This window comes from Cupressus sempervirens, chromosome 2 (genome assembly GCF_028749045.1).
Source record: "Cupressus sempervirens isolate cs-2001-9-10 chromosome 2, ASM2874904v1, whole genome shotgun sequence".
NCBI classification, from domain to species: Eukaryota; Viridiplantae; Streptophyta; class Pinopsida; order Cupressales; family Cupressaceae; genus Cupressus; species Cupressus sempervirens.
Window position 1 is genome coordinate 573,316,228 of NC_143119.1, and position 72,089 is coordinate 573,388,316.

Genomic DNA, 72,089 nt, shown 5'->3' on the forward strand with positions numbered 1-72,089 from the left:
TCAATAGTGCTCAAAATTTGGGCTACAATTTTGAGCGCCAACAGAGACTATATTACCACTTTTTCTCAACTCTATCAGATAATTCCTTTCATAGAGAGTTGGCAATCTCAATTGGAGTTTGTTTGAATATTGTCATCATGGCATATATTTACTCCTCTACTTGGTTCATCTCAAATTTTCCAAGTTTGTCAAACTCAATATGTGTAAGACTAGATAAATCAACATTATTCCTTATATCTTCACATATATTGTCTAAATCTAAAGAAGGATGGTGACTTACCACTTTGAATTAGAAATTTTCATCAAATTCAATCTTCTGTTCATCAGATTTAGTTGGAGCTATATACTTTCTCCTCAATCTCTTCTTAGACTCATCTTCTTTGGTAGTTGATCTAGCCCTCTTTTCTTTTTGCTTTACTACATCTTGGGATTTCTTGATAGTATCTCTTGTGTTGGTTTGAGTTTCTTGAACTATAGGCTTAGGTTTTGTAATCTTCCTTGGTTTGCTAGCTGTTGGGGCTTTAGCTTTCCTCTTCTTTGTCTCAGGTGCTTCATTGGCTTCTTCTTCCTTGGAACCTTCTTTAATTTTACTTCTTCTGCTTGATCTTCTCCTTGACCTTGAGTTAAGGCCAGTGGTGCTTGAACATGTATATCTTCTTCTTCTTCTTCGTCATCTGCTCCTTCACCAAATTTCTCTTTAAGCTTCTTGACAATCTTTTTTTTCTTTCTTATGACTGTGGTAGTCTTCAAATCCATTATTATCGTAGATTTCACTACATCATAATTTCGAAAGGCAATAGCCTTTATATCACCAATTTTAGTAGAGTAAAATGAACACTAATCTATAAAAAGAATTCTCAATACTAAAAATAAGTAAACACTTAAGATAGGACCAAAGAAGACAAAATTGAGGAAAGTAGACAAAGAAGGTAAACTCCTCAAGTGCTTATCATGATGATGAAGCTATATCCCTAATGAATAGCGGATGTATGCTCACAATGTGCTCAAGCTCCAAGTGGATGAGTGATAATCAAATATGGGTGTGGATGAAATGATTCAGCAATGAAGGTATGGAGGGGTTTCAACATTATGACGGTATTTTGGTAGTTTTTAGGCTCTCAAAATAGCATTATAAGTTTGCTTGAAAAGTCGATGATTTTAGTGAAGAAAGAGGCTTCTATTTATAGGCCAACGGGTAGAGGGATGGACAGTCAGGGTACAAGGATGACAAGATGGTGAGGGAGGGTCAAGATGCACTCAAAGGGGAGCACACAGATTGTGCTTGTTTGGAGCCAATAGGGAAGTGACACATGTCATGAGACAATTGGATGTGAGAGGATAGGATAAGGGTTGGTCAAAGGAGTAATGAGGGAGGTTGAGCCATAAAGAGGGATGGTTGAGCCATAAATAGAGATGGTTGGGTCAAATAGAGATGGTTGGGTCATAAATAGAGATGGTTTGGAGAAGGATGAGTTTGTTGACTTTGGCTTGGGTTAGCAAGTCTTAACCCTTGCTTAAGTTGTGCACATGATTATAAGAGGGATTAGGATTAGCTTAGGAGTTGGATAACCTTGTTTAGGGAATGTGACAAGGTTAGGGGGGGGATTAGGATCAAAGATAAGGATTGACATCTTCTAGAAGAGTCTAGGCTTTGGATGAGGATTAAGACTTTCTTAGAAGAGTCTAGAACTTCCTAGGATGAGGATAAATAAGGTTTTTAGGAAATAAATAAAGTTTTATTTATTTCAAGGGTTTGGGTTGAGGAGATATTTATTAAAATATTTTTAATAAACACAAGGATTAATATTTAATCTTAATTAAATATTTTGAGTTGGGATTAGGGTTAGGAAATGATGGGATTAGCCTTTAATCAAAATTTAAGAAGGATTAGAAGATTCTGGAAGAGGTTAGTGGTCTTAAGGAAATTGGCCAAGTTTTGGGCAAAAAATAAATAAATAATTTATTTTGAGATTTTTGGTCAATTTATTAATTAAATAATTAATAAATAAGGAAATAATGTTTAAATAAGATTTAAACATTTTTGGGAGGGATTCCTTAATTAAATATTTTAAATTAAGATAAAGGGATTTAATGGCATAAAAATAAATTAATTAATTAATTAAATAATTAATTAATAAATGATGATGTCATCAGAGAATTTTTTCAAAAAATAAAAATACTTTATTTTCTAAAAGATTTTTAGGTATCTACATTTTGCCCCTCTTTGAGACAGTGTTGGAAAAATACTATTTCAAAGAAGTTTGAAGATAAACGACACGAAGGAAAGTTTGAAAGCAACATGATTGCCCCAGTCTTGAATAGAAGAAGAAAGAGTGGACTATGTGATACCCCCTCAAGAAGATGGTGGGGAGAGAAGGTGAGGCCTGATAGCTTCTTGAAAGGTACAAGAATCTAGGGCGAGAGGAGGACTGAGGGTAGCTAAGAGAGGTGGTTCAAGGAAGCTATGGGAGAATGATACAAAGGAAAACCTTGTACACAAGGATAACAATGGGTAAGAACACTGGCTCTAGGGAGAGGGGAGAGGGTGATTGGTTTTCTAAATTGAACCCAGGGAAGTGAGTTGGAAGATGGGAGATTTGGGGAGATTATGATTCGAGGATTTATGATTGGTGATGACTAAGATTTTGATTGATGCAGGAGCTATGATTATGATTGATGAAGGAGCTAAGATTATGATTGATGAAGGAGCTAAGATTATGATTGATGAAGGAGCTATGATTATGAGTGATGAAGGATATATGATTATGATTGATGAAGGAGCTAAGATTATGATTGTAAGATTGATTGGATGGGATGCTTGGATAGGATGGAATGTTTTGATAAGATGGGAGTATTAAGTATTCCATTGAAGCTTGAGCATGTGGGTGTTCCAAAGGGGAGCACCACCATGTAGTTGAGCACTTATTTTGATATAGGAATAGTGGGAATATGCCAAGGTTACTAAGAACATCAAGTCCTTTTTACCAATATTACATAGGACTGATGCAAAACAAACATGCAAGGATTGCCCCAACATCACACATGAATCTTGAAAGAATCAAAGTGGAAATGATACCGGGTAACCCACAAGAAAATAATATTTCCCAAGTGCACCATGTAACCACAAGTGATCACATGTTTGGACTATGCAAGAGTCATATCTAATTGACTCACAAGTAGAAAAGAAAATGAAAATGACTTGATCAAAACCTTATTCTTGAATTGCCCCATTCATAGCACACCATGATATAAAAGACCATGGTGACCATGAGGAGGGAACAACCCAAATCACTTGGAAGAGATACTTTAAGAACCAAGCTAGAAATCTTGAAAAGAAAATAAATCGAAAGAAAATGTAAATCCATAAAACGTTAACCTTTTGCCAAATAGATCAATAGGACTAGATACTGATGGACCACTATTGGACGAGAGGAAGGATGCATCTTGCAAGGATCTATCGATAATATCAAGTAGTACGATGAGCTAGGAAAGCAAAACTATTTAAGACAACATTTTGATGATAAGGGATCTTGTATGAGGATTCACTAAAGCACCTAACCAAGAGAACTACAAGTTATGATCAAGCATGAATTGACATGAAGAGAGGAGAGATATACAATGATACCAAGCGAAGGACTAACATGCAAGAAACATTCTATGGACAAATCAAAGTATTTACAAGGGATGACCATACAATAGCTTAGTGTGATAGGAGAGTGGTGGGAAAGATGAAGATGAGAAGGTTAGCAAAAGAAAATCTAGGGATGAGGAGATAGGGTGATGAAAAGTGTGGGATGAGAAGCTAGTGGAAAGAGATAGGATATAGCATACTATGACTATAGGGGAGAGGAGGTGTGGAAAGGACAGAGGTAGTTTCTGACTTGACTATTATTATGGTGGGTATTGAAGCTTGTTGCTAAAGATATGGATAGCATGTAATTGAAGCAATGGAGAATGTTGTTGGTTCTATAAAAGGTGAGTGAATTTGATGAAAGGCCAACAAAAAGAAGTGTTAGCATAAGAAAAGTGTGAGCAAAGAAGTAAGTGGTAAGTGAAATACCAATGGCTGATTCACAAGAACAAAGGCAAAAAATGCTAGAGGCGATAGAAGGAGGAATGAGGGGATGGAGTGAAGAGGAAAATGAAAGCTAAGGAGAAAGGAAAGGGTTGCAAGGGAAAAAGTGAGGCATAAAGCAGAGCCAAAAAGAAGGAAGAGAAAGTTTTCCATGTCAAAGTGTGTGGCATTGGGATCGGGGAGTGGTGGAGGCTAGCAAAATTAATCCAGCTCAAAATTAGCTAGAAGAGGAAGAATAAGATCTGACCTTGCTGGAGCTATTAGCAGAAGGTGCAATGCAACAAAAATATGCAAGGGAAAAAGAGAAGAAGAAAAAATTAGCAAGTATGAGAGTGTTGTTAGAAGGAACAAGTGCAGAAGATCAGCCATCTATAGAAGAGACTCTTCCAAAAGAGGAACAAATATTTGTGATGAGATCAACAATGGTCATATGGAAGAAGGGAAAAATTAGTTTAGGGGATATGATGCAAAGCTCTGGGGAAAAAAAGTGTAACCCAGTGTTGTCTACATTTCGACCATTTCGAGCATTTCAATCTAATGCTACAGTACAAGTGGCTCATGATGTAGCGGTGGTGATGGAGAAAGCATTGGCAGTGGAAAAAGAATGAGCTGACTAGGCGGAGAAAGATGCAAATTTCTTTCAAGGCCTGATTGAAAGAGCATGAGAGGATGGTGCATGGATAGAAGCTAAACACCTAGGGATGATGTTAATGATGGAGAAAACAAGAGTGGAGATTATGGAGGAAACTTTGGCAGTTGAGAGAGCGGTGATGGAGAGATGTGAAAATGAATTAGTGCTATTACAGTCACAAGTAGAAGCATTCAGGGAGTCAACAGTGCAGACCAATAGTTTAGCGCAGAGGTCACAAGAGTGGCTGAATGCAAGTAATGTGTGCATTTCATGGTACCAAAATTAGTTGAATACAATGAAAAATTAGAGGGAGTCAATGAAAATGCTAGCGAATAGATATGAAAGAGAACGTGATATTGCGCAGAGGACAACAACTATTCTAGGAGCAGAAAGGCTATGGGAAGAAATGAAAGATGTCATGGAGCAATTAATGAGGGTTGCGTGAGAGGTAGCATACTACATGGGATTATATCACCAAGCAGTCCCTTTAGAGCAAAGGAGAGGAGTTGTATACTCTGAAAAACATTTTATGGAGCAGATAAAAACACTCTTGAGGCATGGTAACATCCCAATCCCAATGGATACACTTTGGGCAGGTGTGAGGATGACTCCAGGGGCATCATCATCTGGGACTAGGTCTAAAGGAATGCCATTGATTGGACACCATGTCTTGCCACCTCCCCTAGGGAGGTCAAAATAAAAAATCCACCAAACATTATTAGTTAAATGGAATGTTGTTGTTGTTGTTGTCATAGGAGAATAGAAAGTTTGTGCTTATTGTTGTGGCAATCAAAGGGACAATAGATGTTGTTCATAATGTAATGTAATATTTTTTTTTTGGATTTTTATGGAAGATATATGGATGTTTTTGTGTTTTTTGTTGAATATTTCAATTTTTTTACTTTGGATGTTTGATATATATTTGAATGTTTTTTTGTTTTTGTGATAAATAATGAAATAGTTTGACTCTTGTAAAAGTGGGAATAATACAATCTATAGAGTAAGGGTAACCATGACTCATATGCGAGAATGTCTGTGTAGATTTAGCAAGTATGACAGACAATAATAAGACAAAATGTGGGGACATTTCTCTTTATGAGGTGTGGAAAAGGCATTGGGACCTATGTAAGGCTTGTGATGGCCAAAAGAGGTCAAGAAAGGCCTTGAAAAGGCTTAAAGAGAGCTTTGAAAAAGGCATGTGGGCCAAAAAAATATGTCTCAGGGGCTTGAAAAAGGCATTTGAGCCATAAAATGGTGTCTTGGGGGCCTAAAAGGGTCAAAATAGGGCCTTGAAAAAGGTGTTTGGGCCTAAAAAGGTAGTTTGGGGGCCTGAAAAAGGCACTTGGGCCTATAAAGGCATTTCTTGGGCTTGAAAATATCAAAATGGGGCCTTGAAAAAGGTGCTTTGAGCCTAAAAAGGCATTTCGAGGGCTTGAAAAAGGTACTTGGGCCTATAAAGGCATTTCTGGGGCTTGAAAAGGTCAAAATTGGGCCTTGAAAAAGGTGTTTGGACCTAAAAAGGTAGTTCAGGGGCCTAAAAAAGGCACTTGGGCATATAAAGGCATTTCTGGGGCTTGAAAAGGTCAAAATAGGGCCTTGAAAAAGGCGCTTTGAGCCTAAAAAGGCATTTCGAGGGCCTGAAAAAGGCACTTGGGCCTATAAAGGCATTTCGGGGGGCCGAAAAGGACATTTGTACCTTGAAAAAGTTATTTAAGGCCTAAAACAACACTAGAGTGGTCCAAAAAAGACACTTTGGGCCTTGAAAAAAGCATTTAAGGCCTAAAAAGGCGTTATAGTGGTCCAAAAAGGGCAATTGGGCCTTAAAAAAGCATTTGAGGCCTAAAAGGCACTAGAGTGGTCCAAAAAGGACATGTGGACCTTGAAAAATCATTTAAGGCCTAAAAAAGGCACTAGAGGGGTCCAAAATTGACACGTGAGCCTTGAAAAAAAGGCTTTTAGGGTTAAAAAGGTGCTAGGGGGTCCAAAAAGGACACAGGGGCTTACGAGATAGTATTGATATATTTGTTGAAACTAGGTAGACTAATCATGGCCACTGCAACTTAAATAAGACTAAAAATCCTTCTTGATTCACATTAATAATGGCTGCATGGAAGGAAGGCGACGGTCGGCTTTGAGGCATCTCTTTCCCTATTAGTGTTGTGCTAGATTTTCCTAAGCCTGAAATTATGTTTTAGGACATTACCATGCTTCTTCTTAATATCAATTTTTTAATATCAGAAATTGAGAGGAATTTTGGGGTGGTGTTTTAATGTTTCAAGCTTTTATGGCCATATTTGGCAATTATGACCCCCTTTTGAATGCTTTGGAATTTTATTTTATTTTATTTTGATATTGTTTGGGCAATTTTTTAATTTTTAAGGTATTTTTGGATGATTTTTGAATTTTTTTGGTATTTTTGGGTAGTTTATGAATATTTTTTGGTATTTTTGGGTAGTTTCTCTGTGTGCCACAAATAGGCAAGCTATTGCCTTGTTGATTCTCATCATTGTGTCAGCTATTAGCGCTATCTTTCCCTCCATCCTTGTGGGTTTGATTTTGGGGTGGTTTGTGCATAATCCTTTGACGATCCAATGGAGGACATTGAAGAGCGAATTTGGCTTCATTTTCTAGATGTATTGATGGTCGGTAGAGGAGTGATGGGGTTGGTTCTCCTTTTGTGGTGTGTGGCAACTGTCATGGCCCTTGCAAATGGTTACAACTCCAAAAGATTCTCTTCGAGAGGTCTATGTGAAAAGGTTGTAATTCTATTGGTTTCTCATTGTGTAGGGTCTATGAAAGGTTTTTGTCTCATGTCAAGGTCTTTATTGTGGATAGTAAGGTGTGTGTGAAAGGGTTTGTGAGAGAAGGAAACCTTTTTTTTTGGATGATTTATGAATGTTTTTGATAATTTTTTGGCAATTTTTGAATTTTTTTGGTATTTTTGAGTATTTTTGAAATGTTTTTGGTAATGTGGAATGATTTTTGAATGTTTTTGATAATTTTGGATGATTTTTGGGTCTATGGGGGTGAAATGAAGGATGTGAGCAAGATTTGGTGGAATACAGGGGTAACCAAGACCATGTGAGGTACCTAAAGAGGCAATGAAGGGAGTTTATGGATGACATTGGAGTATATGGGGATAGCCGAGAGCTAGATACCAATGACAAGAGATGTACCAGGCAAGGGAAAGATGAAGAGATGGTGAGAAGTGCAAGGATAGAAGAAAAGGGAACAAGTGGTTTTAGGAATGACAAGAGAAAAAATAGGACTAGGATGGGGAGAAAAGAAGGATGAACATGACATGATCTCCAAGGAATATAGTGCCCCCAGTCTATGTGATTCAAGGGGAGGATTTATGAGGGAAGTGATAGGATGGAAGATTGGTCAATAAGAGGATAAGGGAGAAATATGGAAGCTAGGAGGAGTTTTTTATGAGGGGTGTGATAGGATAGAGGGGTGGATGGTGTAGAGGGAAGCTAGGATAGAAAAGATGAAGGAGCAGGGAAGATAGGGGATAATAATATTCAATGGATGAGGATGAGGGAGGATTTATATGGATGAAGGGGGGGTGGAGAAAGGATAGGTGGAGACAAACTTCAATGGGGAATGGATGTCAAAAGGATGACCAAAAGCATATACCTAGTGGTGGACTTTATTTTTATCAAGAGCTGAAGGAGGATGGAGGGTGAAATGGATAAGATGTGGTGGGTATGGTGGGATGAGATGGGTATGGTGGATGATGGAACATGCCCCCAAGTGTATAGAACATTTGGATAAAGGGATTATGCATGACACTTGTTTGCCAAGTTTTCATCATGGTACTTATCCATGGCGCTTGAATTGCCAAGTTTTCACCAGGAGATGATTTTTTGTTTTTTTTTTTTTTACTTTTTTGAAGTTGTGGATATTAGTGAATATTTTAAGTTTAGTGAATATTCAGCAATGAAGGTATGCAGGGGTTTCAGCATTATGATGGTATTTTGGTAGTTTTTAGGCTCTCAAAATACCATTATGAGTTTGCTTGAAAAGTTGATGATTTTAGTGAAGGAAGAAGCTTCTATTTATAGGCCAAGGGGTAGAGGGATGGATGGTCATGACCTATTTTAGTAGAGTAAAATGAACACTAATCTATTAAAAGCATTCTCAATACTAAAAAATAAGTAAACACTTAAGATAGGACCAAAGAAGACAAAATTGAGGAAAGTAGACCAAAGATGGTAAACTCCTCAAGTGCTTCTCATGATGATGAAGCTATGTCCCTAATGAATAGCGGATGTATGCTCATGATGTGCTCAAGCTCCAAGTGGATGAGTGATAATCAAATATGGGTGTGGATGAAATGATTCAGCAATGAAGGTATGGAGGGGTTTCAGCATTATGATGGTATTTTGGTAGTTTTTAGGCTCTCAAAATAGCATTATAAGTTTTCTTGAAAAGTCGATGATTTTAGTGAACGAAGAGGCTTCTATTTATAGGCCAAGGGGTAGAGGGATGGACATTCAGGATGCAAGGATGGCAAGATGGTGAGGGAGGGTCAAGATGCACTCAAAGGGGAGCACACAGATTGTGCTTGTTTGGAGCCAATAAGAAAGTGACACATGTCATGAGATGATTGAATGTGAGAGGATAGGATAAGGGTTGGTCAAAGGAGTAATGAGGGAGGTTGAGCCATAAAGAGGGATGGTTGAGCCATAAATAGAGATGGTTGGGTCAAATAGAGATGGTTGGGTCATAAATAGAGATGGTTGGGAGGAGGATGAGATTGTTGACTTTGGCTTGGGTTAGCAAGTCTTAACCCTTGCTTAAGTTGTGCACATGATTAGAAGAGGGATTAGGATTAGCTTAGGAGTTGGCTAACCTTGTTTAGGGAATGTGACAAGGTTAGGGGGGGATTAGGATCAAAGATAAGGATTGACATCTTCTAGAAGAGTCTAGGCTTTGGATGAGGATGAAGACTTTCTTAGAAGAGTCTAGAACTTCCTAGGATGAGGATAAATAAGTTTTTTAGGAAATAAATAAAGTTTTATTTATTTCAAGGGTTTGAGTTGAGGAGATATTTATTAAAATATTTTTAATAAACACGAGGATTAATATTTAATCTTAATTAAATATTTTGAGTTGGGATTAGGGTTAGGAAATGATGGGATTAGCCTTTAATCAAAATTAAAGAAGGATCAGAAGATTCTAGAAGAGGTTAGTGGTCTTAAGGAAATTGGCCAAGTTTTGGGCAAAAAATAAATAAATAATTTATTTTGGGATTTTTGGTCAATTTGTTAATTAAATAATTAATAAATAAGGAAATAATGTTTAAATAAGATTTAAACATTTTCGAGAGGGATTCCTTAATTCAATATTTTAAATTAAGATAAAGGGATTTAGCGGCATAAAAATAAATAAATAAATAAATAAATAAATAAAAAAATTAATTAATTAATGATGATGTCATCAGGGAATTTAAAAAAATAATAAAATACTTTATTTTCTAAAAGATTTTTAGGTGTCTATAGCCTTAAGATCTACATCTTCTGCAAGTAATGCTTTATAGGCTTAATCAACATTGATCTCATAGCCTAGTGGTCTTAACCACCTTACCTTGGAATAACAACTTAAACATATGTAAAATTAGTGTCAACTAGAAAGAAAACATCATTGAAATTTTTCTCAACTAGTGGAACTAGTATCCTCAATCTTTCCTTCATTGATTGTTTAAAGTCTTCAAAGTAGCTGGTCATAACTGACTCAAAATTGTTTCTAGGTTGCTCAATAAATTCACCTATCTACATTGCAATAGATCTGTTTGTTTTTCATGTAACTTTACCAAAAGTAGGGAATGCATTTTTTACATAAAAGAATATACATTCAAGAACTAAACCAAATTTTCATTGTGCACTTTTGGTCTTCCTTGTTGCTCCCAAATTTTCTAACAACTATTGCATCTGCAACTCAACAAGGTCATAGGTATGATCATTCTTAACTATCTTATAGCCCATGTCAACAACAATACATGGTACACTATTGAGCCTACTAGATTGATAGAATTTATGTGCTATAATCCTCACTACAAAAACAATTAGGGGATTTGAAATTGTGTCAATTTTCATTCCTCGTTTGTTCCACACTTCCCTTGTATTCTTCTTAATGACCTCTTTAGATTCACTCATCATGGTTTTAGGTTGGTCAAGTGTTGGATACCCTATTACTTTGTGTACAATTTTCTTTGTGATTTTCACTAGTCCATCAACCAACCATATAGAATTATCATGAATTCTACTCAAAACTTCCTTTATCCATTTAGTCTTGAAGACATTGGGAAAATCTAGGGAATGGGTCAACCCTTTTCTCTCTATAATTTTGAATTCTTCTTTCAATGCTCTATTTTCACACAATTCCCCAGAGATTTACCTAATCTCCATGTATCCTATACTACCCACCTTACATGTATAGTAACATCTTACATCTTGAATCATCAAAACTCGAGGTAGTATCATCAATAATGCACTAGATGGATCTTTCTTGTAAGCAATATTAGGAATGACTCTAAAGTTTGGTTGTCTGATCTCATTGCTTATCAATTGCACATTCAAAACTTCTTCACCCTCTTTAACCTTAGGAGCTAAAGAACTAGACACCATTATGTAAATTAGGGTTTGTGAAAATTCAAACTGTGTAGCTCAACACACGATAAATACCTTTGAAAATATGATGTGATGGTGTTAAGTGACTATTGAATCCTACTTGCAAATTCTTAGAATGATCTCTTCAATTCACCTTTTTCTTTTCATGATTTTCTTCAAATTTGAATGATGTCAAATGAGTAGAAATCAATCATATAGACCTTAAAATCTCACATTTAATTCTTAGTGCTTACACAATTGTAAGCTTAGTTTCAATAGAGATTTCAAAATAATCAACTTCCATGAAGTTTCCTTTTTTTTCTTGAAAACTACTACGAGCTCGGTCAAAACTATCACTTTTGATAGCTCGACATCAACTAACATTTCACTCGGCAACCATAGAAAAACTTTTCATGCTTAACAGTAACAAAAAAATTGACAAAACTTAAAGATTTCTTTTATACTCTTAGCAACACTTTGCATCTTTCTTCATACATATATATAATATATTCAAAACTAATTCCTTGAAACTAATTTATAGTAAATCTTTTAAATATCAATCTCACACATACCTCTTGATTGCTTAATTATAGGTGGTGTGATCACTTGACCCATTGGGTGAAGTGATCCCATTTGAACTTGATGTGATGTAATCTTCATCTTTCTTCCATCTTTATTTCATCTCATCTCTGACTTTCTCAACATCTACCTTTCCTTTTCCTTTGTTGAACTCATTGCTTGGTGCCTTTGACCTTGTTGGAGAATTCCTTCTTATGTAACTAATCTTAAAACAACTAAAACATGTAGTTTGACTCAACCATCTTTTGTAGTCACTTCATAAATGTGTTCTTATGTAATTTTTAGCAACATGTCCATACTCTTGACAATAGTGACAACTATACCTAGTATTAGAATCCCAATTATAAGAGTTGTCATTGTGTTTTACCTTTTTCTACTTGTTTGATGACCATTTAGGCTTAGATCTGCACTCATATGCTCTATGTCCATACTTCTAACATTTACAACAACATCCTTCAAATATTTGTATGCTTATGGTCTTATTTCTACATTCATATTCCTGATGACCTTGTTTGTTGCATTTGTGGCAATGACACATGAACTTCTACTTAGGATTATGATTTGCAGTCTTGCTCCTGCAAACATTAGCAGTATTATCTATCTTACCACAACTATGACAAGTAGGTTTGGAGTTCTTACCTTTTTTACTTCTTTCTTCACCACTTTTGGATAATTCTCCTTCTTTATTATTAGTTTAACCCAATCTAGAAGTGTTATTGTTGGATCTAGGAGATCTCATCAATTTCTCAAAGTACTTGATGTCTTCACTAGGTTTATTAAAACTTTCAACAAACTCTTTTTCTCTTTTTAGATCATTCCTTGGTTGTTCATTTTGCAACTTCAGTGTTCTAATCTCCATATCATTTTCATTTAGTTCATTATTGGCCATCATCATTTGACTCAAAGTTTTCAATTGCATGTTAGCAATCCTACTTACCTTTTATGTTTTCTCTTCCAATCTATTAGTCAAAATCCTTTTGTCATCTTCAATCATGACTTTGTCTTCTTCAGGTTTTATTTTCTACTCAGTCACTTCACATAGCAATACTAATTGGACTTCTTATTCTCTTTTAAGACTTCTAACCTCTTCAATTAGGGTTCTATTCTTTTTCATCAGATCTGCAACTACTGCATCAAATTCATTGGTGTTTCCATCTACAAATAATTCAATAGTGTTAAGATATTGGCATTGTGTGTCATTCTCTTCAATAATTATTTCCTTTCTTCTTTTCAATAATCTCTCTAACTCATCTCTTGCTTCATTTAGCTAATGTAGGAAAAGTTGTATTTCAATCATCTGGTTCTCAATAGTCTTCCCAACTTGTAGAACTCCATCTTTAAGATCTTTCCTCAAAGTTGCAAAGCTTTTACATTTCAGAGAAAAAATGCTCTAATACCAATTGTTGGAATTACAATAAGCAAGTAAACTCTAAGAGGGGGATGAATCAACACTTAAAGATTTCAACCTCAAAATGATTCACCACACATCCATGTCTAAATCTATACATATAAATTGAAATACCAAATTAAGCATATACATCCATAGCATGAAAGTAAAACATTCAACACATGTATGACACAAGATGTTTGGTTAACCAGAAATTCTCCATGAAAGAGGTAAAATTAGGATGGGTATAACACCTACAGGTCTTCACTACTATAGTAATAAAGTGTATCCAATGAAGGTTACAATGTTTTAATCATGAAACATTATAAACCCTATGAAAGCTCTACCTTGTTAAAGGCTTACAAGATTGTTAGATCTTACCCTATTAAAGGATTTCAACACTCTATTATAAGTGTGCCTAGTAAGAGGACTTTAACTTACAATGAAGTAAGCACCATGTTAAGGGATTTACAATAGCCTATTAGCACTACTTTGTTAAGAGATTTAACTGATTCAAATGTTAGAATATTTCAATAATGATAATTCGGTTAGCACTTTATTGCTTGATGTCAAATCAACTCTATACCTATATGTACTTGATCTTTTCTAATTAGATATTTCTCCAATGTCTTCTAATTTTTTTCCTCTATTCTCCTTTAACTTATTTTGCAATGTAACTCAAATCATAACACTTTAATCACCATGAACTCTTTTATTTGTGCATGCAAACTCTCTTCAATTCTCCTTAAGAATTCATTAAAATTTTTAGGGCTCATCCTCCTTAAGAAGATGTTGGTAACTTAGGGTTGGGTATGAATCAACAATTGTGATTCACCCATCTAATCTCTTAACCCTTCCCTTTTTCTAATAGGATGCATGTAATTTATAGAGATTCACAATTAAGATTCATCTTTATCATTAAAGATCATAAAAAAATTCTTAATTCAGCCCAAAAATGGTTTACATAGTAGTTTGTGCCATCACAAATAACTATGTCAAAACTATGTAACTTGACACTTGAAGTCCTTGATGCTTGGCATCAATTGTAACCTCAATTCTGTAACCTGGCCTCTAAATGACTTGGCATCTATTGATCACTCAACATCTGAATAGCTTGACACATACCATCTACTTGGCTCTTGAGTGATTCGATACTTACTAGTTACTGGGTTGATACTAAATATCTATCGCTTAACATATACTATTTGACAACTTATGCTCAGCATGTCTTATTTATTTGGCATGAACTAAGTAAATGACTTAAGTATATTGTCACTCATATGTCAAAACCAATTTGAGATTAACATCATGAACCTAACATAGTGAAAGATACCTTAGAAGATGTGGACTAGAGTAAAGCCATGAAAGAAGAGATTGAACAAATTGAAAAAAATAAGACACAGACTCTTATTCCTAGACGAGAAGATACAAATGTGATTAGCATCAAGTGGGTATGCAAAAACAAGTTAGATGAAAATGGTGAAGTCACAAGAAACAAGGAAAGATTAGTTTGTAAAGGATATGCACAAGAAGAAGGGATAGACTATAGAGAAAAATTTGCTCCTATTACAAGACTAGAAGGAGTAAGAACTCTACTTGCTTACTCTACGTATAATAGTTTCAAAGTTTATCAAATGGATGTTAAATCTACATTTTTGAATGACATATTGGAAGAAGAGGTTTATATATAATAGATAGAAGGATTTCTAATACTAACAACAAGAACATGGTATGTAGACTACAAAAAGCTTTATATGGTTTGAAACAAACACCAAGAGCATGATATGAAAGGATTCACAATTATCTTGTGAAAATTGGATTTGAGAGGACTAATGATAATATCAATCTATACTTGAAAACAAAGAAAGGAAAACATATTTTACTATCTAAATTTTTTGTTGATGATATTATATTTGGAAATCAAGATACTTTGTGTAGAGCATTTGCAAATAAAATGAAGAAAGAATTTGAGATGTCTATGTTTGGAGAGAATAATATCTTTGTGGGTTTACAAGTACATCAAATGAAATATGGTATATATTTCACTCATTCAAAATATGAAAAGGAGATATTGAAAACTTTTGGATTAGAGGATTCCAAGCTAGTAAGTACACCTATAGTGATAGGACATAAATTGTCAAAGAATGATGATTCAAATGAGGTAAATCAAATATTGTATATGTTTATGATTGGAAAATTACAATATGTAGTACATAGAAGACCTAATATTCCATTATCTATTGGGATAGTTGCAAGATTCTCTACTAATTCTAAGAAGAATCATTTGATGGTTGTTAAGAGAATAATGAGATATTTGAAAGGAATAGAAGATTATGGTCTATACTACAAGAAAAATGAGAAATTTCCATTAATAGCCTATACTGATGTTGATTGGGCTGGAAATATTGATGATAGAAAGAGCTCTAGTAGAGGAGCATTTTTCTTAGGAAAAAGGATGGTTACTTGGACTAGCAAGAAATAGAATTGCATATCTCAATCTACTGCTAAAGCTAAATATGTTCTTGTTTTAGTAAATTCTACAAATGTATGGATCAAACAACTACTTAAGGGTATGAAGGAGGAAATCACTAAACCCGTGATACTTTATTATGATAATACAAGTGCTATAAATATATCAAATAATCTTCTGATATATAAAAATACTAGGCACATTGCAATCAAGTATCATTACTTGAGAGAATTTGTTCAAGATAAAGAGGTGAAGATAGAATATGTTAACACAAAAGAGTAAATAGTTGATATCTTCACAAAAGTATTTCTTAAGAATTTTCATGAGTATCTAAGAGGTAAACTAGGAGTGATACCTCTATCAAAGGCTATTTAAGAAGCATGAGAAGTGCCCTACATCAAACAAGATGATTGACATATGTTACACATTGATGTAGTGAATCTTACTGTAGGAGCTACCTAAAGTAATCAAAGAGTTGGAGCTACAAATCAGTCACAAGCTATGTGATAGAGGGAGAAACTAAAAATGTCCATATATACATATTAAAATGAGAAATCTTGGGCATTTTTGTTAAAGAGGGAGAAAGACAAAGAAAATGAGAAATAAAGGGAGAAATCCAGCAATTTAGAAATGGAGATTATAAACATGGAATATCTACTTAGAGGGAGATGAGATATAAGAAGTGATCAAGAGGGAGTCATAAGGATGATTTGTTTGTCTATTGATTAGAAAAAAAAATTGTAACCTATACAGAGGATGAAAGCTACTAATAGAGGGAGAGATTTCAATACATGGAATTATTTTCTTTTTTGTATTATTGTTGGTTGTACTAATTTAGTTTGGTTTTCCATTAATACCAAAGAGGGAGATTGTTGAAAATATATTGATACAAGTATGAGAATGTGTTTTGATGTTTCAATCAAGTTTTTGTCACTGATGTCAAACCTTCTACTTACTAGTAAGAAAATTACTTAAATGATTTGAGTACTATCGTCTGGTTGATTAATGAATAGGATTTGATCAAATGAGGTAACAATAGTACCTAGAGGAAATGTTGAGTTATGATATGGAAAAGGAGTACAAGGATTAGTTAATACAATGATATTATAGTGCATTAATTATCTACTTAAGGTTGCAAAGGATGGATACACTAATTAAGTTCAAAAGAAAAAGTAAAATGAATTAAGTCTACAAAGCTTAACAATCTGCATAGTAGGTGCTGAGAAATGTTAGCTTGAGCTAAGCAAAAAATTAGTTGGAGCCAAGAAAAGTCAAAGTTTAGTGTATGTCGAGTGATACAGTGTAAGCCAAGTAAATTTTAGTTGATGCTAAGCACCAATAACCTTTAGTTCATGTCAAGTTATTTGCTAGTGGATGCTAAGTAAAGCAATATGTGTCAAGCATCAGAAGCAAGTTAATGCTAAGTGACAACATTATATGGAAGATCATGAATTTGATGAATCTAAGCTAACAAGTTTGATTTCTTGGATTGTGTGACCCATGTGGAATATAAGCTTGATGGGTTAGTGGCATAGAATCCAAGATAAACCATTTTGAAAAAAATTCAAAGAGGATTGAAGGAGAAGTTTCTAGAAGGGAATAAAATGAAAATATGGGTAGATTTATTGAATCCTGCCTAATCATAAAATGGACAATAGAGGTTGAATAGAAAAATATCTTAATTCTCTATTTATAGAGATGGCTGGTCATAAGAAAATGTTGTTATGAGAACCAAAGGAAGACAAGGTGTCTAGGGTATTTCTCCATTTAGTGACAAAAGAAAAGAGACTATTATTGGCAAGAAAAGCAAGAAGGCTTAAGGGTATGGATGCTTGAAGGGTGAACAAGCTATCAAAATTGAAGGGTGTGAAAGCCAAGTAGAATGGAGGACTGAAAATAGAGATTTGTAATCTACAAGTGTATTGTAAGTTATTATTAGATCAAGCCTTACTATGACTTTATAATCATTATACTAGTCCAAAGTAAATCCTTTGGATTAAGGTTGACCTAACAGTCATTTATAAATCCTTTAACTGGGTGACATTTCAAGTGAATGATCTAAAGTCATCTAACAAGGCTCACTCCTAATAGGGTGATTGAAATCCTCTAACCAGGTCACATTTAATAGTTTTGTAGTGCAACCTTTAACATTTTTGGCCTTTCACAGGGAATCACTTTAGAAGCATGAAAATGAGTACCATGTTACTGGTGGTTTTTCCCAAATTGGGTTTCTACATAAAGTCATTGTGTCAAATGTGTTACTGAATCTATTATGTTTCATGCTTACATTTCTACAAAATTGATTTGATAGTAATCTACAAGTTTAAGTAATTGTATGATATAATGGATACATGCATGATGAATATGTTTTATGGATATGGGTTCACTAAGCTATAAAAAAATTATTTGTACATCTAGATCTTGGATAATTGATTCACCCCCCTCTTAGTTATTCTATAGAATTCCAACAAAAGTTTTTATCATTCCTGACTTGAATGTTAATTCTTTGTTGCTTAGAACTTATTGTCTATAATACTTGGCACTCACTATATATGATGTTGATGCTTGGTCTTTACTATGCTTGATACCTTCTATCTAACTTGGCTTCAATGTGCTCAAAATGTTCGGTAAATATTAGACTTGACTTATATTGAAAATAATCAGTGACCAAAGACATGCTTGGATACTATAGAGCTTGGTATATACATGTTTATATATAAGTGTATCTCATGATAGCCTATATAGAGTAGCTTGATCATAGTGATGACTGTTTGACTCTACCTAGTATATGACTAAGTGTTTGACACTAATAGAGAACAATAGTTAGAGACACCAACAAGAAAAATGACAACATACATTAAAGGACCTAAGGACGATCAAAAGGAAAAGATTTTATTTTATATATGAAATTTTATGATGATTCAATGTTAGACAAATTTGATGTCTAGATTAGTTTCATTAGTTTTAAAGTTAAGGATTAAAATGATAGAATTGGATTAGTTGAGAACAAGAGAAATGATGTATTGTTATGGATTTGTAAGATAGAGAATTTTTTTGATGCAATCAAATTTCAACTATTCCAATATGAAGACAAATAGAAGTTGTATTCCATCAATAATGGTGTTCAGTAATTTATTAGAATTTTTGTAGCTATAAACACTTAGGATGAAATACAATGGATATTATATGTAGAGAAAGATATGAGAGAGACAAGAAGCTATATTAAAGATATACAAAAAATTTCTCCTAAACTAACATCCTTCTAGAAGAAGAAGCAATATCACTTGAAGTTCATGAAACTTCTCAAATTTTATGAAATTATTGAAGTTGGTGAAAAAATTTGAGAGGATTTTTTGGATGTGCTGTATGAAACTAAGATTTTTTTTAGTGTTTCCCCCTTGTATTTATCTTATGATTCATTACTAAAGATTGATGGAGCTCCAAAATTTTGAGGCACAAATGACCATAAAATTGCATAAAATCCCATTTTTTGAGAAAACAAAATCAATTTTTTGATATTATAGATCACATTCAATGGGTCATTTTTATCTCTCTATGAGTTTTTTTAATTAGTTTTGTAACATAAAGTCACTTCATTCCACTAATTTTAGGTAGTAGAAGAAAAGTTTGAATCCAAAATAGAGGTATTTTTTGTAAAAGATTGTGGTAAACTATAGTTCTTTCCTACAAATTTGGATGCGAGTGGAGTTTGTTTTACATATCTTTTATGTAATAATTGACATTTAAAAGTTTTTTTTAGTTAAAATCTAAATTTATTTTTATTTATCCTTTTGCATATAGATGGAAACCCTAGTTATAGAATTCATACTTTGTGAATTTAATCTCTAGATAAAATCATCTTGAGAATGTAATTAGGTTGAACCTTTTGTAATATAACTAAATAAAATTGAAGTTACATTTGTGGTGTGAAAATATGACAACTATGTGAGATATTTTGGAAATTTATTTTCATGATTTCAAGAATCAATTGTGTTTCCTTATGAATGTCTCTGCAAACTAATAGTTTGGTGTTAATCATTGTTGAATCTTCTTGTGGAAAATATTTGGAGAGGTTATTATTTTGTGTGCTTAAGTAGAGATTTGTCCCTATGTGCACACATTTGAGTGGCTTCACAATTTGATGAATTTTTATTGGATTTATATTAGTGATTTAATCTATAAAGCATGAGTTGTGAGTTTTTCTAATTTACCCTTTGTGGGTTTCTTATATCTCTTTAGTATTGACTTTACAAGATTCAATCATTAATGATCAATGTTCATAGGAATTGAAATTTTGGTATTTACTTAAAATAGATTTTCCTTATTCATTTGATATTCCTTAGAATTCAGAAAAGTTACCAAATATCATAAATATGATTCATTGTAGATTGAATGGGTAGCATTGCATTCATATAATCTTTTAAATTGAGAAATACAAGAAAAATATTGATTAATTTATTGTTTCATCCTTTTAATAATCAAACCATAAAAGGCCTTCTTGTGAACCTTCACATTTATCTTCCATTGAGCCTCCAAGAAGTTGAACCACATCCTCAAAGAATGTTGTGAGTTATTTCATAAGTCTTTCAAGAGAGAGATTTGTATTTCATTTTCCTAATCTTACATCATGCAAACATGATTCTCAATAGAATTCTCAATTAAGGTACAACTTGTATTTGGGAATATAGATTTTTAACTTTACATCTTGAATTACAACCTATAACCTCATTTGTTATCATTATGAAAAATAAAATATTAACTTATAATTCCACAATGTCAAAAATAGAATTAGAATCGTCATTATAATTAACATAATGTACACGTAGGGATCCTTTTAGTCCTTCTTAGTTATGATGTGAAGAGTGAATAATCATATAATTTAATTTTTTTAAAAATGGAGCTCTAACATCATTATAATTAATATAATGTACATGTAGGATTATTTTATGGTCTTCCCCAATAAGCTATTCACATAATGGTGTACCATGGAAGATAATATTAGGTTCCTTATGTTTTATCTATCAAGCCCAAAAGCACAGAATGATGCCTTTCATTTGGCCTCCTACACCCCCTAAGTTGCTAAGTTTGTACCTTGTGATTTTCCAAATTTTATTTAAACCCTAAGGCCATGAATGTATTCCAATCATATATCTTATGCTTCACCAAGAAAAATTCTATCTTATAGTCAACCTTTATATTAACCTATATCCTTTTGATAAGTGAGAAATTGCAAGCTTAATTCAAAATATTTCTAACCTATTTTTGATCTTATGGTCTAGGGTTGAACATGGAATTTTAGGTTGAGTTTAAAATTATTTTGATGTTATGTCTTAAAGGTCAAGCGTAAAGGCATAAGTCATTCTTCAAGCTTCCCAAACTTATTCTTATGTTAAAAATGTATCACCATAGGTATATCTTCCAAAGTTTCATGAGTACTTTCAATCTTATGATCTAAAGGTAGAGTGTAGAGGCATAAGCTACATCATGAAGGACAATTAATATGTTTTGACAATACACTAAAGGTGAAGGCATAAGATTGTAATCTATAATTTTCAAGTTATAAAGATGTATACAATCTTATGATGTAAGGGTTTGGTATATAGACATAAAGAAATTGGACATGTGAATTTTAAGTTTTACAAAGATACAATCAAAGGGAGATCATAGAATTGTGAGATGAAATATGAATGAAGTGAAAAGAAATTAGATGCTACTATAAGTGCTAAGTGTATGTTTATGAGGTTAAGTTAAAGGGAAAGATTGAAGTTCCTAGAGTTATGATAAGCTGATTGGTTGATTGTCAACATATGATCACAGTTAAAATAGAGATGGATAGTTTGGGTCTTCGATCTTATAATAAACTCTAAAGCGTAAGGTCATAACATATATAAGGAAGGCTTATGATGCTATGAGAGGGACTAATCATAAGATTTTAAGGTGTGTAAAAGGAGTTCGTAATGATATATAAAAGTATTATAAATAGCCAACGTAATTTTGTGGCTTAGAGTAAAACATGGTAGACAAGTTCTTTAATGCTTTGATAAACTGTTTAGTGTAAGATTAGAGGGTTGAGTTGTTCATACATAGAGGGTTACAGTAGGTCATAATATTAATAAAACATAATATTGGAAATCCTAATTTAACATAAAGCATATGTGTTTTCTTTGAGCTAGAAAAGGATGAAGGGTTTAGACAATCAAAATTTTGAAAATATGAGGTAAAAGGTGCTTAAGTGGACATTTAAGTTGACATTTTTAGAGGTGACATTTAAGTTGTAGATTTGAAAGCCTCATGCATGATGACAATTAATAGAATAAATAAGGTTGATGAAGCACATATACACATGAAAGCATTCTCTAAAAAATAAAAAGCTACCCATTACTAAGAAAAGAAGGTTTATTGAGCTCTTGAATTTGTAGAGATACTAGATTGATAAGTGCACTATAGGAAAATTTGTAGGGTTTGATACTTTATTGTAGAGAAGATGTCATAAATGGAGGTAGAAGAAGTTCAATCTAAGAATTCAAAAGTTTCTAAAACTCTGACATCAAAGGCAGGTAAGACAAGGTAGAGAAAACCTAACAACTATGTCAAGGAATGGATGAAATTGTTCCCTGAGTCATCAAATGCTATTGCAATGAATGACCATGATTTTAGAGACCCATATGCATTCTATAGAAATGAAATTTTCCCTGATACTAATTGATACAAATTATTCATGTTTTTCTACAGTAATAGATTTGAGAAGGCACTTGTTTCAAACCCATGGGTGAGGAATCTTGTGAAGCTAATATTTCCATAGGTATATGTAGACATGGACTTGGTAAAAGCCCTAATAAAGCCATACAATCTTTGAGGCCTCACTTGATATGCCCTAGCATAGATGAAATATTTGCATTATGATAATTCTAATTCAATATTTTGATACACTTTTGAGACTATAGGGTTATGCCATTTTAATATCTACATTTTGATGATCTGCACATTGTAACCTGATTGACATATTTAATGATTTCATTCATGTAATTGTGTAGGTAGAAATTGAGTTGTAGAAATGCTTGAAATGTCAAATGATAATGTTTAAGTAGAAGTTAGAGTTAAAGGATAGGTTGTGATATGCACTAGGACCTAATTCACATTCCTAAGGAATCAATAGTCATAGATTTAGTATTTCATCACTATGCTAGAAAATAAATTATGAAGTTATTTAGAATATCAATTTGATCATGTTAAGTAAAGTTTAATGTTGATAATCATAATTTGATATTAAATGTTTTAAATGTATTATGTGAGAACAATTAGGAAAAAGTAAGTTAATTGGAAATAATTAAGTATGAAACCCTAATCTTAAATGTGATAATGATTTATTGCACATATTTACATATTCTCTGCATGATTTTCTTGTACTACTGATGCTCGAGTTTAGTGTGGAGGAATTTAACCATGGGATTTAATGAGAACCATGGCTCAAGCCCATGTGGATATGACATAGCCAAGGTTGAATCAGTGGAAAAGATTCAAACCTCATTGTAATGTGTTTTTCTTCCTAAATGTGAATTGTATGTGTGTGTAATAGTTTAATTCATGTATTATTGGAGATAAGTCACTTTTAAGTAATGTGTTGTTTTTGTGTGTCACTTGACACTTGTGTTGTCCATGTGTTGATGACTTGTCATTTAGGGTTTTGGGCAAAAATCATCTAACCTAAACCTAACCCAATGCATTACCCAAGTTAACCCCTTATGGTAGAGTGTTAAGAAAAGTCTCCATCAAGGGAAATTCAAATTTGAACTATTAGAAATGCTTTAGAGTAACTGGGGGGGGGGTGAATCAGTTATTCAAGGTCCAAAGGTCCAATTCAAAATTTTTATCAAGTAAAGTAGCCCTATTAAATTGTTCATTCATCCAAGCTTAAACATTCCTATTCAGTAGGTTACTCTAAATCAGCATGCATGCATAACACATGAAGAATCAACACATAACACCATGATTTATGTGGAAACCCAATTTGGAAAAAATCACCAGGAACATGCTACTCAATTCTCACTCTTCTGAAGTGATGCCCTATGAAAGGCCTACCCTGTTAAAGGCTACAACACACTATTAAATGTGACCTAGATAAAGGATTTACCCACCCTGTTAGAAGTGGGCCTGGTTAGAGGACTTTAGTATATTCACTTAGAATGACCCCATCTTAAAGGATTTGCAAATGGCTATTAAACCAACCTAAGTCCATAGGATTTAACCCTAACTGATACAATTTCTAGAGAGTAATAATAAGGGGTTTTGACTTGATTATAGCATACAACTTATCTTGCAGATTTCAAATCACCATTCAGCTCATAACATTTTTCCTGGCTTTCAATCTCTTTAACTTTGACAACTTGTCCTCCTTTCAAGATTTTTCTCCTTGATTCTTCATGCTCAATGTACTAGTGCAATCATTCCTCTAACCGATTATCAAAGCAGAGTCTATGTGCTCTGTTCTTCCTTCTCCTAGATGTCATCTCCTTAACACCCTTCAACCACTTCACAATTTGTCACATAACAACTCTTGCTTCTTGGTCTGTGATTCATTTAAATAGAAGTTTGGAATTGCTTTTCTTGCTCGATTCTTCCATCCTTTAATTTTAGTTTAAATGGATTAGGTAGGATTCATTGAATCTAACCCACATCTTGTTTCTTCTAGAAACATCTTGAAGAATCCTTTTGAATTTTCTCATAAATGGTTTACATAGAATTTTGTGCCACTAGCTCATCATCCTTATCCTCTAATTGGTTCACAAAATTCAAGGTAACAACTCTGTCAACTTAAATTTGGCAAATCTTTGACCTTTCAAATAATGCAGTAGCTCGACACCATTAAAATTTTGGTGCTCAACACATACTGTGTTACTCGATATCGACTACATTTTACTGATGCTCGACACCTACTATGGATTCACTTGGCATCCACTAAGATTTTTGTTTGTTTAGCTCCTTCTATATCACTCAGCACTTGAACTTCACTCGGTACCTAAAGTTCACTCAACGCACACTAGATTTTCCATTTGCTCAGCTCCAACTAAAAATTTGCTCAGCTTGAACTAGCTTGCTCATCACTTATTGGTGAACTTAATTAAGCTTTGTAGTCAACCTTATTACAACTTATTCCTCCAAAGTTTCTAAGTATGACCAACATTTGTATCTTCTAGTATACTATCAATACATCATCTTATCATTGTCTTAATTTACCCTTGTACTTCATTACAAAACCATAACTCAACCTTTCCTTTAGGTGCTCTTGTTACATCTAGTTGATTAAATCATCTTCGTCAATCAAGTAAGTGATAGTACTAGGATCTTATAAGTAGTTATCATTCCTACAAATGGAAAGTTTAACATCAATGGCAAAAAAATGAATGAAAAAATTCTTTATCAACCAAATTCCTTCTTTGCAACAATCTCCCTCTTTGATCTTCAACAATTGATCTTCAAAAATGACCTTTTCAATCATATTTCCAACAATCTCCCTCTTTGGCATTGATGGCAAACCAAACTGATCAATCATCAGACCAAACTATTCAACTATTAGAACAATAAGTCAAATTTCAAAAAGAAAATTGGATTACATAATTTATTTTCTTTCTTCCTTCTCACATTCTCTCCCTCTGTATGCATTGTTCATCTTCTACTATTCTGATATCTAACTACTTATTTCTCTATCCATAAATCTGATAAGCTTCTTCATCTTCTCCCTCAAGTGTTGATCAATTTCTACATTTTCTCCCTCTTTGACAACAATGCCAAAGACATATTATCTTAGCATCTTATCATGCAAGTGTAGCATTTGTAGGTTCCTTCAATTTCTCCCTCTATCACCTTGCTTGTGACTGATTTGAAACTTCAGCACTTTAATTACTTTAGGAAGAATCCTAAAGTAAGTATCCTCTACATCAATTTGTAATATTTCAACAATCAATTCATTTGATGCAGGGCAGTCTTGTTGCCGCTTAAGTAGCCTTTGTTAGGGGTATTACCCCTAACTTACCTTTGAGATATTCAAATGCATCTTTTGGTAATGCTTTTGTGAAGATGTCAACAATTTGTTCCTTTGAGCTAACATATTCCATCCTTGCTTTCTTATCTTCCACCAATTCTCTTACATAGTGATACGTAATTGCAATATGCTTTATTTTGGCATGCATTATAGGACTATTTGATATGTTTATAGCACTTGTATTATCACAATAGAGTATCAAAGCCTCATTTACCTCTTTCTTCATACCTTGAAACAAATGTTTTACCCATACAATATTAGTGCAATTGATAGCAACTGCAACATATTCAGCTTCTATTGTGGACTGTGAGGTACAACTTTTCTTTTTACTGGTCCAAGTGATAAACCTTCTACCTAAGAAAAGTGCTCCTCCACTGGTGCTCTTTCTATCATCAATGTTACCTCCCCAATCTACATCAATGTAGGCTCTTAGCTCAAACTTTTCACTCCTCTTTTAGTACAAACCAAAGTCATCGGTTCCTTTTAGGTACCTCAATATTCTCTTTCCTTCCATCAAATGATTTTCTCTTAGATTTGCAAAAAATCTTGCCACTATTCTAATAGCTAATGCAATGTTTGGTCTATTATGTACAACATACTACAACTTTCTAATCATTGATCTATACATTGTTTGATTTACTTCAGCAAATTCATCTTTTTTGGATAACTTATGTCCTATTACCATTGGTGTGCTAATTGGTTTTGAATCTTCTAATCCAAATGTCTTGAGTATCTCATTGATATATTTTGATTAGGTCATAAATATTCTATGTTTTAGTTGATGTACTTTTAATCCAACAAAGAATTTAATTTCTCCAAACATTAACATCTCAAATTCATGTTTCATTTGATCAGCAAAATCTTTGCATAGGACATCTTTTTCTCCAAATATTATATCATCAAAAAAGATTTCAGATATAAAAATTTCTTTACCTTTTTTTTGCTTTGATGTATAGGTTGTTTTTGTCATTTGTTCTCTCAAATCCAATCTTCACAAGATATTTGTGTAGTCTCTTATACCATGCTCTAGGTGCTTGCTTTAGACCATAGAGTGCCTTGTGCAGTTTGCAAACCATGTCCTTGTTGTTGTCATCAACAAATCCCTCCGATTGTTCTATGTAGACTTCCTCTTCTAGTATACCATTCAAAAAAGTAGACTTTACATCCATTTGGTAGAATTTTAAGCCTTTGTAAGAAGCATATGCAAGCAATGTTCTTACTCCTTCCACTCTTGCAATAGGGGCAAATTTTTCCCCGTAATCCAATCCTTCTTCTTGTGCATAACCTTTGCAGACTAGTCTAGCCTTCTTTCTTTTTATCTCACCATTCTCACCAAGTTTGTTCCTGAAGACCCATTTAGTACCAATTACATTTTTATCAGCTAGTCTAGAAACTAGGGTCCAAGTTTTTTTCTTTTCAATTTGGTCTATCTCTCTTTCATAGCTTTATACCAGTCATCATCTTGTAGTGCATCTTTCACTATTTTAGGTTCAATCTTACTCATTAGACATGATTCATTTCTTAGTCTATTCCTTGTCATTGGTTTGGCATCCTTGTCCCCAATGATTTGTTTTGTAGGTTGATGTCTTCTCACATACTTGGCTAATCTTGGTTCTATCCTTCTTTCCATGTTTGGTCCTTCAATTTTAGAGTCATTTTTCTCTTCTCCATCTAGTATTTCATCATCTCTTTCATGTGTACTATTTTCAAAGTTAGAATGTGTATTTTCTTCATTTTTCAACTTAGCTTCTAAATGCAACTCAACATTCACTGACTGTGACTCGGGTGATACTAAGATTTGTTGTTGATTTTCAACTTGATTGGTAGCATTATCTTCAATAGTCATTCCTTCATAGAAGTATACAAAAGATCTATAATCTTCTAATTTCCTAGATTCATCGACTTGGAATTATGCATGCTCATCAAAATTTACATTTACACTCTCCACAATATTTTTTCCGTTAGTATTCAAACACTTATATGCCTTACTTCTAGTGGAGTATCCAAAGAATATGCCTTCATCATTCTTTGCATCAAACTTTCCATTTCTTGTATCTTTAAGAATATAGCATTTACCACCAAATACTTTGGAATGTTTTACATTAGGTGAATGACCATACCATAGTTCAAAAGGTGTTGTATTTGTTCCTTTTTTTATTTGAACTCTATTTAGGGTATAAGAAACATTACTTACAACTTCTGTCCGATATTTGAGAGCAACATTTTTCTCCATCATCAAGGTTCTAGTACAGTCTATTACTGGTCTATTCCTTCTTTTAGCAATACCATTATGAGGTGGAGTTCTTGGTGCTAGTGTATGTCGCTTGATTCCTTTATCATTGTAGAATATCTCAAATTCTTTTGATGTAAACTCAACTCCTTTGTTTGATCTTAGGCACTTCAAACTCTTTCCTATTTCCATCTCAACTTTGGCCAAATACAACTTAAACATTTGAAATGCATCAGATTTTTACTTCAAGAACATGGTAGTCATCATTCTAGAGTAGTCATCCACAAATAACATTATGTATTTGTCTCCCTAGTGGCTTTGTACTTCTATGGGACCACATAAGTCTGTATGGACTAGCTCTAATGCTTCCTTAGAAGTGTATGTTTTTTTTTTGAAACTAGATTTAGTCATATTTTCTAGTTGAAATTGTTTGCACGTTGTGATTTTAGGTTTCTTCAGCTTAGTCAAACCTCTGATTTTCTTCTTTTTGTTGATGTTGATCAGATTGTCAAAGTTAACATGACACAGTCTTTTATGCCATAACCAAACATCATCAAATCTAACAAAAAGAAAAGTTGCATCTTCCATATCTAGATAAAATAAGTCACTCCTAGTTTTTTCACCTTTTCCTATCAAATTTCCTTCTGTGTCATAGATTTTGGCAGACTGATTTCCAAATTCTACTTTGCAACATACATTGCCTAACTGTGATACACTCAACAAATTGTAGTTCAATCCTGAAACATAGTATGCATTATCACATGAAATTTTCTCAATAATTTTAATAGAACATTTGCCTTTGATGTGACATGGAGCAACATTTCCAAATCTAAAACTGTTTCCATCATATTGAGTAAAGGTAATGAACTTACTTTTATCTCTTGTCATGTGATGTGAGCATCCACTATCTATGATCCACTTGTCATTTTTGTTCACACAGGTTACTAGTGTTGTTTCTTCATCTTCATCTGATTCATTCTTCATGATCACATAAACTACTTCATCATAATTCTCATCAGAATCTTCTTCAACAATGTAGCATCTTTTTCCTTTATCCTTGTAATCTCTGCTATCATCTTCTCTCTTGTTCTTGTATTTTTTTCCTTCTTTGAAGTTCTTCTTCTGTGTACACCATGCAACAATATGACCTACCTCATTGCAATTAAAACAAATAATAGGTAGCTCACCTTTGAATTTACCTTTGCCTCTATGAAATCTTCTAGCTAGTAATGCTTCCAATTGTTCCACATCTTCTTCATCTATGCTGCTATCACTGAATGCATGTTTTTCTTTTTTTCTCTTCTTCTTTGATTTTTCCTCCTTAGTGTCTTTCAAAGTTGGCTTGACCTTAAAAGCTGATTCAACATTCTCAAGTTTGTAGTTATTAAAATTGGACAATTCAAATGTAGTGAGTCTTCCTACCATTCCTTCAAAAGTTAGTGCATTTCTTGGTATACATCTTAACTCTTGGATGGCTGAAACTCTTATAACATAGATAGGGAGTAAGTTTCTTAAGTATTTTCTATTGACAGTATCATCTTCCAATTGACCACTTAGACTTCTTATTGTACTTACTATATCTTTCATTCTAGCAACATATTGAGTAGCATTTTCTCCTTCCTCCATTTTCATATCATCAAACTTTCCTCTGAGGCTTTCTCTTTTTTCTCTTTGAACATTCTGATCTCCTCCATAGATATCTATTAAGACTTTCCACATTTTGAATGCAGTGGCACATCCCTTGATGTCATCAAATTTAGCATAGCTGAGTGCAGAGGCAATCTTCAACATTGCTTGATTGTGCTCCTTCCTTTTGTTCAAATGATCTGCAAAGAGGGGTCCAGCTAGATCTACATGTTCCACTCCAAATGAGGTTTTTGCATAGCCACCTATTGATCCAAGGTGCAACTTCATTAGGCTTTTCCATGCATCAAAGTTATCTCTATTGAGCTTGGGAACTTCTCTCTTGGACATCTTGATCTTCCTACTTCTAGTACCTTTAAATTAAATCAATAGATGGCTCTGATACCAATTGTTAGAAATGCTTTAGAATAACTGAGGGGGGGGGGGGGGGGGGGGTGAATTAGTTATTCAAGGTCCAAATGTTCAATCCAAAATTTTCATCAAGTAAAGTAGCCCTATTAAAAATTTCATTCATCCAAGCTTAAACATTCTTATTCAGCAGGTTACTGTAAATCAACATTCAAGCATAACACATAAAGAATCAACACATAATGTAGTGATTTATGTGGAAACCAAATTTGGAAAAAATCACCAGTAACATGCTACTCAATTCTTGCTCTTCTAAAGTGATGCCCTATTAAAGGCTACAACACACTATTAAATGTGACCTAGTTAAAGGATTTATCCACCCTGTTAGAACTAGGCCTGGTTAGAGGACTTTAGTACATTCGCTTGGAATGACACCTTGTTAAAGGATTTACAAATGTTTATTAAACTAACCTAAGTCCATAGGATTTAACCCTAATTAATACAATTGCTAGAGAATAACAATAAGGGGTTTTGACTTGATTATAGCATACAACTTATCTTGCAAATTTTAGATCCCCATTCAGCTCATAAAATTTTTCCTGGCTTTCAATCTCTTCAGCTCTGACAACTTGTCCTCCTTTCAAGCTTTGTCTCCTTGAGTCTTCATTCTCAATGTACCAATAAAATAATTCCTCTGACCACTTATTGAAGCAAAGTCTCTATGCTCTATTCTTCCTTCTCCTAGATGTCATCTCCTTGACACCCTTCAACCACTTCACAATTTGGCACACCTGCAACTCTTGCTTCTTGACCTTTGACTCCTTTAAATAGAAGTCTAGAATTTCTTTTCCTGCTCAATTCTTCCATCCTTTAATTTTAGTTTGAATGGATTACATAGGATTCATTGAATCTAAACCACATTTTGTTTCTTCTAGAAACATCTTGAAAAATCCTTTTGAATTCACTCAAAAGTGGTTTACATAAAATTCTATGCCACCAACTCATCATCCTTATCCTCCAACTAGTTCACAAAATTCAAGGTAACAACTCTGTCAGCTTAGATTTGATGAATCTTTGACCTTTCAAATAATGCAGCAGCTTGGCACTATTGAAATTTTGGTGCTCGGTACATACTATGTTACTCAGCATCAACTACATTTTACTAATGCTTGGCACCTACTATGGATTCACTCAGCATCCACTAAGCTTTTTGTTTGCTCAGCTCTTTCTATATCACTTGGCACTTGAACTTCACTCGGCACCTAAAGTTCACTTGGCACACACTAGATTTTGCATTGGCTCGACTCCAACTAAAAATTTTCTTGGCTTGAACTAGCTTGCTCGTCACTTACTGATGAACTTAGTTAAGCTTTGTAGTCAACCTAGTTACAACTTATTCCTCCAAATTTTCTAAGTGTGACCAAAATTTGTATCTTCTAGTATACTATCAATACATCATCTTAACTGATCCTTCTACTTCATTACAAATGCATAACTCAACCTTTCCTTTAGGTGCTCTTGTTACATCTTGTTGATTAAATCCTCTTCATAAATCAGCTAAGTGATAGTACTAGGATCTTATAATTAGTTGTCATTCATACAAATAGCAGGTTTGACATCAATGACAAAAAAATAATTGAAAACATTCTTTATCAACCAACTTCCTTCTTTGCAACACCAACTTCCTATTAACTTTTAAGAATAAAAAAGTGGTCCTAGGGGGTTATTTTGGTAAAAAATAAGTGCTCTCATGATAGTAGTATGGGTTGGGGGTCTAAATTTAACCTTTAGTAGGCCTAGATGACCTTGGGAACCCTCCAAAGAAGTCACTTTCTTAGAATTTCGAAATTGAAGAGTTCAAATGTTTCTCCCTCTTGGTCAAGATTACAATTTTAGAAAGGGGCAAGGATGTAAGAAAACGAGGGCTTCTTGTTTTGGCAATTTTTAGCCAAGTGAGAAGTTGGAGGCTTTTGAGAGGCTTGGGGGAAATTAGTAGGTTGTCTACCCACTCTCTAACTTTAGAGACTCTTCGGGCTTGGAAGAATGGGATGGAGCTCTTCTACAACCATTCATTACCATTTTGCAAAAGGATTCAAGGTTGGTTTCTTCTTGCCCATGTAGTATTTTTTTTTAAACTTTCAAAATGGTGTTCCATTCATGAGCATGAAGGAGTGTGAGATTCATATTGTATGTAGATTGCATGGTGTTGTATTGTGATGTAGTATTCATTTAAATGTTTGAATGGTGATTCATGTTGTGGGAAGATTGTGACATTGTTGTGTTGAGATGAAATGTGTTGTTGCATTCAATTTTCTCTTGTTTCTCCATTTTCTTATATATGTTTTTTATATGGGTCTGAGGACTTAACTCACCCTTTGGAAAGGGAAGAGAAGTCTAGGGTGAAGGGGTTAGTTGGACTTGAAAATGTATTTAAGAATCTTGGAGTATGGGCTCCATTGTATACCATAATCATTCATATCTTTTTGGGGGTGAAAAGAGAAGTATGGTGTAGAAAGGAAGTTTATAGAGTATGGACTCCAAGGAAGCTACAACTGATGGTAGTGTGTTTGGAGGATGCTTGTGAAAGCTTTGAAAGGGCATGAAATCCGCTGATTTGTGAAAGCCCTAAAAGGGAATGAAAATTGTTTATTGCAGATATTATTTGATATGGAATGTTTCCATTTGAAAAGCACACCTTCACCCTATGTTCATGGTTCTATAAGAAAACCATTGTGAAATATCCTTGGAATAGAATTGTTAAATGTTGTAATGTGATGTATGCATTTGTAAGATTGGAATGAAACCTGGTTTGATCCTTGTTCCCTTAGCTTGGGGGTGGTCTCTATGGAGGCCTATGGTTGGGAGGAGAGTACCCATGGTCTTTGTTGTTTTTATATGGTGTATTTGGAGATTTTGTGCTCAAGGGAGCAATGGAAAAAGCTTGGAAAGATCATCTTGCAGATGTTGCTTGAAGGAGAAAACTTGTAATTGTGCATTGTACATGCATTGGAGAATCTCCCTCCATCATATCCTATGGTTGGGAGGAGAGTACCCATGGTATTTGTTGGTTTTATATGGTGTATTTGGAGATTTTGTGCTCAAGGGAGCAATGGAAAAAGCTTGGAAAGATCATCTTGTAGATGTTGCTTGAAGGAGAAAACTTGTAATTGTGCATTGTACATGCATTGGAGAATCTCCCTCCATCATATCCTATGATTGGGAGGAGAGTATCCATGGTCTTTTTTGTTTTTATATGGTGTATTTGGAGATTTTGTGCTCAAGGGAGCAATGGAAAAAGCTTGGAAAGATCATCTTATAGATGTTGCTTGAAGGAGAAAACTTGTAACTATGCATTGTACATGCATTGGAGAATCTCCCTCCATCATATTCATGTTGTTTCAAATGAATGATTGCATAGTAGCAAGGAAGGGATGTTTAATTTTTTAATGTATTTGAAGGGATGAAATCCTTCTCCACATTATTGTATATTGCATTGTAAGAGTTGAACCCTTGTTTTGTCATTTATGTATTGAATTGTAAAAGTGATATCTTCATTTTATGTACATTGTTATGATGAATGGATCCATGAATAAAGAAATTTGGATATCATCATATGTATTTGTGTTGCAAGATTTATTTTCATACATTTAATTGTATTGGAAGAGAAAGATTTGTTTACCATAAATGGGATGTATAAGAGATTCATTTCATAGGGTAGTAATTGCTTTAGATACTCAAGTAATGAACATGTAAATATAGGATTGTATTCATCTTGAATCATAAATCAACACCTTTCAAAGATTGTGTAATAAGGAATTTAAATTTAAATTCTGTAACTGATAGGAATGATAATTCCATGGTTCTCAATTGATTTTGCTTCAAATGCAATTCATGTGCCAAATAATAAGTGATTTAAAATTAGATACATTAACTAGATAGTAATAATGGAATACATAAGTCACATCAAAACACCACAAAACCAATATTCATAATATTATATGTGAATAGAGGAGAAAAATCAAATTAGTCATAAAGCATAAACCACAAGAGAAAATAAGCCTCTACATGCATATTTTCTCTTTGGAATTTGTATGGGAGTGGGAAATAATTCTTCCTCCAAAATATAGTCCAATAAAATAATCCCTCTTCTCAACTAAAGAAATATATATCTAATGAATAAAATAAACAAAAAATAATAATAATATCACTACAAGTTGCATGACCCATAGAGAGGACATGTCATGCCTCACTAAATTTTTTTTTTTTAATTAATTTTTTAAAAAAATGGCCCCCTCATTACCTAGCCAATGTCCTTACTCGAACCCCAAGTTCAAGTGGAAAATTGCAAGGGGATGTGTGAATTTTGATTGGAGGAAAGGGGGATTCATGGGTTTCCACTCCTCCTCTTTTTTCTCCTCCCTAGGCATCACAGATAGATTTCCCAATACATGTGATAGCCTCACCACATCTCTTTCATGTGTCTTTCTTGGCAAGCACATTAAAGGTGCATGTTGAATAGTTCTGGGGAAGAGTTAAAAATATGAGTGCTTGGGGAAGAGTTAAGGCAATGGCCAAATGGTAAACTATTTTGTGTGGTGGATGCCCTATATGTCAATGGCTATGCATGCTTAATGCCATCCATACATGTCTGGGCATGCCTGCAGTATGGACGAACCTGTTGTTCTATCATACACTCTGCCAAATATTGCATCTGTCCAATACTGCATACCGCAACTTTTGTGTACTTTGAAATAAACTATAATTATGATGCAAATTTATTAATAAAATGTATTACAAATCCAACATTGGTTTTGTAGAGCCAAATTTTCTACATTTCTATGGTCATAAAATAAACTTAATGTTTTTCAGTGTGCAACTGCATATATAATAGAATAAGAAATAAATTTTTAAAATGTGTTATTCATTTAGATTGTTGTAAAGCTAAAGAAATATTAAATAATATTAAATAATAAAATAACATAAATTTCATACAATATTGTTTATGTAGATAATGCACATTACATTAAAAAAATTAATTAATTCAAGGATAATGATAGTAAATAAGAGAATATAATAGTTTTAATTTATAAGTATTATTTTAATTTAATAAGAAAATTAGTTTAAGTTAATAAGAATTAAATAGAAAATATTGTCAAACTATTAACTTGCCTATTTTTGTTAGATAGGAGAAGTGGTTTACTTTACAATGTCCTACCTCTTAAATTTAAGAGATGATTCAAACTTGAGAAAGCAAAATGTTTATGAATTAAAAATAAAATTTTACAAAATTTCATAGAAATCTTGTAGAATAAATCTTTGAAAATGCACAATGGAAATGAAGAAAGATAACTTATAGCAATTATCATTTAATAAAATTAAAAATACTAATTTAAAATTTTCTTAAATTTATTCAGTTATTATCTAGAATACAATGAACAAATTTTAGGGATATTTAGAGGGACTTTGGTCTATGAAGTAAGGGCAAAAAAATTGATGCAAGATTTTTGTCCAAGTTTTTTAGATTTTAGGAAATTATTTTGGATGTTTTCTAAATAAATTAGTAAGTTCTGAGAGTTCATTTAGATTTTTGAGATTTAAAAAAATAAAATTTAATAATTTCTTTTGTTTTTTCATAGAATATTAAAAAGTTTTTTTTAGAGTTATTAGTAATTTGTTGAGATGTTCTCAAGTTGCATGGAATTTGGGTTGATAAAAAAAAAGTAAGTCTGTATCAAGGTTGATTTTTTAGGAAATTTTAGAGGAGATACAATGATTCATTTTTTTCAATTTTCTTTTCAATTGTAAGGAAGTTGGACAAAGAATAAAGAAAGAAAGACACTAATTTCATTTCTTAAGTTCTTTTTATTTATTTTCTAAATGTTAACAGTGAAATGACTATAGTGAATTTGATGTATTAAATCTATATGAACCCAAGCCATGAATTTATAATTGAGGTGGTATGGACAAATAATAAGGCATTAGAAATTACTGACCACTTTAATTAAAAATTTATCATACAATAAATTTAAGCATTAACCAAACATTTAAAAAATAAGAATAAATTATATTGTACATTATAAATTGAAAAATAATTGACAAGGTTGCAAAGCTAAAAAAATTTGCTCCTCTTTCTCTAACATTTTCTCTATTAAATCAAGCCTTCAGTCTAACATTATTTATAAAATTATCATTCGAGTATTAAAGTCAATTTTTTCTAATTATATCAGATTTTAACAATTTATAGAGATTGTTGCAATTGTTTGTGTTATAGCTTGCATTTAAATACCAAAATTAATGATTCATTATATGATGATAAAAGTAAATTTGTTCTTAACATTGTCAAGATGGAAGTGATCCAAAATATTGATGGAAACATAAATCAGCGAAAATCTAATCTATCTCATACATAGCATATTAATCCAAAATCGATTTTTTGAGATAATGTCATAAAGACTTTAAGTATTGAAACTTAGTATCAAAAGAGGGTGACTCACAATAACTAGTTTGGACAATGATATATTTTTAATTTCTCAAAAGATTTTAACAAAATAGATACCAATAAGAGCTATGTTTTCCACAATCTATAGGTATAGTACAAATGCTTCTGAACTAATTGCGTGTAACTTTTTATTAGTACTTGTGGTAGGCTAAGTACTATTATGACAATTTTTTGATTTCATACATTAACTAGTTATTAAAACTAAATGCATCGACCAATTGCAATTTTCTATTTTATTTTTTTTACAATTCTTAAATTTATATAGTATAAATGAAAGATTTTTAACTTTATAAATTTTCAAAATTATTTGTTATTCATTTGATTGGCTAAAGAAATTTGGGTCTTATATGGATGATTCCAATAGCATTTTTCAATCATAATATAGTTAAGATTTAATATTTTTAATATAGAATACATTTTAAAACTATTATTATTATTATTATTATTATTATATTAATAAATGTAATATAAACATATATAATTTATAACATGCATTATTTTAATTCTATCTAAATGTGTTTATATAAAAATATATTTGTAACATATTATAATATTTTTAATATAATATAAAATTATATAAATTATATCAAGCATTATATATCTATTTTTATTTTTATCTTGATATATTCTTATAATTTTAAATAAATTAATATTTTACACACAAGCTATAATTAATTTATAACTAAAGACAAGTACATAACCACTACATGGCATTTGTTTTAAAAGTGATATAAAACTCACATAATCAAGAAACATTTGTACTATAAAAAAAATATGACTCTTTAAAATAAATTTTCATATATTCTATACTCATTTAATTTGACAAATGCAACATATTCCCTGCAATCCAAAATTTCCACGGACAAATGAACATACCTATTTAGAAATATAAAAAGCAATGACTAGCACAGAAACTACTAAAACAAATGCAATTATATCCCCTATTTTCCATGGAAGATGAGACCATCCTCCTTTGTCATAAGTTTGAACTTGTTGAGTGTAAGAAAATTATATAATTTAGTCCTTCATTTGATAGCAAAATCAAAATTACTAACATATAAAAAATATTTAATACTTATAAATTACTAACATTACTTCTATTCCAATTTCCAAATTTAAAATAAGATAAATAACTTAAACAATTTTCTTGTTAAATTAAAATAATAGTTATAAATCATAACTATTATATTCTCTTATTTACTATCATTATCCTTAAATTAATTAATTATTTAAATGTAATGTACATTATCTACATAAACAATATTGTATGAAATTTATTCTATTTTATTATTTAATATTTTTAATATTTCAATAAATTTAAAACAATCTGTATATTATTAATAATATCTAATTATATCTAAATGAATAACATATTTTAAATTTTATTTCTTATTCTATTCTATATGCTACTGCTAAAAAATATTTAAAAATATTAAAAGTTTATTTTATGACCATAGAAGTATAGAATAGTTTGGCTCTAAAAAACCATTGTTGGATTTGTAATATGTTTTATTAATAATTTGCATCATAATTATAGTTTATTTCAAAGTACACTAAAGTTGCAGTAAGCAATATGGGTGGATGCAGTATTTGGTAGAGTGTATGGCAACACAACAAGTTTGTCTAAACTGCAGGCATGCCTAGGCATGTATGGATGACATGAGGTAGGCATAGCCATCAACATATAGAGCATCCACCACACAAAATAGTATGAGCACTTTTTATGTGTGCTGCAAACTCTGACCAAGTCAGTCTTCCTCCACACGCCTCATTCTTCTCCATAGACCTACCCACCAATTGGATGGCACCTAGCCACAAGAATCAATTTAGGTGCTCATGCTTGGGGTTAGGGACATGCCATAGCATTGAGTAATAGCACTTGGGGGTTAGGGAGAAAGTTAGGTTGCATGGATAGTCAATGGAGGATGATAAGTGGATAGGATATGTATTATGTGGCAAGTTATATAATCCATACAGGTGGTATTTTATAGTAATATAGTATATAGAAAACATAATAATTAGGGTCTAGAGTATAAATATTTAAAGTTATAGAAATATAGGTTGGTAAATAAATAGAATTGAATGGTTAGTTAATAGAGAAGACAGTGAATAGTAGTGTTTGTAAATTAGTATATATTGGGTTCTTAGTGTATATGTTAGTTATGGTATATATTAACTAATATTTTGTAGCATTATTTAGTAGATTAACTATTAGAAGATACCTCAAAGTAGATATGTTATATTGAGTGAAGTAAGAAATGATCAAGTTATACATGAATATATTGCATTAGTAGTATTAGTAGGTAGTTGGTTAGTGAATAGTTGGTGGTTATTGAGAATGATTAGTAAATAGACTAAAAAGGGTGAAATGATTTAGTATTGGTGCAATCTTCCTGATATTTGTTAGGAGTAGATGCATCTAGCAAGATATATATATATATATATATATATATACACTCATGCACATGGTAAACATTTGACAATATAAAACAAATTGTTTATCCCATCAGGTATAGTTATTACATTTAATATGTTTAGTATGTGTTCAAATTATTAAATGATGGATATTATCAATGATTAGTAATTTATGCAAAAAAATCTATTTACGTTGTGTAGACTTCAAAGTAATCTTTAGATATACCTGGTTTAATTGCCAATAGTATATAAATTTTATATAATGATGATGTCCAATGGATGTGGTCAGGTCCTATATATTGCAATATATAAGTATACATATTATTGACTAATAAAATATGCACATGTAATGAGTATTAAATCTAAAGTATTTAGGTACATATGTATAATTGAATTAAGAGATATTTCACCTACATAACATAGAGTAATTGTTACAATAATTTATATTATGTAAGGATTATACATTCTTGTTGAAATAAGAAGCAAGTTAAAACCGTATCCTAGTGAAGTGTAGTATGGTTGATTCACCTCATCATCAAGTTTCCAGATGTGCTCAAGTTCAAGTATCTTAGTGAGGTCATTATTCTATTACCATAGCCCTTTTGACAATGAGTATAGCCTATAGGAAAAACCATGACATGATTAATAAATGTATCTACATTGATAACATGGATAGCATATATCATGGCTCTACCTTGGATGCAGAGATCAAGATCATAGGTATCTATAAACTCAATTATGTTACTCACTCAAATAATGTTATGATGAACCTATATCTGGAAGGATCATGACCTAAACTATATGACATAACTAAAAGACCCTAATAGATGCCAATATTGAGGTCTTGATAGAAATGAGGTTCTCTGACTAACTTATGGGTGTTACATCTTTGAATTAACTCTTTTGACTCACGATGCCAACTCAAATTAAAATTTCACCCAACTTGATTTGAAATCACTTCAGTTAGTATGTTACAACCTTATAGAAATAGTGATAGGAGTCTTGAACTCCTAACCAAATGATAATCTTATTAGCAATGTGTAGTTCATTATATGGCTTCATATGTTTACCTTTCAAAAAAAAAAATTGTAGTTGCGTTTTTGCCCTATAAATTTTGGGCATGACACAATCCTACAACTAAATCTTTCCATAGACATGACAAAAGTATTCTATGCACACTCGACTATTCTTCATTTATTGAAGCTTTTGGGCTTGAGGGCCAAATGAGTGTGCCAATTGGTATTAAGAGTTCCAGAAGGAATTTGAAAAGAATAAAAGTTTCTAACACTAGAAAGGTGATGATCCACCATATTCCTTTCAACCTCAAATCAAAGGGATATATTTTGAAGAAGGTGGATAAGATGGTTCCTATGGGAAAATTCAAAAATTGCTTCTATAAAATAGTTTATGGTCTACATAAGGCATTGGGAAGTGATGGTTTTGAGGTGGTGTATGGATCAATATATATTATGGCCTTGGATGTACAAGACCCCTTTCATAACATGGAATATGATTATGTAGGGTATATTATTGAAAAGATGCAAGAACACATTGAAGTGACACAAAGAGAAGAAATGAGGGACTTCAAGTTCCATTATTATTCATTATTAATGCATCTAATACTATAAAATAATGTTGTATACCTCATCCTAGATCTTATTGACCAAACATTAGATGGGAATGGAAATCTTCCAGTACAGTTATGGACATGGGTATGGAAAATACATTACCATTATGCTGAATCATGATCTTTCTTTTTATAATTTTAGTTATGTAATAATGAGAATGTTAGACCACTAGTTGATTAGAGCCCTAGAAATTTGAAAAGGTTGATGATGCCAAGCCTTATGAAAAATAATATAAACTTGATCATAATTAGGGTGATGTGTTCTTATTCCAAGAATTTTTAGTCTTGAGAGTTTATGCCTATCCCCAGCCTCCCCATATATTACCAAAGTGTATTTTGTGTGGCAATTAATCTTGATGGATAGAGAGTACCTAGGCCCTAAATTGCATAAAGGAACCTTCTTGTGTAGATGCTTTAGGATAGGGGATTCTTCAGTTGGAAAGGAATCTCTTGATTAGATTCATGAGTATTTGAGGTATTATAATTTATCCGCTGTCCCTTATAGAAATTATTGTTGTGATGTGGGGCCTAATTAGACTTGGAGGTTTATTCTATGTGGTTTCCTTCTAGATTATTTCTATGGGGCTTTGGGAGTAGCACCCCCAAGATGTATCAAGGGAAATGCCCCTGTGGGGTCCTAGTCTAGTCCCCCAAGTGCACTCCATGTCACAGTACAAGGTGGGGTCAAGGGGCAATGCCCTCATGGAGGTTTTCAAGGGCAATGCCCCTTAAGCCAAAAATGATCTTATATTGTAAAAGGTGTCAGTTACTATTTTTCTATTGGATGACTTATTCTAGCCCTAATTTTTTAAGTGTCAAAAATATTGTATAAAATGGCTTAGGATTGGAGATTTCATAATGCATGGTGATATTGTAGTTTTTGTGGCAGTATTGAGCTGTAAGGGATTGTGGATTGTAATTAGTGGATAATAATAATAGTGGACTTGTTTTTGGTGGACATATCCTAGGGATTAGGTCAACCACATTAAATCTTTGTGTCTTGTGTTCTCTTTTGTGTGATCTATTATTTTTTGATATTCGTTATATTTTCATGTAACTATTATTTCTTTCCATGGTTAATCCTAACATTTATGATCTTGAGGGTTTTGTTATGTGTACTCTAAAGGTGATTAGAAACTATACATTGCCAAATAATAAAGAGTTTCCATAGGAAGATTTACTTAAAAATATTGTAGTTGCAGGGGAAGCTAATGAAAGATTGAGGAAATATGAAGATATACTAAGGGTGGAGAGAAATTTGAATAGAACAAACCCAACCTTCAAGGATTTTTCTTTAGAAACACCATATCCATAGAAAATTGAGAAGGTACTTGAGAATTATTTCCACATCATGTCAAAATGCCACAAGTTCTTGAAGGGAGAGTAAACATTCACCAAAACTAGATGTTTCCATAGAAGTAATAGATGATGAGCCTAAGACTTTTAAATGGGTGGCAAAGGGACACAAGAGGTGAAGGGTTATCTAGATGCCTAACAAAGTGAAGGAGAGGACTATACAGTTGATACTAGGAAAAAGCCAATATTTTGCTGACATGATGTAGAGTTACCTACAAGATAGATTGGTAGCAACAAAGAATTCTCTGACTAACTTGCAATTGATAGCTGCTAGGTTGGATGATAGAATCATCAGAGCTAAAAATTTATTGAAGATGATGAGTTCATCAAATCTATAAAATTAAAAATTTTATTATACAAGGTCAAACAAAATGAGTTGACACTGACTCTCAAACAAGGGGAATTAGAGAAAAAAAAAAAAGGATTTGGACAAAAAGCTATTAGCCTATGACCCAAAGAGTGAATAGATGACCCCTATTAAGGCTAGAGATCTTGTGAAAAAAGTGGTATGCTTCTTGTAGCTGATTGGGAACTAGAAATATCTTTTGTACTAGATTAGATTAGAAGGTAGGAAAAAAAAATATCTTATGAAGAATTTAGTGTCGAGGGGTTGCAAAGGGGAACTAGATTCAACATAGATTCAAAAACCTTGGTTGTATCAAGCATAGCATGAAAAAAAAAAAAAAGTTAATAGATGTACAAAACATAGTGTAGGGGACTACAATAGTGTGGGCATTGGACAATACCATAGGTGAAGAGCTTTCAGGTTCTCTTAAACACTTAGAATTTATGAATGAAGCCAAGGTTTATCAGATTGAGACAAGATTGGCTCAAACTTTTAGAGATTACATTGATGCAAGAAATCTCAATGAGGAAGAGCTCATAAAAAGATATATATATGAGCAAAGAATTAAAGAGTTGGAGGCAAGAACTCATGAATTGGAAAGAGAAGTTGCATCATTAAGAGAGAAACTAAAATCTATGGAGGAGGACAAAGCTGAAATGAGAATTAAAGAACCAAAAAAGGCCACTAAAGAAGTAGCAATTAAAATTTCAAAATAAATTCAAGAAGGTTCTGAGCCTCAATTTTCCATAATGTAAATTTAAACTCTTCAACAAAACAATCAATTAAAGGTAACTGTGTTGAAAGGTATGGTGAATCATAGGATAGTGCCTTAAGGAGAATCTCTCAATAGGCACATAGTATTTTCATTTCATTACAAAATATTGAATACATCTTTCAAGAAGCATTAACATGGATATCACCAATCTTCAACCAATGTGAACCATATGTACAATTCTTTGAGAAATTGATTATTTTAATGGCAAGAAGCTAGGTTTTCTAGAAAAAATATTCACAGTGAAATAGGAGCTGGAAGTTGTGAAATATTTGATTGGATTTTTCACTGACAAATTGAAAAATATTCAAAGTAAAGTAAAAATAATGACTGAAGGAATTTATTCTTTTATTTCATCAATTTATATAATGATAATAAGTTAAAGTATTGGTAGGAGTGGTAATATTCATTTGATCAAATTTTAACATTGGAAAGGGTGACAACTATTTTTGATGGAGATGTTGATGAGGTGGCTTTTAATGAGTTAATTGATTCTCATTTTAAGGTGGAAATTGATATGAATCAATTTGTAATTGAATCAAAAGCTATCATATGTACCATATGGAACAAATCATTAAATGATGTAGAAATAGTGAGAGGCACTGAATGACCCACAAAAAGAGAGATCTATGTGTGGGAAGCAGTTGGAGAGATTAGATCCTTGCCTACGAGAAGTAGTTAGATGATAGCTAGTGAATGCAAAAGAGACAAATAGAAGGAGGAAAAATATCATTACATATTATCTTACCTTTGCATTATGCTGTGGAAAAACCTATGGAAAAAATCAAGATTGTACATGAACATTTCATGCCAACTGTCAGATTTTGGATTGTTTCTTCTCTTTCTATCTTTGTTTAAAGTGCAAAGATTTGTTTTGTAAGGAGAATATTTGTCTTTCTCTATAAATACTTGAAGATTCATGTGTTGACATGTGTTATTCCCTTTGAAGCTTGTTTCAATCCTTATTCTATAAAAGGATTTCCAAGATGTGGAGTGAGGGTCCAAATTTTGAGTCATTTTTTTATGATAATATCATTTTTAAGCCAGTCCATTGTATATGCATAGTTTATGATGTTCTAGCTTGTGTTCTTAGAATATTAGAGATTAAATGAAATACTAGTTTTAGCTCTTTTATATATTCAGAGTTATATATTAGAGATGTGTATCACTCTCAAGAAGATGCAAGATATCTATGTTTTCTAAATTTTATTTCAATTTTATGTGTTTATAACTCTATTAATAAATGAACAAGGTTCATTTTGTTTGAATGTAATTTAGATGAATTATATATTACTTCATTGCTACTTTTAATTCAAGAAGTTAAGTAAATTCTTCTATGAAGTGATAGGGTTATTGATGTGTGGAAGGGATATTGTAAATATGGAATTTAGGGCTTAACAACTAATACATTTAATTGCAAGTCAATTTAATAGATCAAATTTATTGATATGACTCTATTGTAATAATGGATTAAGGCACTAGTTAGTATTTGAGAATCAGAAAAGATAGAAATAATTTTCATTAAATCATTCATTTTAAATCTAAATCAATTTATGATGTTTATGGAGATGAAGTTCAATGTTGGTCATCATTTATTGCAAAAGTTTAACTAGTTTTAGTTGGATGTTGTAGGCTTGTTATCAATTTTAATTTAAAAAATTCTTAAAGAACAAATATTCTATAAGGGTAGTGTGATAATGTTTAGAAATGGTTGAGATACCTAGGTTAACCCACCTTGGTTAATAGAGCCAAAAGTGTAGAAGGAATTAGTGCTTGATAGTTGGTCCAGATTCAAATAGCATGTGCCAATCATGGGAAGTAGTTAAACCATAGGTATCATATTATTTGGTGTCTTCAAGTACTATTAAATTATAACTCCAACACCATCCATAATAGAATAATATATTAGATTAAAATATTAAATGAATCATCATTGCACATGCACTATTCATTACTAAATGTGCACACAATAGTGGTTAATACATTATGTTGGATCCTAATTTGATAGAATTTAAACTACCTTTTATGATATTAAAAAACCTAAGAATTTTCTAGAAATCATACTAGAAATTCTAAGAATAAAATAAAAGGACCAATTAACAAGACATTAGAGTCTTCTCCACTTTGAACTCTACAAGATTCAGGAAAGTTTACCTTAGGAATTCAAATCTTATTTACTTTAAACAAAAATTCTCAACAAAAATTCTAGAAATAATAGATTACTTATCCTTATTTCTTCTAATTCAATAGTACTAGAGATACGATAATTAGTTATTTTATCAAACCCTAGACATCATGAATCAAGTACAAGATGAAATTTTACTCTTAAACAATATAAAAATTAAAATTTTGATTGATATAAGTTTTCTGCAATGTGTAAAACATTCCAATCAAATCAATTCACAAGGATGACTAGTGCCTTAACTATTAGACTATCACTAACAGAGATCACACACATACTTATGGATCTTATCTTAACACTTTATATAAAGACTAATCTATATTCATTTCCAAATCTCATTCTTATCATATCTTTGCTTAAAACCATAGTGTTCTTTCAATTTACATCAAGCATTTACATAATCCATTAGATTATCAACAAAAAGCAAATTGAAATATAATTCAAAATGAACTACAACTGAGACTTGGTAAACTTTGCTATCAAATCTCAGAGAAAAAATAGAGACAAGAAAAGAGACAAGATATGGGATGAAACCAACTTTCTATATTTGTATTCATTTCTTTGAAATTGTATACAATTTCAATGATCACCTCTACTAGGAAAATAACACACATGGACTAGCAACTATAACTTTTGTATTCAATTCTAGAACAAATTTATAGTATACATGGATAGACTCAAAATATACATAGACTCATGTAATGAAATAAATTTGGACCCTTCTCTAGCCTTGGGAACTCACTTATATAGTGTGGGTTGCAACAAGCTTCAGGCTTAGAGGGAAAAGGATAGTTTTCCTTAAACAAAATATTTACAAAAGGAAAAAATTGACACAATCAAAACTTGCACAAGAAGAGAAAAAATTGATGATCTTTTTCTTTGGTAATAGAATATCTTTTTCATTGGTCACTCTATGGTGGGGTCAATTATGTTGTAGCATTTTCTTGCACATCCACTGTACTTGATGATCGATCTTGACCCTTTTGTTGTTTTAGGTTGTCAGACCACTTGCTCTTCATCTTCTATGCTAGGTTATGATATCTAGATATTTATTGTAACTAGTTGGCTATCTACCAAATCATCAGTTTGGGTGGCTATGTCCATTATTATAGTTTGTTGATCATTCTCTCTATCATCTGTTTGAACTGCTTGATTAACCAATTGTACTAATTTTGTGAAAATTACTTTGTCCACACCTTTCTCTTTAGCTACCATCTCCAATTATTGGAGAGTAATCTACCATCTACTTATTGAAAAGTGTTCCATTTGGCCAATTGAAACTCAATAGCTTCTTCTCTTTCTTCAAATATCTTTTCCTAATTTCTTTATCTCAACAAAATCTTGTTTGAAAGAATAAAAAAGTATTTGAACTTGTACAACTTCTTCAATGGTCCTTGAAAACCAAATGTAATTCTATTTATTTACCACTTTATTTAGTCTAGTTCTCATTAATTCTTTCAATTCATTTGCCCATTAATCTTTATCTTTTATTTTACCTATGCTTTTGAGTGCATTGGGAAAAAGATCAAAATCTTTGCTAAGAAATCTAGAGAGACAAATTTTTACCCTTCTCTATAGCAAGTCCCTTTAGTGATCAAAATTCAGGATATCATTGACTTGATCAAAAGTTTCTTTTATTTGGTCATCAGACTGGTTAATAACAAAGTAACCCATTATAGTGATAACATCATCTTTGTTGATCCACTTATTCAAAATTGGTCTCAAGGTGGCTTCACTATTATTCAATTCATTCCATATCTTCACCAACCTTGACAATTCTAAGTAGAAAAGAGCCTAGCCTACCCTATCTACTAAATACAAAATTGTGTCTTGGATCTTGTCTTCATGTTGGATGCCTAATTTCACATATAGAAACTAGATTTTTGTTGTTTCCTTATCTAGCTCATTAGTTCTATAAAAATCAGGTTGTTGGGGTGTGCTTAGGATCTCCACAATACAACAAGGACCAAAAGGTGGTAATGGAATAGGGGTAGTTGCAATTCTAAGCTAGTGGGATAGCTTACTCACTTTCCTCTTCCCAATATGTTTTCCATATTTGCAATTTTGTTCTCCAATTGGTAGATCTTACTGCCCCTTTCATGATAGGCCTCCAACACCTTCTCAAACTTTTCATTCAGTTCAAGGAATTTGTTTTTATTTTTGGCAACTACTACTACCCCAAAATCAATTACCTCTTTATTTATTAGAGCTACTTTTTCACTATCTAATTCCTCTACTCTATACACCATGAGGCTCCCTATATGTTTAGTATATGAAACCTCCTAGATTTTGACTTTAGCTCTTTTTTGAATAGACCACATAACTAGTGCTTTATGGTCATCACTGTATTTTACCCCTTTATGGGCTTGCATCACTTCATCTTTAGTCCTGAACTTGGTTTCTTCTCCTTTCATACTACATCAAAGATCATTGCATTAACAATATCCCATTCTAGTAGTATTAAGACTCCTAAACTACCTTTCTCCTATAGGGGTTATTTGATTGAACTCCTCCATAAGGTTAGCTTTAACATCCTCTTCAATATTAGAGTCTTAACTATTAGGTTTCTCTTCCTTTATTTGCTTTCACTTAGCCTCAAAATTGTCAATGTTATTTCTCCATAAAAATTGGATTAAGGCCCTAGACTTCACAAAATATTCATCCTCAAAAAACTTCTTTGTTGCTTTCTCTACAACAAGATCATTCTCCTTCTTCTTAAAATCCTCTACTCTAAGGGCTAGGAGTTTCATTGGGGGCTTTTTAGGTGCTCCCTCTTCCACCTTTGATGTGGTTATCACAATTTTATCTTGACCTCCCAACTATCTCAACTATTCCTTTAAGATATCTTTGTCATCAAGGTGAATGAGGGTCTGTGAGGGGGAGTACTCCTCAGCTCTTCATGAGTAACCCTATTCTAAATTCTACCTCTTAGAAGTAGATGTTGTAGGAGGGATTTCTAAAAGTTTTCTTTTGTATAGAGGAATAGTTTGTATGTTCATACTACTTGCCACAACATATCTTGCCTTCCTTTGTCATGTATACTGACCTGGGCTTATGATAGCTTTTCTTGCCAATCTCTTCTCAATTTCAATAGCCTAGTCTAGGTAGGCTTGTACCAAAATTTCCTTTTTCTCATTTAGGGTTTGCATGAACTCAAAAAAATTGCTCATAAGCTTATTAATTTTGTATCCCCAATATTTTATATCAGCCAAGAGATCATACTTTTTATCTAATTTATTAATAAATTCAAGAACTCTACTATAAATTTTTCATTTTTTTTCTAACTTCCTCCTCTTGTAATGAAAACCCATTCCTAATTATATCCTTAGGAAAGTAAAAAAAATGCTCGTATGATTTTTTTTAATCCTATCTTTAAATATATCATAAAGACCTTTAGGTTCAATAAAATGTGAATGATATTGAGCCATCTGATACCTATCCAACAACTTACTTAAATGCCTCCACTGTTCCTTAGTAAACAAAAAATTATGGATTATACTAACGTTAGGGAAAATTATACCTCTGACCTACCCATCAACTCCTTCTCTTCTAGTCCTTCAATTTTCCATAAGAATTCTACAATTTCATATTTCAGTGGCACTTGATATGGTAGGACATGGGGCTTCCCTTGGAAACCATACACTCTGAAGATAGTGGAAATAAAGTATGGGATGATGTCTCCCTAGTTTTGGCTCACTTTCAATCCCTTGGCATGATCCTTGGGCCTAGTCAATTTTAGCAAAGGTTGGGGTATCCCAGGGTTGTTTCTAGTCAATAGAATCCTCAACTTTGAGGCAAAATATATGTCAAATCTGACAAAATTGGCATCAATTACCTCCCATATCATGTCAGCACTCCACAATTGAATATGTAGTTTCTCCCCATCCTTTTTCAACTCTAGCTTCATCACCCCTTTGTATAAGCACACATACATCACCATTTAATACCAATATAATTGCTTCTCAATTTTTTCTTTACTTATGCCAATTAATCCATCATATATTTCTTGTACTAGATATGAGGCAAAATAAAATGGAACTCATACCATATTGTAATGTTAAATGATCTACCTCACAATGGGTGTATAATAATCATGCCCAAGGCCATACTTAGGAATAGTATATTCAATCTAAGGACTATTTTACCCACTATTAGGTGCATTTAATTTATCAACCTAGGGACATATACTTGAAATGGTTGGCATGATGTGTGCACTAGGTTTCTTAATGAGTCATTATGCTTATGTTGCAGGAAAGTAAAATGTAAGGAAAGAACCTACACTAGTGCTGTAGGAAACTAACACACTTAACTCTTCACAAAAATGAATGCTGGAAATACAATTAAATACTAACTTATACTCCAACTCAATGCATCTACTATAACTATTCTTACGAATGTTGTAGGAACACTTAGAAAGTATGATGCTATAGGAAGGAACTTATAACTTCTACCTACAATACTAGAAATATTAAAAAAAATCTATACTACTCTAATATAATCCACCTCCCAAGTGGGCCCCCTTGGTTGGCTTCTACTAATCTACTAATATAGAGTGTAAACCAAGAGATATTTCATTATGTTCCAAAAATTCCTTACATAAGAATGATACATAAAACTGTAAAAATAACTCACTCCAAGAGTCAACAATTTCTTTTCATAAAATTTCTTCTCACCTCCTAACACCATTGATCTAATCCCTATAAATAGAGGATCAAAACTTATTCAAAAATAGGAAAGAAAACAAATTAACTACAAATCCATTAGAGAAAAAGAAGGAAAGATAATAGTCATGGTACATGTAATAAAATCTAGACAACTGATTTGACACAATAGTAAATGCAGAGAAAATATAATAATTCTTCATAGCTCCTCCTTGGTAGCAGTTGTGTCTCTTGGTACTATTATGATTTCTTCCACTTCACCATGGCTAAACCTTAGTATTTTCTCCTTGGATGTTGTTTTCCATTTGCAATGTTCCTCTTGAATTCTTTCAATCATCTTCAACTTCCTTTGCTAACAAGTTAGTTATAATGTAGAGATATTTGCAAACAAGAATAATCAAATTAAATCCAAGTATTAGTACACACATTCTAATGGTTATATGAGATACTGCATTATATATGATATTGGCAAAATATGACTTACTATCTACCCATAGGTTAATGGTTCTATTCTAAACTTTAATCATTAGTTTAGGTAAACATAAGTTCACAAATGTCTTGATGGTATTAAAACAAAGTATTAAAGTTATCATAAGATAGAGGAAATAATTAGCCTCATCATCTACCCCCTTGTAAACTAATGCTTGTCCTAAAGCATTGTATTTATTGATCAACAATCTAAATTCTCCAACATTAGTCCTCCCTCTCCTACTACTTTTGAAGGTGTAGTAGAATCCTCGTGTTCTCTCCCAAACATCTCTTCTATTGTCCTCTTGTAGCTTATCAAGTCTGTTAGCATTAATATCATATAGGGGCCACATGAGCATTGGAGGTTGCATTGTAAGTGGGAACCATAGTTCTAGCCTAGCCTATTTCCCCAATTGTATATGCTTTGGAACTCAATGAAGGGCGGCCTTTAAATTGATAGGACTGTGTGGCTCTAATCTTTTGAGTGTCTCAAGTAATCTACCCGACCTACTTTTAACACCAACCATGGCTCTTTGAAAGGCGAAGTGAGGTAGGTTATCATATTATACATAGACCTTGATTCTAGCAGTGAATATTCTATCTCTTATCTCCTTGTGCTTATCCCCATAAGTCAATCTAAACTAGTCCCTAAGAATTTCATCCCGTTTACTACTCTCAGGTCTCAATAATAGGAGCTTTGTTCTTTGCTAATCTCTATAATTATTCAATTGTCTATCATAATTAGCCTCATTATGCATCTAGGAAATCAAAGCCCTTACATGTATATCCCCTATGTAGAGTAAAGGATTTCATTGAGTTTCTATTGGGATGATAAAATTGTGCACATATAACTCATAAAGCAAGTTTTTCTGCCAGGATGGTAGAGTATGGTATAAAACATAGAAATCCTGAGCTTATTTGAATTTTGCATTTATGTTCTTGAGGGTTAACATAAGTTGGAATAAAAATAATTTTTCCTTTAAACACATAGCATAAATTTGAGGTGTCGATCTACAAGAAAGTGCTTGATTAGCCAATTTGAGGGCATGATCCATCCTTTATTTTTGGTTGTATTGCTCTTTCAAATCTATAATTTCCTCACCTTGGGACACTATGACTTTCTTCATCTTCTTCTTCTCCTCTTCCCATAGGGCTAAATCAAGTATATGTTTTCCATACAACTAGAAAAGAAGTTTTTTAGGGTAATAAAACCATTGTCCTCTTCATAGTTATTATTCTTTTTCCTCTATTCCTATCATGACTACTCTAAGAAATTTGTAAGCCATTTTGGCTTGTAGGGAACTAGGTCGGTGTTTGAGTAAACTAACTCATGCATTATGGGAACTATTTCATCTTTATAGGTTGGAGTACCTCATTGGCCTATTGGGGTATCATTTTGATTTTCATTTACTTTAACCCTAAATTCCTCATTAGGGTTTTTAGGAATGTTTGAAGTTTTAAGGTGAGGAGGAGAGTCATCCAGAACAATTTGTACTAGGGATTTTTTAGTGGATGGTTTGGATGAAGTAGACAAAGCTTCTACTAACACTATAGAAGTTTGTCTCCTCATTCTAGGACTTCTTCTCATAGGGATCTCCTCAAGTATCACAACCTTCTTCCTACTACTTCCTTTTAGTGTCTCTACTATAGGAATGACTGCTATAGGACATGTCTTAGTTTTGTTTTTCTTTTTGATTGTAGGGTTTGGTTTTCCTACTACCAAAGTCAAGGTCTCTTCTTGTAATTTTCATTTTTTGTTTGCTCAAGTACAGGTAGGTATTTTAGTCTCTTGAATAGGCAAGGGCACATTTTCTTGCATATTTTCTTGCACATTGCCAGCTTCAACATCTTGAGTGCTTTGCTTAGTAGTTTTATCAATGGGAGCTACATTTTCTTCATTGAATTATTTATTAAGGATAGCTTGGGCTTATAGGGTTTTAACGTGGACAAATTCTACCCATAACATGGGAGAAGCATCCCTAAGTGATCTCTCTATGAGAAATTTGATTAGGGCATGATGGTGACAGAGTTGTCCTTCCTCTTTTGGGTTTCTTCAGCACTAATGCATAACATATTATACAAGAAAATGGGAACATTTACTAGATAATTATGCCTTATGTAACTAAGCAATTTAAAATTATGTGCATGAAAATATGAAAATATTCCTTCACAGGTGAGGTACCTGATAATGTGCACAACCAACTCATTGTAAAGTGGCAGAAGAGACGTCCTTTTGCAACCCTACTTGGTTATATCTAGCTAAGGATTAGTTGGTGTGATAAAATGAGCCCTGGTTGATCTTGCATCATGCGTATGAGGGTAATGTTCTCCTACTATTGGTAACCCAATTACTTCTTCTATTCGCTCTTCTGTAGCAATAACCACCCATCTTCATATAGTAGCTTCTCCCTCATTAAATGTTCTATTAAATTCTATGGCTACTTCTTCATCAAATGCTATTAAAATTAAGAAATACCCTAACCAACCACACACATTAAATATTCTCACTGCCTCTATGTCTAAGAGTAAAATAGTATGCTCCACTAGTTCTCATCACTATAACTGTCCACCCATTTCTACTTGACAATTTCACTCTCTACTCTACTTGCACTATTTCTCTCTTCCCTCCTATGAATTTGAGCTTTTATTTATTTATTTTTATAGACCAATTTTCACATTTCACACTCTTTTTAGCTAATTAATGTAAAAACAATTTGTTATGAGTAGTAATAATGTAGTTTAATGAGAGTAAATCATAGATATGTGAAAATCATCTAAGAATTGAATTCGGATCACTTGAAAATTAAATTTAGGTCATATCATAGCCTAACAGTAAGGAATCATTTAGAAATAAGGGTATGACACTTAGACACTTGTGTACTTATAGAAATTAAGTTTTAATCAATAAAGGGATGTAAAGATTTGAAAAATCTTAATGGATAAATAGGAATGTCATTGGATTTTAGTAACCTTTCCTGCCCCCTATGAAACATGGACAAGTGTCCACACTTGTCATACTTAGCATGGGGTATGGAACTGGCATAACGCCACAATAATATAAATAATGCAGTACTAGATATAAGCAATGAAATCTATGTACTATAAATGAATAAAGATTTGAAAATCTTATACCTATTAGTTGATCATTGCATGTACCAAAAGGTCACAAAAAATACATCAGCAGTGACAACATATGTCAGTAAATTGGCAATGTTTATTGAAAGCATTGTAAAATGATGACATAGAAGGTGGGTGGGTGGTAGGTAAAGAAAGAAGATGATTTGGAAAAGAAGAAATGAGAAAGTGAATGGAGAATTTTTGAACTTTATGTGGACATAAAGTTTTTATTATGGGCATACATGAAGAAATTAGTATTGAAGAGTTGTACATAGGAGGTCAGCAACTTCTATTATAGGAAGGATTACCTATTGTTCATTTGAAGCTGGTCATTGAAATTTCTACAAGAAGTCCTCTTTTTTTTGGGGCCATTTATATAACTTGACTCTATGGATATTGACTAAGAACTTAAAAGACATTGGATCAATTATAGTTAACTTGATGACTCCATTTGCAAATACATGGTTTATTTCATAGTGACCTAGCCATCATGTCTATGCCTAACATATCTTTAAATTTGGAATCATATAGCAATGCCCAGTCAGCAATTTAAAATTATTTATTCTTAATGTGGGAGTCATGCCATTGTTTCCTTTGCTTCTATATGATTTTGGTGCATTCTAGAGAAACCTTTTGAATTTCATCCAAAGAATTAAGATGAAAAAGATGTTCTCTCTATGCTGTAGGAAGTTCAATGTTCAACTCCAATGCTATTCTTAAAGTTTTATGTTCAAATTTAATGGGGAGCATTGATACTTTCCCATACAATAGCTCAATTGGTGTAAATCCTATAGTAGTCTTCCATGTTCTTCTATAGGCCCAAGAAACTTCTAGTAGTCTACTATTCCAATCCCATAAGTGCAAATGAACTATTTTTGTTAAGATGGCCTCTATCTCCCAATTTGTGAGTTCTAATTGTCCATTAGTTTGAGGATGATAGGGGCTTGATTTTTTATGTTTGATATTATATTATTTCATAAGTTTTGTGATCATATTAGAAGTGAATTAAGCACCCTAGTCAATAACAAGTTCTTAGGGTACACCATAACAAGTAAAGATTTTCTCATATATAAATTTTGAAACTTTGTGATCATGAGCATGCTTCATTGCTTTGACTTCAACCCATTTTTTTAGGTAGTCAGTGCACACAAGGATACATGATTTCCCATTAGATGGAGGATCAAATGGACCAATGAAATACATGCCCCATTTATCAAATGGTGTTAATGCCAATTGTGGATTGAGAGGCATTTCATCTATTCTCATTGGTTTGCCCATACTTTGACATTTATCATACTTTCGTGTATAGTTGGCTACATCTTTGTGAAGCATAGGCCAATAGTAACTAGTTAAAATCTTCAATGTTGTTCTTTTTGTTGCAAAGTGTCCTCCACATGGTTCATTATGACATGCATGTATAATGTCATATATCTCATCCTCTCTCACACATCTCCTTATAACTTGATTAGGTCCAATGTAAAATAAGATATTATCAATCCAAGAGAAATGAAAACTTTTTTCTATAAGAAGCTTCTTTTCCTTGTAAGAGAAATGTGCTAGCATTTTATTAGCTACAATGTAGTTAGAAATATCTACATACCATGGAGTTTGGATAGCAATATGAAATAAATGCTCATATAGAAATGCATCATCTATTAGAGTAGTGGCATTCTCATCATGGTGGATTCTTGATAGATATCCCAGGCTTATCAATGATGGTGATATCAAATTCCTACCACAACAATAGCCATCTTGCTAACCTGCCTATAATAGTAGGTTTGTTCATGAGGTATTTAATTGCTACATGATTAGTATGAACAAATATGGGATAGCTAGTTATGTAATGAAAAAATTTGTTCACAGCATAAACTACTACTAATAGTTCTTTTTCAATCATTATTTAGTTTAATTCTGCTCCATGAAGGCTCTTGCTAATATAGAAGATTGAATTTTCAAGATGTTAGGATTTTTGTCCTAGAACTACACCTATGGTATAGTTAGAAGCATATGTATGTATGTGAAAAGGAAATGTCCAATCAGGACCCCTAAGTATTGGTGTAGTGGCCAACAATGATTTAAGCTTTTGAAAGGAGTTGTCAGATTCCTTTGTCCACGTAAATTTAGCCTCTTTGGTAAATAGGGTATAAAGAGGACTAGCTATCTGACTAAAATCCTTAATGAATCTTCTATAATAACCAACATGTCCTAAAAAAGATTTAACTTCTTTCTATTTTGTAGGAGTGGGGAGTATGAGAATTACCTCTACTTTTGTAGGGTCTACTTGGATTCCAACTTCAAAGATAAAATGTCCCAATACTATTCCTTCCTATATCATTAGGATGCATTTATCACTATTGAGAGATAGATTATGCTCTTCACATCAAATGAGTACCTTATCCAATTTCTTCAAAGCTTCCTTAAATGTGATATGAAATGTAGTGAAGTCATCCATGTATATCTCCATGCAGTCATGTGATATATCAGTGAAGATGTTGATTATAGCTCTCTATAAAGTAGCTGGTGCATTACATAAACAAAATGGTAATATTTAATAAGCATAAGTACCCCAAGGACATGTAAATGTGGTCTTCTCCTAATCTTCTAGAGAAATTCTTATTTGGTTGTATCCATTGTATCCATCTAGAAATGAAAAGTATTTCTTTCCAGCCAAATTATCCAAAACCTGATCAATAAAAGGTAAAGGAAAGTGATCCTTATTTGTGGTATTATTTAATTCTCTATAGTCTATATAGATCCACCACTTCCCTCATTTCTTAGGTACAATAACTAAGGGTGATACCCATTTACTATCAGAGATTGGATAGATAAATCTAACATCCACCAATTTCTATAACTCTATCTTAACTATTCCACATTGCTAGGTTTATTCTCCTTTGAGGTTGTTGGAGTGGCAAGCTTTCTTCATTGATGTATATGCTATGGGTGTAGAGTTTAGGACTCAATCCTACCATATCCTTATAATCCCAAGAAAAGGATTTTTCATGCTAATTAAGGAGCTTGGTTAATAGTTCCAATTGGGATATGGACAACTTATTATTTACATGAAGATTATGACTAGGGGAAAGTTCCATAGTAGTTTTTAATTCTACCATTGGCACTTCTAGTACTAGTCTTCTAGATACTTCTCTTGGAAATAGTTGGTCAATTATTTTAGGAATTTCTAGGTAAACATAGTCTTCATAGGTACATAGTTGTAAGAAAAAACTTTCATCAATATCTTTGGCCACTATTCACTCATTGGTGAGAATGCTTTGTACTATATCATCTTCTTCTTGTATTTTTAGTAAATATTGTTTATGCAAAATCATGAGCTAGGCTATAGAATTTAGTTCTTCCTCTTCATCTCCTAAATCTAGCCAAATAGGTTCTCCCAAATCTAATTAGGGTTGGGGAGGTGTATATAGCTCTAGCTTCCTTATGTTTTGACCATTTGAAATTGTCATACTACCTGATCTACAACTAATTTTGGCATCAATAGGAGCTAACCAAGGTCTACCTAATATGATAGGATATCCAACAAGTTTGACTTTAGGTGATAGGATAAGAAAATTAGCAAGATACTCCCATGAATCTAAAGTCACTATCACATCTTCTATGAGACCATCTGAAGTGACAGTTACACTATCTGCAAGTTGTAACATTGTGGGAGTTGTCCTTAAGCCTTCCATGCATAACCTATGCATTGTATATTTGCTCATTACATTGATTGCTACTCCAAGATCAACTAAAGCATTTTGCATAGCCTATCCATTTATGAACAAGTTAACCACCAGACTACCAAGTTCTAAATACTTTGGTGTTACTACCTTCCCTAACATGATATATGCTAGTTGGCTAACAACATGAACTATTTTAGGGTCTTTCTGCTTTTTCCATGGCTTCTTAAGACATGCTTCCTTAATAGCCTTTCCATAAAGAGGGACATCATTAATAGCTTGAAATAGAGGAATTTGAACATCCATGGCTTTTAGCTACTCAATAATGTCAAATGTTTCTTCCTTTTGGGGTATAGATTTCTCTTTACCTAGCTTGCATGTAAAAGGAGGATTCACTATGGTATGATTAGTAGTATTTCTAGACACATCAGTTGGTAGGTTGATATCTGGCAGTATCACTTTTGGAAGGGGTGCTACAGGAGTATCTACAACTTTCATTACAATAAGGTATTTTGGTGTAGACAAAGTTTTATTTTACCTTAAATGTATATTAGATACTTCTAAGGAATATGTAGGGGATTGCTAAGTATCTGCAATGTACATTTGCTAGTGTGGTTTGTTGTTGTTTGGATTTGGTTGAGGTTGAGCAGGAAACTAAGTTGGCTTAATATTAGTTGCTACAAGAGGTGGCATTATTGTAGGAGGTGGAATTATTGCAATTTTTTGAACTAGAGGTGGTAGTTGTGGGTTACCAAGATTTTGGTTAGGCCATTGTAAATGCCCCCTCCATTGATTAATAGGCTGTCAATTTCCCTACAGTAGTTATCAGTTGTTCTATTGATTTTGTCATTGATTGTTTTGCTAGTTTTTCCACTGGTGATTGTACTAGTTTAGCCACTAGTTATTATACTGGTTTGGCCAAGAAGGTTGCGAGTATTAGGAGGGATTCTGATAGATTTGGTTTTTCCATTAAGTATTATAAAGATTTAAAAATTGTAGAGAATATTGAGGCATACCTTGTCTTGAAGCCCATGGTCAACATTGAGTAATGAAGAACACCTGAGCATTGTCCCCATCTATCTTCATGTACTCAATTGGAAAATGCTAGTTCTCTAGGTTGGCTACCAGTTTACATGCATAGTCTTGCTTCTATTTGCAACAATGAGGATAGTACTTGACCAATCATGATTCAACTTTTGCATGATTCTTCTTTGTAGTCATTGTGTCAAGATGTGTAGTGACATCATTTATGATCTCCTACTTGAAATTTGGTAGTAGGTTAGATATCTCAAGCTTTGAAATACCCTAACTAATTCCTTTAGTGATTGTGGAATGAGTTCCTCGGCCTTTCTTCATAGTTAACCTTGAATAGTTTTGATAGATTTTCTTGAGGTCATTCCAAGAAGATTGATATACATCATCACCAGCCATAAGGTCTAATGCTTCTAGATAATAATCATGTACACTTCTAAAAAAGACTAGCTTTTATGAATCCTCAGACAACACATGCTGATGGTTCTTCTGTAGTGTATACAAGAAATGTGAAACATAGTCTTCCAATGTTTATTCCTCCTTTTGTGATATCCTAAAGATTTCATCTTCTCTTGAACTAGATGATTTGCAATACTCTTTATATTTATCTAGAAATAGAGTTTGCATTTCATCCCAAGTTCCTATTGCATTGGCTCTTAAGCCCATGAATAATTGTAGAGCTGATTCTTTTAGTCTTTTTGGAAACAACTTGAGCTTATGGACATTAATGTTTGTTAGTGTAAATATGTATTCACTATTTACACTTAGTTAAGTTTACTTAGGTTAATGCATATTTTTTATTATTTATTTATTAGCCACCTAGGAGTATGCATACTCTTGTGAGTTGTAATGTTGACAACAGAAGAGCCCACACCTTTTTTATGTACATGGTGTCTACAACACATGAGTTAGCACACTAATTAAGAACATGGTGTCTATGACCTTCTAATCTTATCCACTCATCTAGAATGTTGGATAAGGTGTGTGCTTAGTTGTTAATGCTTATCTTATCTCCTGGTTGTTTCTAGAGACATTCTAGGTGCTTCCTGAGAGGCCTTTATATACAAGCACTCCTAGTGTGTTTATACATCATATAATGAACAGAGCAATGTATTAGGACATACTCTGATTAATTGATCATATCCATTTTTGGTCCACAGTTGTGCTTGTCTTTGAGTTCTTAGTTCTTGGGTGAATTTTTCCCCTAGGAAAATTCTTACATGGTATCAAAGCTATACCAAATTCTTACATGGTATCAGAGCTTAGAGATTTTCTCATCACATAGCCATTCGAGACCATTGTTGCTTCAACATCTTAGCCCAACTCTAGAGTAGTGTAAAAATTGGAAGTGTCTAGAGGTAGATCTAACCTCACCATTACATTTGGAATGTTGATTCAATGAAAATAGGCTTTTAAGTTGCCTACCCTAGGCCAAAGTCAATTGTGAGACAATTTTTTTTTGCAAATCAGCACCTAAAGGACCGATTTTCAAAATTGGTATGATCATTTTAGATCTATACATTTAATTTTTTGATCTTCTTTTTTTTTCATTTGCATCTTTGCTATTTTTTTCGAATCTACATTATTTTCTAGAATTTTTTTAGCCATAAGGCCATAGAAGAGATTTTTTGCAAGTGAATATTGGAGCTTGTTGGTGCAAATCAGATATTTGCATCACATTCAAAAGGTCCAAAAACCCCCATATTGGATTTTGTTTCATCCAAATCAAACATCTGAGGAAAAATCTAGAGCCATTTGATTTTTGGAGGTGTGGCAGCAATTTATAAAAAAAAACAGTAGTAGCGATTTTCAAACAGTGATATCTCCCTCATATGGACTCCTTTTTGTGAGCAATTTCTTTTTGTTTTGGGTAGGATTTCATTATCTACACATTGGTGCAAGTGGTTTGAGATCTCTTTTCTTGAATTTTTTTGCAACTCCAAAATCTCAATTTTTGTGACTTAAAATGCTTAGTATGGGATCATCTAGACTCCAAATCAGGTTCTATTTTTTTTTGTCTACTTTCTAGATCTGTAATCAAATTATAAGTTTTGTAGATAGAAATACTGCTTTCAAAAATAGCCCTAAATTCGCAAGTGGCTACCAAGTGCCTAAATCATTCAGTAGGGGGGGTTCTTTGATTTATCTTTAATTCTTTGGGGGTTCATTGATTGATCTCATGGAGTCTTGTTAGATTTGTTAGTCTAGTATTAGACCATAGTTGACAGCAAGGAACTATCACAAATGGAGTACTTTGATACTTGATCATCTAAGAGACCATCCAGAATTGCTTCCTTATCTCTATACATTGCCACTACATTTTAATTGGACATATGTTCTAAAACTTTGTTGTTTTCTATCTAACACTATGAGTAAGGAATCTTTTGCTCCTCTTAGATTGGCACATTTTCCTTATGATATTTGGATGTCTATTTGGGAAGAATATGGAGATCCTTGTGTTCCTCCATCTCCAGAGGATATTCTACATCTAATCACTCCAGCTATGGATTCTTTGACTCTAGATAAGATCACACCTCCAACTCTTGTTGCTCCTATTGATCCTATTATAGTCACAAATGCTTCAAATTCAATGCAACAAGACCCTTTATGTCTTCCTAATTTACCTTCATGCGATGACTTTCTTCCCACCCTTGTAGGCCTATTCATGGAGTCTCACATTGAAGATGTGGGAGACATTATTGATGACATTCATCTTCTTTTTTAAGGTAGATACTTCTTTTTCTTCCGTAGTGATAGATTCATTTACTTTAGCACTATAGGGTACACATGGTCTTCTAGGTGATGATTTCTTGCCAGACATTTTAGCTCTATTCTTGGAGTCACACATAATAGATATGGGAGACTGATGGAGACACAACCCAAGCACAGAATGGACACAACAGGAAAGGGAAATTTAATTAACTTGTAAATAAGCTAATACATTTAGTATAGAGAAAATAGACTTCAAAACATGCCCTATGGGCTTACAATAGCATAAATATGGAGATAATTTCTCCTTTCAATACCTCCTCTCAAACTCCACTCTGAATTGCCTTTCACAATGCCAAAAATGTCCTTAAATAGACCATGAAGGGTTAAGGATTAGGAATACATTCTAGAAAGTGCTAGTAGGTATCCATCAACCAAATAGAAGGCTCCAGAACCCGTGTTAGAAGCCGTCTCAAAACAAGAAGAATCTAGAAATGGTAACCAAAATTTTGGGAGTCATAACTTTTGAAACGTAGCTCCGATTGACAAACTATTTACATTTTCAGAAAGCTCTCAAAGTGCTCTATAGCCTTATGGACTAGCTTTGCTAGCCCCCCCAATTTTTGTCCCTTTTCAATGTCATTTAATGCCCCTAACCTGACTTTGAAGCATTCTTAGGAGGTCTCCAAAAATTGGAAAATTGCAATAACTTTCAAACCATGAGGCCTTTTGACCTGATTCTTTTTTTGGAATGCTCTAAATTATAATTACATTCATCCAGCCAATTTACACCTTATAGTTCACCAAAATGATGGCTCAATTACATACTCCTATTTTTTTGGCATTTACATGTATCCCAATGTGTTCAAATACTCTATCCTAGAACACTGATAGTGGAACTGTGAGAGTTGGAACCTTTATTTTACCCAAATGGGTATCCAAAAATGAAAACAAATGAAACAAAAACTAAGTTTAAGTACATTTTTTTGGTTGACATAGGATTGCCCTTACACCTCTAGATGCTCATGCATCAGAGACTTTTATGATTATTTCTCACTTCTCTTTATTGAGGTTGATTCTTCTACAGTCATTGCACATTATCTACATGATCAATCTTTCTAGGTTGGCATGATTGTGGATACTTATGTGCAACATTTTTAGGAGGTCTCTTTCACATTTGAGAAGACAATTAGTTTCCTAAAGTAGGTTCTACATCTATCCTTGTTTGATCTGCACTTCTCTTTAGTAGTTTTGGAGGAAGCCATCATCAGCATCAACACAGGGACACTTGAATAGGTTTCTAAGATGCCATTCTTCATAGAGATTCCTTCTCCATACATGTATGTATCTCCTTTGTACCCTTGCATTTGTTTCTTTCGACGGGGAGGAACATCATTCAGAGGTCATGGATCAACTTCTACTTTGGAGCATTTCTCATTGGTTGGCACACTACCTTTAGGGGGGAACTACCCCATCTCCTTCTTTTCCTTTTTGAGGGGGACTTTTTCCTCTTAGGGGGTTTTGTCCTTCTCATATCTTTCTGTTATGTATATACTAGATGTATTTCATAATGGGAGGGTCTTCATTACTCCATCCATCCATGCATCCCTTTTCATCTCTCTTTTTGGGGGATGGCTTTTCCCATGAGGTTTTCCATCTTTTTTTACTTTATGAGAGACTACATTTTCATTATGTACATGGGTACCTAACATGGCCTAGTAGCTAGGACTCATTTTGCATCTTCATCCTAGTTTTTGTAACTTAAGGGAATTTCCCTAAGTTGCACTTAAGGGGTGGTGTTGGTGTAAATGCGTATCCACTATTTACACTTACTTAAGTTTAATTAGATTAATGCATATTTATTATTATTTATTTACTAGCCACCTAGGAGTATGTGTACTCTTGTGAGTTGTCATGTTGAAAACACAAGAGTCCACACCTCTTTTATGCACATGGTGTCTACGACCTTCTAATCTTATCCACTCATCTAGAATGTTGGATAAGGTGTGTGCTTAGTTGTCACGCTTATCTTATCTCCTAGTTGTTTCTAGAGACATTCTAGGTGTTTCTTGAGAGGCCTTTATTTAGAGGCACTCCTAGTGTGTTTGCACATCATATACTAAATAGAGCAATGTATTAGGTCATACTCTAATTAATTGGTCGTATCCATTTTTGGTCTACAGTTGTGCTTTTGTTTGAGTTCTTGGTTCTTGGATGAATTTTTCCCTTGGCAAATTCTTACATGGTATCAAAGCTATACCAAATTCTTATAGTGTTGTATTCAAAGCTACGACAAAGTATGTCAAACTCAAACAAGAAAGTATCAGGATCTTTAGTTGCAAGGCCATAGAACTTTGGAAGAGTAGCTATAGGTATATTCTTGAGATTAGCATTATTTATGAGGCTTAGAAGAGGGAATGAAAAATTAGGTTGTGCCATTACTGGAGGTATTAGATTATGAGGTTTCTGCTGAAAAGGAACATTGAGTACTGGATTGTTAACAACTGGTGGATTTGGAGTAGTACTATCAAGGAAACTGTCCAAAAATTTTGCAAAAGGTTGAAGACCACTCATATCTATAGGTTCTTCGATTTCTTCATTCAAATTAACACTCTTATGGAAGAAATTTGCCATATTCATCTCGTCATCTTCCTCTTTGATGCATTTAATTGAATTCTTCACACTGGTGAAGAAAGTTTTAAGACTGCAAATTTCTATAAAAAAAACTAAACTAAGAACTATGACTCAAGAATGCTCCTAGCTTGACACCATCCCTAACAATGACACCAAAAATGATCTGCTTCACAATGGGTGTATAATAATCATTCCCAAGGCCATACTTAGGAATAGTATATTCAATCTAAGGACTATTTTCCCTACCATAAGGTGTACTTAATTTGTCAACTTATGGATGTATACTTGAAATGGTCAGCACAATATGTGCACTAGATTTCTTAATGAGTCATTATGCTTATGCTGGAGGAAAGTAAAATGCAAGAAAAGAACCTACACTAGTGCTATAGGAAACTAACACACTTAACTCTTCACTAAAATTAATGCTATAAATACAATTAAATACTAACTTATATTCCAACCCAATTCATCTACTATAACTATTCTTACAAATATTGAGGGAACACTCACAAATTATGATGCTATAGGAATTTATAACTTCTACCTGCAATACTAGAAATACTGAAAACAAATCTATACTACTCTAATCTAATCCACCTTCCAAGTGGGCCTCCTTGGTCAACTTTTGGTAATATACCAATAGAGAGTGTAAACCAAGAGCTATTTCATTATGTTCCAAAAATTCCATACATGAGAATGATACATAAAATTGTAAAAACAACTCACTGCAAGAGTCAACAATTTCTTTTCATAAACTTTCTTTTAACCTCCTAACACCATTGATCTTATCCCTATAAATAGAGGATCAACATTTATTCAAAAATAGGAAAGCAAACAAATTGACTACAAATTTGTCGGAGAAAAAGAAGGAAAGATAACAATCACGATATGAGTAATAAAATTTGGAGAACTAATTTGACACAATAGTAAATGCAAAGAAAATATAGCAATTCTTCATAGCTCCTCTTTGGTAGTGGTCATGTCTCTTGGTACCATTATGACTTATTCCACTCCATTGTGGTCCTTAACATTTTCTCCTTGAATGTCATCAGCCAACTTCAACATTCCTCTTGAATGCTTTCGACCATCTTTAGCTTTCTTTGCTAACAAGTTAGTTATAATGTAGAGATATTTGCAAATAAGCATAATCAAATTAAATCCAAATATTAGAACACATATTCTGATGGTTATATGAAATATTGAAATATATATATATATATATAATTCAATATTTTATATAACCATCAGAATATTTAATATTGGAAAAATATGACATACTATCTACCCATAGGTTAATAGATCTATTGTTAACTTTAATCATCAATTTAGGTAAACATAAGTTCACAAATGTCTTGGTGGTGTTAAAGTAGAGTATTAAAATTATCATAAAATAGAGGCAATAATTAGTATCTCTTAACCAATTTTCTTTATCACAAAAACCCTCGCTAACCAACAATTTAGGGTTCTTAGGGACTAATTCTTTTCCTTTGGCTATCTCATTTGTGGACAATGGTAATTTATCTATAAAATCATCATGCACATTCCTATGCTCGTAATACACTTTCCTAGAGAAATATCTTCATGGAGGCATCTTGAAAATATAATACAATTTAGATTGCAATTTCTCAAATAATTAAAGGTTCTATGTACTTACCTACAAATTTTCTTACTTCACTAAAATAGTTTGTCTGCAATAATTCATTGTGTGAGGAAATCAAAATTTGAGCTTTGGTTCTTCACACTTCAAATTCCTTTTTCTTGGTAACTAATTATGAATCAAATCACAAGTTTAATGCAAATTCCTACACATGAAGTTGCATTGATATAACATTAATGTTCTAATAGTTAGATTGTATGCAACACCAAAATTTTGAAATTTGGCCATCTATTTGGGTATGATTAGACAATGTTGTTTTAAAATTAATGAATGTGTTACCTTTTTATTAAGTTGGACATGTGTTAGCACATTGCTTTCTCTCTTTGGCTAAATTTCTAAAAACCTCAAAATGTGAGAAAGCGATGATCGTTGATCTTTATTTGATTAATGATCATGAAAGATCCTAATTGTCATTGTGTTCATTTTTAAAACTTGGGCCTACTAAGACACATGTCAACTCATCAATTTCTCACTTTTTCTAAACATCATGCATCTTCATAAAGTGAGAAAGCAACATCCATTGATCCTTATCAAACAAATGATTAAAATATTTTCTTGTTGTATATATTGTGTTTCCCACATGGAAAAGTGGCATCTTGTCATGTTCTCACTTTGGTTAAACTTTGCACAACTTTATAATGTGAGAATGTGACAACCATTTATCAAACAAGATTTGACAACTTCAAAAAATCAAATTATTTTGTCACAATCAGCAACTACATCCAACCAAAATATACAATTTAGACAACTATGCTAGCAGTATCCTTTTGTAGCCCAAGAGTTAGTCATGTGTCAACTTGTCACTTTCTTGCTTTGGTTAAACTTTGAGTACTTTCAAAATATGAGAAAGTGACATGCAACGATCTTCGTCTAATCTACAATTAGGAAGATGCTCATTTTACACTACTTGAAACCAAAAAGGGGGCCCATGAGGGCAGGTGCCAAGACATCACATTCTTGCTTTGGGTAATCTCTACACATCTTGAAAATGTGAGAAAGTGATGATTGTCAATCTTAATTTGATCAATGATCATGAAAGTAACTCACTAGGAGGGTTTTAAACTAAACAAAAATAATATGTGGGCTAACAAAAAGATGACCTTGGGTTAAAAGGTTATGTGCTAGGGTACAACAAGCTTTTCAAAAAATATTTCAAAAGATTACATAAACAACATAATAAGACATTTTTTGAAGGGTTTTAGGGCTTTTATTTAAAATCTCCCATGCACATTTGAAAATGTGAACAATGTTAACCAATTTTTACAAGGAACCTATGGCACAATTGATACTAGGGCAATACAATTAGGGATTTTCTAGGGCTTGATTAATCAAAAGACATACAAACCCTAATCACAAAAGGATAATTGGATTTTTTTCACAATAAATGTTGAAGGATTTTTAACATGTGAAAAGTCAAGCCAACACATTATATGCATATATTCATAGTTAGAATCAAATGAGCACATATAATAGTTCAGAAAAATCATATTTTAATTCAATATACTCATACATCAACATGTGACTAGTATACAAGCACTTGTGATGTATTAATTTTGAGCTATCTAATAGTTCAGTTGGTTGAACATTAACTTTTACTTATTTCATATTTCTTTCTTTTAATACATTTTCTCCTTTTATATCTCAATTTGAAGGGATCCATATCACATTATGTCATTTCTTACCCTAGGAAAGGGTCACACCATTTCAAAGTTGGGTATTTTATAAAATATTTGAATTTTCCCATTTAGAGATATTTGAGTATTGTTTATAAAATAACTTATCACCAATATTATTTGTCTTTAATTTTGTTTGGATCCTTGACTAATTTAATTTCCTATAATCACTTATTTGAAATTATGATTAGGGTCTAAGAAATACCAATTTAATTTTTATGATATTGAGAATAATGGAAGAAATAATTATTAATTCTTGAAACAACAATTTTAGTTAAATAAATTGTGAGTAACAAGTTGAAACTAGTTTTTATGTTGTGGGCATGAGGACCCACCCTTCTCAAGATTGTTTTTCATCAAGAATTTTTTTAATTGAGATTAGTGAGTTGATTTTATCAAAGGATGATCAATATTCACAACTTCTAACTAAATTTTAATGAAAATATATCACAAAATTTTCTTCCACTATGTTATTCTAATATTATAATAATTTTCTAATTTGAACTAGGATATATGTTAAATTTAGGATAATTTTTCTCTCATTGTATTAGAAAAGAAATAGACTTGTTTTAGCATCAATCACATTTGCAAGAAACTAATGTGGTTGTAATATCATGGGTAACTCATCACTCAAAGAAAGGGAAAGAAATTCACATATTGCAATGAGGATTGGAAGCATGTGTTAGCCCCAACTATTGAAAAAAAGATTGTTTTCTTGGAATCTAGAACAATCATTATATTGTTAATGATGTCAAACCTGCTACTTGTTGGTGAGACAATTGCTTGTTTGGTCTTAATGTTATTATTTTTTTGATTGATGAAGATGATTTGATCAAATGTGATAATAAGAGAACCTAGAGGAAAGGTTGACTTATTTGGTATAGAAAAGAAGTACTTAGATCAAGTAAGACATGGATAATATGTTGTATTGTTTATCTACTTAAATCTAAAGTTGTTGGATACACTAGCTAAGTCTAGAAAAAAATAGAAAGAAAAATGAGTTTGCTAAGCTTGACCAAGTGATTAGTTGGTGCTGAGAAAAGATAGTTCAAGCCAAACATAAATTCAATTAGTGCCAAGCAAAGTGAAGATCTAGTGTATGCCAAGTGAGCTTAGCATGTGTTGAGAAAATTCTAGTTGGCATCGAGTTATAGTAAAAGACAGTATGTGCCAAGTGAACTATTAGTGGATGTTGAGAAACACAATGCGTGTTAAGCATCAAAGGTTAGTTAATGTCGAGATTTAGCATTATGAGTTAGATCATGGATTCACTAAATTTGAACCAACAAAGTTGATTTATTGGATTATGTGAAGTGTGTGGAAGATAAGCTTGATGAGTTGGAGGTACGAAATTCAAGATAAAACATTTTGAGGTCAATTCAAAGAGGATTGAGAAGGAAGTTTCTAGAGGTAGCAAAATGGAAAAGAGGTAAGATTCAATGAATCTAACCAAACCCTAAAATGGATGATTATTACTAAAAGGAAAAAGGCCTAAATTCTCTCTATAAGGGGATAAAAGGCTTGAAGAAAAATTTGGCATGTGTGAGAACCCAAGGAAGACAAGGAGTTTAGGGTGTTGCTTCATATGGTGGCTGAATAAGAGATTTTGCAATTGGCATGAAAAGCAAGAAGGCTTAAGAGGATGATTTCTTGAAGGGTGAACAAGATATTAGAGCTAAACTAAATGCAGACAAGAATAATGGAGGACTAAAAAAAGATCTTTAATATGCAAGTGAGTTGTGATTTGTTATCAGATCAAGTCCTACTATTACTTTCTAATCATTGTATCAATTTTAAGACAAACCGTTTGGATTAAGGTTGACCTAATAGTCATTTGTAAATCCTTTAACAAGGTGAAATTCTAATGAAATGTTCTAAAGTGCTCTAACAAGGCTTACTTTTCATAGGTTGATTGAAATCCTTTAACTAGGTCACATTTAACAATATGTATTGCAACCTTTAACAATGTTGGCCTTTCATAAGGCATCACTTCAGAAGAGTGAGAATTAGTAGTGTGTTACTAGTGGTTTTTCTCAAATTGGGGTTCCACATAAAATCCTTATGTTATATGTGTGAAATATTTTGTTATGTTTCATGTTTACATTTCTCCAAAATGAGATTGACCTAGGACAATATTCTACAAGTTTAAGTTTTGAATGATCTAATTAATGCATGCAAGATACATGATAAGGAGATATATGAATGAGTTTTGTTAAGAATTGAAAAGTTTTTTTGGGACATTTGGACCTTGGATAACTGATTCATCCCCCCTCCCTACGAGGGAAACTTTTGATGGAAAAATGAAATGTTCTAGATGGTCTAAGGCATGAGTTAAAGTTTTTTTAAAGATGAATAATCGGGAAAATGCAAAGAAGATCTAATGATGGAGACTAAAAAAGGATAAGAAGGAGAACAAATTTCTATGAGAGTTTTTTTTTCTAATTGGATAGCTACATTATATTTGGTAAATTTTGAGATCGACAATTGTGATTAAGTAGCAATAAATTAAAGAATATGGAAGCAAAAAGATGATTATTTAAGGAGGTGTTCAAGATAGTTTTAGGTTGTTGGTTATTATTAGTTGAATGGTTTTTTATGCTAATAGTAAGGTTTTTTAAAATGAGAAGTTGCTTAAGGTGAAAGAAGATAATTGAGCTAGATGAACTAAACAGAGTTGTAAGAAATGAGTCAATCAACCAGTCAAGACAACAAAGAAAGAAGATCAAAAGATAGAGATCAGATAGATACAAGAGAAAAAATGATATCTAAACAAGAAAGGTAGTGTTATACCTAAATAGATTATTTTCACATGGTTATATTCTAATCATTATATTAGAAAATATAATAGACTAAGTAGACCTAACAAGTATATAAAATCCAATATGGCAACATTGATTAGTGGTGTTTGTAAGTCCTTTAGAGTAGGCCACTATTTAGAAAAGATCTAGGAGTGATAAGATATAGATGATATTTTTATTAAATTATCCTAACAAGGTCACATTAAAAATGTGCATGTAACCTATAACAAGGATGGCTCTTAGCCAAGCTCACTTCAAAAGAGTGAAAATTTTGGATTGTCAGTCCTAGGTTGTTTTCCCCTTTATAGGGTTTCCACATTAAAATCTTGATGTCAAATTGTGTGGCTGTTGTTATCTTGCAAGTTAATTTTTATGTTATTTTCATTTTAATACAACTTAGTGACAACAAATTTAATGGTCATTAATAACTAAGTATTATTACTTTTAGACAATTATAATGGAACAATGAATGAACTATTTGGAGTAAAGTGATTGAAAGACTTAAAAGTGAAGTTGAATGAATACATAGAGTGATTATTGATGATGTTTGTAAATTTTATGAATGTTGTTTGGTACTAAAATTATTTAAAGGGGTTGTTATTGGAAATATTCAAGACTATGCTAGGTTACTAAGAGAGGAGGGGTGAATCAGTAACCTCAAATTTTTTACCACATTCAAATCTTAATTGCAATAATCCAATTACTATTTAATTCATTAATTATATCTAATTGCATGTATGAGAAAATGAAAGCATAAGACATTCATAACACTTGAACACAATAATTTGGTGACCCAAAAACCTTCCAAATAGAAAGTAAAACTGAGGTGGAGATGATATCCACAAAACTTCAATACTGCAACATAAAGTTGGCCTATTAAGGCTTACAATGATCACTGATAATGATTTTCTTTGTTAGGAGCAATTAGGACTACTAGGTCCACCTTGTTAGAGGTTTTACAAACACACAAAGTATGCACTTGGTGAAGAGATTTTACAAAAGACTGTTAAGTCTACCTTGTTAAAGGATTTGGACTGATTCACTTGTTAGGATGAAATAGTAGATCTTTGACTTAAAATTGATTTGCTAATAGAGATTCTTTGAAGTACTTATCACCTTTATGTGATAGATATGACTCTATTTCTCCTTTGATGATATGGCCTTACAATACACTTTGTTGCTGATTTGCATTTGCATGCTTCTATTTCACACATTCATCCTTCTTTTTCTTTCATTATTTCATACTACTTTGGATATGATACAATACATTACATATATATCAATCCAATTTAAATAATTACAAAGTCAGCCAACATACAAGTTAACACCAATATTACAAAGTCAACCCAAATGAAGACACTTAGGTTTTGAAGAATGACTTGGTGAAGTTCTAATACATGGTGTCTACTATCACTACTTGGCATTGTCATGCATTTAGCAAAAGTAGAAACTCAGTCCATACTAATCATCTTAATGTTGTCTTGAACTTGGTCTACACTAGTGACTCAGTAGATATTGTGTAACTTGGTAGAAACTCAATTACTCATTTACCATGACTGAACTTGGTAAACACTAACTTCACTTTACATGAATTGGTAGCTTAGTAGAAACTACAAAGCTTGGTAACCACTGAACTGCTCAGGTTGAACTACTAGAATTCACACTACTTGATTCTACTTGGTTTGAACTATTGCACTTCATACTAATTGAATTCACTTGGTAACCACTGAAATGCTTGGCAGGAACTGTAAAGCTCGATGGCTACTGAATTACATCGCAAACACCATAGACTATTCAATGAGCTTGGTAACCATATAGAATCTAAATAAGTTTTTTCACTATTAACAAACTTGACTAAGTGTCAACAATCTCCCCCTTTGGTATTATTAACAAAAACACTTATCAGCCAAAACTTATATACATCATAGTGTGGTACTAGCTTAGATGGTATACTATTTTTTTGAAATTTTTCAAAATTTGTCTTTTTAAGTATATACAATATATCTACAAATTATATACTTTCCTTTCCTTTGCATGATTCTCACCCATACAATATACATAGTATAACAAGTATCTCTCAATATATATGGCATATTAAGTGTCTCTCCCCCTTTTTGACAATAATGCCAAATATTTATTCAAAATTTATTTACATGGAGACACCAATATAAGAAAGAAAATTACAATGTACCTTAAGTATGAGTGCTAAAGTCTTATCCCAATTTTCTTGCAAAAATTTGAATGTATGTAGAGCAATTTGCACTTCTGTAGAGAATTCTATCATGTGATCTGCAATGGAGAAGTTATTGTCATGAATCAATATTTTGGAATAAGCAATATGCTTCTACATTGTATCCATGATGGGAAGGATCATATTCTAAATATCTATTAGTGTAGACTAGATCCTTTCTTCTTCTCTCAACAACTTTTCCTATATATCTAACAAGAA